Below are 60,948 nucleotides of genomic sequence, written 5' to 3' on the forward strand. Positions count from 1 at the left end.
ACCTCATCTCAGTCAGAACTGCAATGTCAATGGTGTAATCTCATTAGTTCCCTGGAGAGATCTTCCATCAAAACAAACATTCTATGTTGCAAAAAAAATATTGTCTTCCTATGGTGTTTAAGTGCCGAGAGAGTTACCCTACTGGACACAGATATCTAGCTAGGAGCAGATAAAACAGCCTAGGTTTTGGGCACCATTTCTACCCCCATCCCCATATGGGGTGAGGCTCCCCTATAGGAGTATCTGGCTGGAGTTATTGGAAACTAAGGAGATAGAAAAATAACTCCACATTTCTCCTGTTTAGTAGAGCTGCTCCAACCCAGTTGACATTAATCAGAGCAGTTATGTGCCAGCTTCAAGTCCTGGCTATTCTTTCAGTTTACCATCCTTGGTGTAATGTAGATGAATGTCCATAGGACAGTTCCATACAGTAACTGGTTACCTTCCCTTCTAAGAAACAAGGAAGAGAGTGTGCTGAGTTGAGTGGGTGGGAGGGAGTGCTTCCTATTTGGTGTAAAGGTGTCTATACTTGACATTTCAGCATCTTGACCAGGGGTCCTTTTGCTGTCTGCAATGACATCCTTCATGTAATTAAGAATACTTTGAGGAAGGTCAGTTTCTTTGTCCCTCAGTGTATGTGGAAGTAGAGGTAGGGTCTCCTGGGAATGCTTCAGTCCCAGAAATGCACTAGGAAATGTTGCACACGTCTCTAGAGTGTAGGTAGCCTGCATCAGTTGAAGGTGTTTGTACTCTGCAACACCTGCTGGTCTCAGGGCTTCCTGAGTGCTAGAATGGGAGAGCTGTGTGGCTCCTCTCTTCTCAGTTGTGTTCCACACTGAGAAGATCACTCTCCTGCGTTCTGGTGCATTAGCTAGAGGCAAAAGTCTCCAGAATACTCATGCTTTAAAGACAAAATGGGATCTGGGTCAGTCTTGAAAAACACTTTTTGCTATCAGAGCCATCCCTGTAAAACCCAGCTAAAACAAATATGCTACAGTTCCTTATTCACAACGACATATTTCATAGACATCAGGGCTGGAAGGGACCTCAGGAGATCTAGTCCAGCCCCAAGTATTTCCTAACATAGATCTATTAGTATCTTGGGCTTAAAACTTTATTTGGTGAAGCATTCAGTCTGGCTTGTTTGTAGCCTAATTAGTCTGTGTGTAACATCTAATACACTTTGCTTTGGATTCAAATAGCATGACAAACCAAGGACAGATGCAGGTGTCCTTGTTCCAAAACAGCTAAAGCAGCTGGACAGTATGAATGCAATGCCCATCAATTAATACATGGGGTGAAAAAGAAGGCTGCAAAGAAAAAAAAACAATTCTCTCTCAAAACAAGCACTCATCACCACCCAGAGTTTACCTCAATTTGATATAAACCTAGGGCAGGGTGGCACCTTAGGGAACCTATGCCTGCTCCAACACGTTTTAATTAGAACTTGTTAGAGCACGCTTGATTAATCAAATCTGCTGGAACATTCTGATTAGAATGCATGCAGCCTTGGTGTTGCCACATTTCAAAATGGTGGCGGGGGGGGGGGTTTAACTAAAGTTTGTCGAACAAGCTTTAGTTAAAGCTCCCCTGCTGTCACTTTGAAGCATGAATACTGAATATAATTAAAACACCTGCAGAGTCTCATAGAGCGGCTCCTAAGAGCCACTGTAATTAAAATGCCTCCCCGCCCCCACCCCAAAGCATAGTCTCTAAGGGCATCTTTATCTAACTGGTTCAAAAAGGTATGAGCTTTCATGGGCAACCTACTTCATCAGACATTTCTTGCTACTTCAGACTATACCAAGCTGACTATTTCTGTCTCCATTTGATATGAAAGTGATACAATCTTATTTTGTAGCGCTAACATGAATTGAACTAACCATGGAATTTAAGATGCCAAACTAATTTGTTGGCTAAAAGACTGAAAGCAAATATCTTGAAAGCAAGTTTCCTTAAACAAGAACTCCAATCTCCCTACAGCTTCCTATCATACTTGACCTTGAACTTTTATTTTCTTTACAGTTCTATGTAATCTTTTTATCAAAACCTCCACAGCATAGCTCATGAACACACCTACCTTAACTATCTCTGTAGTTGAGAGTTTAAGCAGCTATTTCCTCTTCCTTTGAAGCCTGTTCTAGTCACAGTTTTGCTAAATTTCAACTGTCCAGATTCTGGGTCCCTTATTTTATGCACATATATGAATGAGTCTCATAGTCCTAACTCTAGCAGTTATTGCCCTTCTCCTGGATTTCAGTATTTGTCGTCAGAACTGGATTTCCCTCCAGAAACCACATAGTTTTCCAAGTCTCTTTCCTCTCTCTTCTCCTTGCTTCTGAGCTCTCAAATTGACTTCCATTTATTACTTCTGCAAACAACAAGTAACTTATTCTCATCATCTTCCTGTGTTTTCAGATTAGATCTTAATGCAACTTTTATCCTTTCCCTTTATTTTATCCCCATGCTTTCAGTTTCATGACTGAATGCTTCCATTTATTCATTGTACAATGTTTTTATGCCACTTATCTGTAATTCATACTGTCATCAACTTAAATTGGCTCTCTCCCTTTCTCGCCACCACACACGCACACACACACCCCCTTGCTATTGAAAATGCACTGCCATGAGAACCAATTAAGTCTTCTTGTGGCCACAAAGTTCTTCATGCTTCCACAAAATAAAAGTAACATGCATGCACTTTTATGAAGTGACATTAAAATGACCAATATACAAATTAAAACAAACTGCTTTACAAAAAATAAATGCGTTTACTTAATAACAATAACTCTAACCCTAACCTCTCCGATATTTTGCACACAAGCCTATCAATCTACTCACCCCAAAAATGCTCCTGCAGGGGGAAACTAGCTTTGCACTGTTTGATAGTTGATAAATCAAAACCCCAGTGATGCCAGCAGCCATTTTAAAGCAGAATTACTTCTAAAAAAGCAGACTATGTGACAGTCAGATTCATCAGTCTGCTAATACAAGAAGTTTGGAGGTCACCATCAAGGTTTTGCATGATAGAGCAAGTTGGATGAAGGTAGGATATATATATTTAATGATTTTTAGCAACTGTTTGAGATGGAAATTAATGTCCTTCACAGTATGTATCAACAGCTTTGCTTACAATGTTAGTGGCTGGGTATGCTGGAGCTTTTCATTGTTATTTCCATATTTTCAAGGATTTGCCTGGGTCTTGATGCACATTTAATTGTCACTAAACAGTTTCGCTTGCAAGGAAAACCTCTTGCAAATGTAAGGATTTGAATACGTCAGTAAAACACTGGAAAAATAACTAGTTTACAACGTATTTCAGTGTTTAAACTACTAAAAAGAGTTGAGGTGACGACAGGCCCAGTATTGTCTTGGATCAAAACAAAAATGGCTAGGAATCAGGATGCAAAAAATAAGATTAAACAGTCAATTTTCAGCATGGTTAAAAGCTAATACCAGGATGTCTCAAGAGCTCATATTAGGTCCTGTGCCATTTAATTGTTTGCTATATTTACTAATGAATGGAAAGTTAACTTGGAAATGTAATTTATATAAATTTCACAAGTAACAAAATTATTTGGATTAGTCAAGAGTGGAAGAAACCTGAGAGAAACACAAACAAGTTAGATGAATGAGCAAACAATGGTAAATTTAATGTTACCGAAAAATGCAAATAAAGCACGTTGGAGTTATGAAAACTGAACTCTTCTTTCACTTACAATGTTCTAAATTAACTTAGAACCTAAGCATAACTATGGACAGTATAACAAAGACCTTTGCTCAATATGTAGCTGCATCCAAAAAGCAGCAGCTAATAAAGTGTTAGGATTTATATTTTATTCACCATCCCATTCAATAATATCTTCACATACATCAATAATGCAACTTTATCTGTGCACCATTCTGGTCATCTCATCTAAAAACAATAGAGCAGAACTACAGTGAATGAGAAGAGAGGTGGAAATGAACAAGAACATTAAGTCCCACAAAGGAGATAACACCAAAAATACTGGGACTGTCTAATTTAGAAAAGCAAATGAATAAAGGAATATGATAAATTATATAAAATAATGGTGAAGGGGGCTTAAATCAGAAACTTCAGTTCTCCGTGTCCCATACACCAAAACAAGAGGGTACTCAATGAAATATAAAAAAAAAAAAATGGAAAATTCAAAATGAATTAAGAACAAGAGTTTTAAAAATACAACCTGTAATTAAATGAAGAACAGTTTTGCTACTGCAAGTGGTTAATGACAACTTATCCAATAACTTTTTAATTCTTGTCATTCATATAGATAATCAAGAAGGGCCACACTTATAATCAGGGATCCAGATTTTTCATTTGCCACAGAAAAATGTGGATTTTCCCTTTAAAGGAGGAAAAATGAGGGAAACCACAGGTCTCGCCTTGCAGTCTGGCACAGTTCCAGCCTGTAAAGGTCTGCAGGGACTGGGATGCAGGGGGCAGCACGTGCATGTGCATGCACATGGCAGCCAGGCAGTGTGGCAGCCATGGTGGCTTGGCACTTCCAGGTCCCACCTTCTGGGCTGAAGAGGCTGCTCCTGCCCAGAGCTAGTTCAGCCCAGCTGCAGCCCTGTACCCCACCGTGGACACAAAAGTCTGGGGAGACATGTATTCCCTCTGTACTCCCATGCATCTCTTGTGCCCCCCCATCCTCTCCCCAATACATCACCTGTGCCCACATTCCCCCTTCCTCACATACCTGGCCTCTTCTTCATACACTGGAGGCCTGGGGTAGTGGGTTGGGAGTGCGGGGCACTATTAGGGCTTTGGGCTGGGAGAGGCAGTGACAGTGCATGGGAGCTACAGGTCAGGAGTGAGGGGCATGGCATGGGCAGGGTACTGGGATTTCAGGGATGCACAGTGCCACAAAACAGCAGGAGGGACAGCAACGGGTGGACCCACATCCTGGTAAGTGAAGGGGGCAGGGGGAGCTCTGATTTTCCATGATTAAAAAATAAACAAACAAACACACACCAAAGTATTTAGCATGTATTTTATTATAACAATTGAGACACTCTTAGGCTTCCAAACTGTCAATAAAACCTTGCCCAACTGACACCTATGTAGTGCCAGCATTTTAACCATGGAAAAACATGGATTTGGGGAGCTTTAAATCAGAGAATCTGCAGTTCTTAAAAACAGAGAAAACCAGGATCCCTGGTTATAATTAACAGCAACATTTTGGGAGGGATATTAAATCTCATTCTTTAAGTCTGGAGCCTTAATAAAAATCTCCAACTAACAGCTTGCATCCACCAAAATTAAAAGGTGGAACTGGACATTTTTGTAGCATGGTCTCCAGATACCACACACTGACTACCGCACAAAGCTGAAGAGTTGAAAGTAAAAAGGACCCTAATCAGCAAAGGCAGAAAGTCAACCTTAAGTGTCATGGAGCAGACAGAAGCAGCAGTAAAATGAAAGAGGAGAGTAGAGGTGCCTAGGTGTACCCTATATAATGTTGGTCAAGGAAGGATGAATTACTCTCTAACATCTACATATCTGAATGAAACCCCATGGTGGACATATCATAATTCTTTCAGTGTTTTTTTCTGGAGGGCTGCCCCTATGCTTCCTAGAGCATTTGGGGTTGGGTACTATCAAAGAAAAAAAAATACTGGTGCAGATACTTTAAAATCAGTATTTTTCTATCTTCCAATTGCAAATGGTGTCAAGGTATGTGTTACTGAAAGCAGCAAATAAGTGATAATGCGTCTTACGTTTAAAGTACCTACATGCTTTTTGCATTTGCTCAGTATAAAGGAAGGGGGGAAAAGTTTTGTAGCTCCAACCATGGGATTTTTCTGAAACAATACAAGGACAAATTCTACCTTCATTTACTATGGCCCTGTGGTTTTCAAATTGTTTTCAGTGACACTCATGCTACTCCATTATCTTCAATGATGGTGACAGCATGAAGAGATGAAAATTTAAAAACTCAGAACTTAAGTATATCATGTACCAGGATGGGTTTGTTTTTGTTTTTTTAAAGAAATAGCTTCTTTCCCTCTACCTTTTCTCTAATAAAGCAAAAGTTAGGCAATTATAGTACAAATATTTTATTCACAATATAATACAAACTTTAAATAGAAAAAATGTTAATTTTATACACTTCTTTATATATACACACACACACACACACACACACACACACACACCCCTCATTTGCTGTTAGACACTGCATGGAATTAATAGGGCCCAGGTTCTCTCTCAACATACAAGAAATGCATGTTCCAAGTTCCCAGAAAATTAAGATACATGAAGTTCTCTTATAAAATAATCCATGCAAAAAGGCACCAAGCAAAAATTACTGCATTTCACCTGGACTCTGACATGAGTACTGTATCTGCAAGTTCCAGAATCGAAAGGATGGCACACTAAGTAATAATCAGTCAACAGAAAATAATTCTAGACATTGTTGCATTCCACAATTCCATCCAAGGAAAATAATTTCAGGAAAAAGGTTAATGTTTATAATACTGACAGGAAAATGAACTGCAGACCTCCAGGTATTAAGTTTCAACAGTGCTTTTGAAAATTAAAGTAGCCCATCAATCTAGTATGTACTAATTTACTGCAGATTTGTCTCACTTCAATAATGCAATAACCAATTTTGTGTCCCCAAAGAATTAGGCTGCAGAATGAGAAAGGAAATTACCATACATCCAATCTAGTTGAAATCTTAGTTTGTATTTGATATTATAGTAAGACTGCAAAGAGCCAAGACCATGTCTGAAAATGGGAGGAGGTACAGTATATCATTAAAAACCATTCTTGATTTTTTTCCATTTTACACAGGAAAAGAGACAATTGTAGGAAGAATAATCAGTAAAAAAAAGTAGGAATGACTGCTGTGCAAGTGAAATGCAGATGGTCTACTTACATCTCACAAAATGGAACACTTCTAACTGAGGTTTTCATCAAGTGAACATTTTGAAAGAGGTAAATCCAATACTTTTGATTTTTCCCTGATAACAAAAAGCCAAATGAACTAATTCAAATAAATAGAACTGCATTCACTTTGAGTCTGGCTCTGTCCTAAACTAAAGAAACTGTTACTATTTTTTAATAGTGAAGATACAGAACTTTTCACATTCAGAATATTGTGTCTGTTGTCATTATTGTAATTCTCCAAGTTTTGCCAGCAAATTATACTCATATTACAAATAATATCAAGATTAAATATAACCCATCTGACCCTACCTAAAAATACAGTTTACAAGATATACCCTGACTATATCGTTTGCACAAAGCTGGTAGGAGTCCTCCAAAAGTTCTAAAGAGTGATTTGATTAAGGAAAGAAAAAAATAGTAGTCAGTCATCAAGGAACTAACATGAAGAAAACGTAAAAAAGAGGTCCAAATATTTGTAGAAACTACTTCTGTCCACCATTGTTATCAACAGAAGTGATTAATGTCATAAAGTAAATGCTGTACACACAATGGATTACTGCTGCTATAAATCTGCCATCTTAAAAAAAACCTTGTTCTTCATAATTTGACTATTACAAAAGGTCTTTTAAACATGAAAAGCACAGTGCTACAGGATGTACCAGACAGGTTGCACATACATATATGTGCGCGCACACACAGTTTTGGAGCAGCAAAAATACCTGAAAGAAATACTTTCATTCAGCATGCACAGCCTGTAAGCTGCAGAGTGTCTGAGGAATCAAACAGCTGCTGCTATATTTTTTTAATCGTTTAAAAAGAAGTTATAGATCTAGAAATGCAATTAGGTTATTTTAACGGTTGGCTTTATACCAGAACATACTGTGGCAGTTTCAGTGAACAAAGACTTTATAGGGAAAAAGTAACTAAGTTCAGACAGACCATAAAGTCAAATTTAAAATCCTGTTGTCCAAGCATCTCTCTTATATCACACATTTTAAATGGTATATTCATTATTGTTTCCAAGAATGAGCAAGAGTCTCTCTACGTATCCATTACAATAGTGTTGAAGCTCATGATGCAGGTAGTCGAGGCTGTTGCTTTGGGAAGTAAGCAGAAGTTACAGGTGGACTTCCTTGCTTGGATAATGTAGGCCTTGGTAATACTGAAATAATAATAACAACAACAATAACAACTACTAGACTGTGAATTCCTTGCAAAGTAATTGACATAATATTTTATTCAAATTCTTTAGAAGAATCTTCTTGTTAAAGTCCAGCATAGTGAGCTTCCTGCATGCCTTCTCCAAATCACTGCACACCGATTCAAGTAGTTATTCAAGCAGGTACTCAGCTTTAAGTACTTCATTGTTCTGATTACAAGTCTAGCGCCTCTCCTCCTCTCCCCATCCCTTACAAAAAAGCCATAACATCCAATTTGACTTGTATGCAGGTCAACCTATAATCAGGCCTCTTACAAATTTGACATCTGGACTTGCTGTATTTTTGTGCATACAACAAAAATACAGAGTCAGTATTTATTTTCAGAGCAGTTTTTCCTTTTAGTAATTTTGGTATATTTAACCCTTTGGATCCTTTCCATGGTTACTTTCTTCTCCTAAGGAATTCTGTCACAGCAAAATCAGTTCAAGTTCTTTATCTGTACCCAGGGAAAGCTGTCTTTTGCTAACCCCTGAACATTTGGGATCAACTTGCATACAGGGTCAATTTTTAACTGGAACAATACACTGCATGGGTAATCCCATTGATTTAAATGATATTATTCATATGCTAGAAAAAGTCAGAAGCTTTCTTAAGAATCTTGCTGAATTTGGGCCCAAAACTAGACTATTCCTGTGTAGTTTGACGATTGACCAATTCTAAAGAACTCTCTTGTATTACTATAAGAAAAAAATTCAGAAGAACACAGTCAAAGAAAACAGTCATGAAATTAAAGCCAAAAATATAGTCCCTGGTTTACCTGGTTTTGAGGGAGTTTGGGTCAGAACTTTGTAGTCCAGGTCTATCTAGAGAAAACATGCCCACTATACACTCTAAAACACAGATCCTCAGCATTGAAGATGTATTATGGCAGGAGTCAACAGTCAATTGTAACTGAGTTGCTGGGTAAACAAGTAATCTAAAAATCTGTTAGATCATTTTACCTGTGTTTTCTATAGTCAAAGACTTCAGTCCTCTCAAAGGCAAGTTGCCATCTTTCTTCAAATATTTCATATCTAAACCAGGTGGGTCACTGAAATAAACATGTTTTTGGGAACATATTATTCCAAAGGGAGAAATAGGAGGTTTCTAAATAAAATCCTGTTGAAATGTTACATTGTGCCTTATACTGCCACTCCACCTCTGCCGTGTTCTAAAAAGGTCTAAAAGTTATTAGCCCTTTATTCTTGAAAGAGCTAATGATTTGTAATGAAGCATGATTTATAAATCAGTGACAATTCTAAATGGTTACATTTTCTTCTTTAGCCTAGGAGAAGGTAAATAAAGGAAATGAAATAAATACAATCACTCAAGCAACTTCAGTTTGGCCATCAGTTATAGAATGGCAGACTGGAAACTGTTGGGTTTTTTTTTACCTTCATTCCGCAACTACCGAAACAACATTCCTATTTAGAATCTGAACAGGAATCCCAAGAAGAATGGGGGCGGTTTTTAGCCCTGAGAAACGAACGGAAAAAAAAAAAAAAAAAAAAAAAAATCACCTTACATCAGCCATCATCTTTGCATTCAATGGCTAATAACAAAAGCTCAGTTAGGATTCCATTAAAAAAAAACAAAACAAAAGAGCGTAAGATAGGGTTATTTTGTATGAAGATGTTAGTAGCACTAATCAAAGTAACAATTTTAGATTAAACAGAAAATACAGAAAAATTACATCATGGGGGGGTGGAAGGCTCACAGATTAAAAATTCAGCAGACAATACAGACACTTAATATCTGCATTCTATTTACATTTTCACTCACACACGAGTTGATCATACAGAACACCTTCCCTCACCCTCCAAAACACCTTAACACTGACTACACAGTTTTCTTGCTTATAAAAATTTGCATGGTGCCATTAAATTGCTGGCAAAACATCCTGACATTGGGGGAAAAAGAAAGGAAATATCTGGAATTTTCTCCCTTCTGCAGCTTCCTGGTTTTGACTTCCCTGTTTTTGACTGTCCAACAATCCTTTCAGTTGAATATACTACATAACAAATAACTATTTTAGTGATCCAATTGATTTTTTGTGAATAAAAAGACAACTATGATTGAGAGGGGAGAAAAACTGGGCATTTTGGTGCCTCCACACTTCCTTACAAAATGCATCACTTGAAACTTGGAAACAGGATTTTTCTAGACCAAGTCAACCAGCACAGCTCAAACTCTGTTCCTATTGAGGTCAACAGCAAAGTTCCTGACTTCAAAGCGTTCATAGGCCAACACTAAGTACCCTCAAAAATTCTACCTTGAATCCGTTTTTGCAATGCCTTGAAAGAGTGCACATAGAATATCGAATTGCCATTTAATCTTTGTTAATATTAGGGCTGTGTGAATTTCAATGGATGTTTTGTTTCGAGGCTGTTTTTGAGCTTGAAACAGCAACATAGAAATGAAATAAAAGGCTCGTAACAGCTTCTAAATGAAAGAGGGCACTCAAAATGTTTTGAAACTTTCGAAACGTTCCAAGTTTTAAAGCTGGGTTTCCTGGGGAAATCGAGCTGGGGGCTGGGGCAATGTTCAGGAACCTGAACGTTCCCCCGGCACCCAGTTGGATTCCCCAGCTCCCCAACCTTTCCCCCAGCTCTCTGACTGCTTCCCCTAGCTCTTCCTGGGTGGCCACCAGACTTGGGGGTTGTGCTGGGGTCTTCCCTATAGAGCTCAGACGGGTGGTGGGAGAGCCAGTTGCAGAGATGCTTGGAGCGCAGCCCTGGCTCTGAACACAGCCCTGGCCCGTGGCTCCCCCCACCTCCCACTACCAGGCTCAGCTCTGTGGGGCTGGCAGAGCCTCCTACCACAGCAGGGCTGTGCTCCGATCAGCTCCACTACTGGCTCTCTCGCCACCGGGTTGAGCTCCATGGGCAAGTGCAGCCCTGGCGAGCACAACCGGACAGCTGGAGGCTCCACAGACCCACAGACCTGGTAGCAGGAGGTGGCAGAGCTGCTCAGAGCACAGCTCTGGCCAGTGTCTCTCCCCCACCTCCGGCCACCAGGCTCAGCTCCGTGGGGCTGGCAGAGCTACTCAGAGCGCTGCCCGGCAGGGGCAAAAAGAGCCAGATCTGTGCTCTGAGCAGTTTCACCAGCCCCACAGAGCTCAACTTGCCCTCCCAGTTCTGCCACTGAGTGCCGGAAAGAGCCCAGTGCCACCCCTGCTACAGCCTCAGGAGCAGTGGACACTGCCTGCCTGCAGCCACTGGGCTGCATCATGCCCCAAAATCCCTGGTGTGGCACAGCCCAGTGGCTGCAGGCAGGTGGCATCCACCCCTCTCAGAGCTGCAGCAGGGGCAGCACTGGGCTCTCCCTAGTGCTCAGGGCAGGCTGCATGATGGAAGTGGGGCTGCTGCCACCCCAAAATTCACTGTAGCCCCCACCCCACCTTTCAACCCAGCACCGCCACTGAGCATAGGCCTCCCAGGGGTGCAGGCCCACAGATCTGCATCCAGGATTACAGGAGGTTGCCATTGCTGCCTGGGGCCAGTGTCAGCAGCAAGTCTTCCCAGTGCTGGACGTGGGCTGCACCCAGTGCCAATCCCAGGCAGCAGCAGCAGCCTCCTGTCATCCTACATGCAGATCTGGGGGCCTGCACCCCCGGGAGGAGTCCAGCACAGCCCCACAGCCCTCCTTGGGATGTGGCCCCCACATCTGTGCATGGGATGACAGCAGACTGCCGCTGCCAGCAAATGATACAAGTTTTGCTTTCAACACTTTGGAGGTGCAGTTTCATAAATACCCTGCACCTCTGTCCTTGAAATGTGGCAGGCTTCATGGCCTCAGAAGGGGCTACCATCCCTGCAATTTTCATCGAAATCAGGCAACAAATGACAAAGTTATAGGTATTTTCATGAATCCCCATAATAGCCTATGGGCAAAACGGCAAAATGCGTCAAAACAGTTGCAACAAATTGAAAAAGGGACAGTGCTTCAAAACAAAACAAAACACTGTCCATTTGAAACAATGAAATGGAAGCAAAAATGAAAGCATTGTTTTGCACAACCTTAGTTAATATGTGGCATGTAATCTTTCTGCAAGAGACAACGCTATTCCTTTAAATAGTTGTGACTCTACCACCTAGTGTTACACTTGCGCTAAAGGTTTCTACTGCTTCTGATATACAAACTGATGATATGAACAACATGATTTATATTTTTTCTTCTTCATACTGAAATAGAGAGGAACAAAGAGACAGGGATCTTCTTTAGCTTTCCCAGTATTTGCCTTTTAAGCAGCTCTTCTCATATCTTCTGAGCTCTCTGAAACATGGGTTTGATTGGAAAACTGGTGATGATCTTACAACAGTAAAAAAAAGTATAAATTACAAGGTATAGGCCAGGGCCATCTTGCAAGAAGTACAGCACTGGGGTTTAATATATAAATGCACATAGTTAAAAAGTGCTTTTTCTTGTCATTAGGTTCTTACTTTAGCTCCGTTATGATATCGTGACTGACTTTATTTTTCTGGGTGTTTGTATTAATAAATAAATAAATCTCATGTCCAGCACTATGAAGGCAAATTAGGCTCCCTTGACCATCCCGAGCCCCCAAGGTCTGGAACAGCCTGCCATAGGAGGTGGTTCAAGCACCTACATTGAACACCCTCAAGAGCAAATTGGATGCTTATCTTGCTGGGATACTATGACCCCAGCTAACTTCCTGCCCTTTGGGTGGGGGGCTGGACTCGATCTTCCGAGGTCCCCACCAGCCCTGTCTATGAAATCTATGAAATCCCAAAGCAATGCATACCTACTGTAACACCATTGTGCAGATGGTGTGTATGGTTAAGAGAAAACACGGCTGAGAAGAGGCCAAGCTATAAGTTATGTTTGAATAGATGGTCAGGACAGAGGGATAAGAAAAGGACTTGATAACTTGCTGGTAAACTGTTTTACTTGGTTCCAACATTCTTGAAGTAAGCCGCTGGCAGAAGAGTAGATGGGATTTAGCGGTAGCATCCGACTGAAAGTGGCAAAAGGGATGTTTAAAACACTAAGTTCCACAGCCCGTTTGAGATTCATCACATAAGCATATGCACATGCACTTATGTCTCCCTTTTTTTTTTTTTTTTTTTTTTTTTTTTTTTCACTTAAGTCCAGGTTTTGCTTGAGCACCTTCAAGATATGCTGGATTCATCCCTGCAGAAAATGTATGGGGAACTGGTCTTATGCAATCAATGTCGTATGTTGTATGTAACATTCTTTATTGCAAAATGCGATACAAAGTTAGAAAGTGTTCTGCTCCCTCTCTCATCCTTACTCATTTGCTATGTTGCTAGCCATTACTCTGACACATGAGGGGGGAGCCTGACTCCAAGGATTAACCAGCCTCAGCTCAGCATATATCACATTGTACTGAAGAGAAACAGGAGATATTTGAAGAAGCACCTAAGAATTAAACTTAGCCTGTTACACTTGGAATTTAGAAGTGATGTCAGAGACTTGCACAAGCGGCTTCTCAGTGGGAGACATCCTAAATGATGTGATAAAAAGGAAAACCATTAATCAAGATTTCAGGAAATTAAAAAAAAAAAGAGTACAAAATAGAATGGGCTTTTCCACAGGCCTTCATGCTCCCCCAGATCTTTATCTCTAACTTTCTTTCCAGGAGTACATTCAAGGTGTGTCATCCCACAGATTCCTTGGAGAAAAAAATTTAAAAAAGAGAGAGTTGCATGACAACCAAAATAGACTTCTGTAAAAGCCTGCTAATTTGGCTTCTGTCACATTGTTCCTGTGTACAACGAATCTGAAGCTTTAGATAACGCTATTTCACATGCACACTTCTGCATACACACTAAAGTGAAAACGTGACTTAGACTGGTGCAGTCTCCCTCATGTTAAATGCTGCCACTTGTTATATCACTCTCAAAGTAACTTAACATTAAATTGGAGGCAGGAGGCAGGGATACATACACATGCATCAAATAAACTTACATGTGGCCAGAGTCTGGAGGCATTAATGGAGTAGATGTTGAACTAACTCCTGCTTCATTTAATGGAGTGTTGGAAGTATTTGCCGATAGCTTGAAACGTACCTATGTAATTTGGAGAGTAAAAACAAATATAGCATCACTTATACAAACTTCTGAATGCTTCTTTCTCCCACTTGATGCTGGCATGACTCCATAAGCTGCAGTCTTAAAAAATGATGTAATGCTGTGAACTCTCATGCCAGGACTCATGGAGTAGGACCAGATTTTGTTTTCACTGAAGTCAAAGGCAACACTTTTATTGACTTCAAGGGCAGCAGAATCAGTTTGTGTTCCTCACTAGGATAACGTAAACTGTGTATGGGAAGGAATGTTGGAAGAACACAATCTGTACACAGGATATATGCATTAATGTTGTTTCTATTGTTTTAGACAACCAGATAATTAGGTGCCAGGCTTATTATTTTTAATAGACTGAGAAGTAAATAAATTTATATGGACAGTTTAAATCAAACCCAATTTAAACAAGTATGGGGTAAGAGAAAATTATATTAGGGAAGGTTAGGATTGCTGCTTTATTTGATATGATCAAAAGGTAAGAGTAAATCCTATCAAGCCCTTCACATAAATGTCAATAAGTTTCAGACTAACACTTACATTCATATATTTTACACACATTTAATTATATTTATAATAGTTAAGTTCTGATTGTATTGTTTCTTGTACCTTCCACCTATGCAGCCTTTTTTTCTTTTTAATACTAGGTCTCAAGCTGCAAATGGAAAGCTTAAAGGAGCACTACTATAATTTAAAATAGTTAAAGAAGGCAACTATATACTAATGTATTGTGACTATACACGTCCAACATATCATAGCTAGTTAATGCTAGAAACAGATGCACTATGCTCTTAGGAAACCCAAGAAACCAGATATTCTGCAAGATATGGATGATTCATCAGAGCTAGAAATATGAGGCATCAAACTCAGCAGTGGCTTATGAATAAATTTTGCCAAGCTTGGGCCCCGTTAACGTTAATAGAGAGGCCAAACTGCTTAGAAAGTGGAGTGATTTCTATATACACACACACACACAAAAATAGTATAATGCAAATACGCACTATTAAAATGAACCCATGTGTCTGTCTGTGTGCATGCATGTGTACACGCACATAGTTTCATAGTTTCTAGGGTCGGAAGGGACCTCAGCAGATCATCTAGTCCGACCCCCTGCCATGGCAGGAAAGAATACTGGGGTCAAATGACCCCAGCAAGATGTTCATCTAACCTCCTCTTAAACACCCCCAGGGTAGGGGCCAGCACCACTTCTCTTGGAAGCTGGTTCCAGACCCTAGCCACCCTGACCGTGAAGTAGCGCCTCCTGATATCTAACCTAAATCTACCCTCTGCCAGCTTGTGACCGTTATTCCTGGTCACTCCTGGCGGTGCTCGGGGAAACAGTGACTCCCCCAATGCCTGCTGATCCCCCCTGACTAGTTTATAATAGGCCACAAGATCCCCCCTCAGCCTTCTCTTTTGGAGGCCGAACAGGTTCAGGTCCCGCAGCCCCCCAGTTTCTTAATGAGAATGGGGTGAGACAGTGTCGAAAGCCTTCCGGAAGTCCAGGAAGATTATATCCACTGCTACCCCTGCGTCTAATGATCTGGTGATCTGATCGTAAAAGGCCACCAGGTTGGTCTGACAGGACCTGCCACTGATGAACCCATGTTGGTTGCCCCTAAGCATGCAGTCCCCTGCTGGCCCCTCCTGGATGTGTGCCAGCATAATTTTCTCAAACAGCTTGCCTAGGATCAAGGTGAGACTAACCGGCTTATAGTTTCCCGGGTCCTCCTTCCTGCCTTTTTTGAAGATGGGGACCACGTTGGCCCTCTCCCAGTCCTCCGGTACCTCACCAGAGCACCACGAGTGCTCGTAAAGTTGTGCCAGGGGACTTGCAATGACCTCGGCCAGTTCCTTTAGAACTCTAGGGTGGAGATCATCTGGACTGGCTGACTTGAATACGTCCAACCCCTCCAGAAGCTCCCTAACTAAATCCTCACTAACCCGTGGCCCAGGTGTGCCTCCCCCAGGGCCCGAGGGGGGCCCAGCAGGGAGGTGGCTGTTCTGGTCCCTACTTAGGAAGACGGAGGCAAAGAAATCGTTAAACATGTTAACTTTGCCATCTGGTGTGACAACCAGGTTTCCCATGGCGTCCTGCAAGGGCCCCACATTACCCGGGACCTTCTTTTTACCCCCTATGTATTTAAAAAAGGACTTATATATTATACCTTGCATCACACATACAATAAAACATGCATTTCTTAACTTGTATATACTGGTATACAATTTTGTATGCATGCGAATGAAGTGTGTATAAACATTTTACATACATACAGCATATATATGCATCTCTATGCATACTCGCACACAAAAGCACTATCCTAGCAAGCATGAAATCAGCAACCAGAGTGCAGAAAGAAACTGAGAGATACAAAATAATACAAGAAAATTATTATTTTGATTAAAAATAAAGCTTTTCCAAAACCACAGATAATCTGACTGAAATAAATTCACAGGACCCCAAAAAATTACCAAATATATATATTCTCTGTTTCCAATTAAATTAGTAAGTTCCTACAATGCAGCTGCAATACCTTGTAAAAAGTGGTTATATACTGTTTTCATAATGCGCTTATATTTCCTTTATGTTTATGGTATGAGAAGACTAATCAGACCATAGAACACTGGGTATGAGTACTGGCCATTTCCTAACATTATATTCCTTTAACATGTACATTTACTGTAGAAACAGAAAAACCAAGAGCTCTATCTAATGTAGCTTTTGGTGGCAAAAACATTCTGCATGTTAACATTTGGTATGCTTATCAAGCAAAACATGGAAAATGAAGCTATGAGAGAGACAAGCGAAGAAGGAACACACTATTGTGGAAGGAAAGAGAATGACAACAAAAATAAAATCTAATAACATAACAATAAAAAACAATAGTTCCTGCCTGTGGGCCATATCTTGCAGCACTGGTGATCGCAGATGGGATATCCATTTGTAGAGGAGCAGGGCCTTTAGAGTAATTAGAAATAGAAGCCGAAATAATTGAAGGAGGCATTGCAGAGACAGGGAAAGGATCATTACGAAGAGGAAGCCGAAGCTGCAAGGAAAATGAAAATAAATGAAGAAAGCAGTTTTAAGTAAAACAGGACCACAGCAAATAAGCCTCCCAAATATGCTTTATTTGGCTTGATGCTTTTGGTAAAAACTATTGCATGAGTTAGGTATACTAAAGCAGAAAAAGCCACACACACATATAGTATCTACACTTCTTTTTAAAACCTGTAAGACTGTGCAACACAAGAAACAACAGGATGTTCTGTATCTATACAACTCCTACAATAAGGAATGTTAGTTAGCCTGTAGCTGCTGCCATAACAGAAACAACCAACAAGAACAGCAGCCTAGAGCCTACCACTTAAGTCTCGCAAAGTTTGACTTTTGCACTAACCAAGCATTTCAGAGCACTGCTATTTAGCTTCAAAGCACATTAGTAAAAGTCATAACAAGTATATTTACTAGGTAAGCCTCAGGTGATTTCAGAACATGATTGAACCACGTAATAACAATTTTCCATTTTTTGTGGATTCGGCCAACAGAACTTTAGGTTTAGTCAAGAAATTACACAGCTCTTCTACTGAAGAAATACATCTGAAAAAGCAAAACAAAAATAAAAAGCCCAAACCTCCTGAGTTAAAATTTAATGTGCTTAGTTATAAGTGACTTCACAAGTTGAATAGTGCAAGTGCTTCGCCATCATTTGTGCCAAGCAGTGTCAATTGTTTCGCATTATCTAGGGAGCTTGTTTTATTACATATTATTTTACTTAAATTATAAAGACAGATTAAAAATGTTAATTTTGTTTTTCTCAACTGCCCTGAGCCTCTTCAGGGAGGGTCACACACATCAAATAAGTAAATCTGGAGAGCTAGATATTGTCTATTTGTGCAATTCTACAATAATTCAGTAGATTTGTGCTGGCCTTTACTAAGGCTAGGGACCGAAGTTACACAAACTGGTATAACTGATCAGAAACCAGTTCAAATCCATAACACAACAGAAGTTCAGTGCACATAAGCCACTAACAAAATGGCTGAAACTGGTTTAAGATAAACCTGGATAAAAGTAGTATCAGACCTAACTGATTTTGGAGAAATCAGTTTATTGAATTTCTGTCCCAGATCCCCTCCAGATTCAAGATCACACAGAGTCCCCCAACATCCCAGGATGCTTTGCACCTCCCTGCATACCCACACTCACAGGGGGCCAAGCCTAGCCTTCCCACAGGACGTCTGCTCCAGTTGAACAGGGAGGTGTGCTCTGGTGCTCCCAGGTTCTGGCCTGGGCCACTGCAAGAATGCGACTGCATTTTCAGAATCAAAAGTGAATGTCTTTTCACTTGCTTATCAGTTCAATCTATGCAGCTTCGACTAACCTGAGAAGATTGAATCAATTCAGCCTCAGGCTTTCTGACTGTCTGTACTTAGCCTAAGTGACTGTTCCTACTTTTGGTTTCTATATCCTCAGCTGAACTACCATACTTTAGTTTCATTGTTCAAATGATTATTTTTTCTGGGTTTAAAGCAGCCCATAGATCTCTAAAGTGTACACAGATGGAACTACTGTGGAAGAGTGAGGCCAAAGACTCACAAGGAACATCACAGCACCAGATATTGCTTTTATCCACTCTGAGAACACTAATGGATTTCCACTAGAAAATTAGTAATCATCACTGTGTAGAGTAACTAGCTGATTCTAAAACTCTATTGTGGGCTATGAACAGGGATCCAGGTTTTTCATTTCCCATGGGAAAAACAAAGAACACTTCGGATTTTACCTTTTACCAGAGCTAAACACGTATTTTTCATTTTACCCATGGATTTGCAGTTTTGCAACGAGCTCTCTTCAGGCTGACAGAGTTCCAGCCTGCTGCAGGCTGGGAGGGAGAGAGAGGAGGGCAATAATGCAGGGGGCACCATGTGCACGTACATCAGGGGTGGGCAATTATTTCAGGCAGAGGGCCGCTTACTGAGTTTTGGCAAGCCATTGAGGGCCGCATGATAGGCAGCCGGGGCAGATAAATATAAATTTTCTAAAATTTTTTAGGGACTCCACAGGCCAGATAGAATGGCCCGGCGGGCCACATCTGGCCCACGGGCTGCATTTTGCCCACCCTGACGTACATGTACATGGCCCCCAGGGAGCCAAGAGAGCAGATCCTGCAGGTAAATGGGGGGGGAGGGGTAGAGGCCCCCATAGGGAGGGAGGGAGAGAGTTGGGCAGGGCTGAGGCTGGGGATGCTTCCCAGCTGGGCAGTGTCCCAACAGGAAGCAGCACAGGACTGCGGGGGCAGGGGCGGCAAGGCCAGCTCCCCGCTGCTGCACATGCTCCTGGAGGGGGACTGCCCCCACCATGTCACCCAGATCTGTACATATGGTGGGCTACCCGCTGCTGTGTGCACTCCCGGGGCCAGGGGGAACCTGTGCCCCCCAAATCTGTGCACAGGGTGTGGGCATGGACTCAGGCTGCCTACTTCAGGCTCAAGTTCCTGCCCTGCTGCCTTTCCCCAGAGCCTCCACAGCCCAACATGTGTGATCTGGCACTGCAGGGCAAAGCAGAGCCATGCAGGAAAGCTGCTTGTGCTGAGAACCCCCACAGCTGAGCTGGGGGAGCAGGAGCACCCACTTTACCTCTTGCTTACCTCCAATATGAAAACTTCTGGATGGAGGGTGCAAAAACTAAAAAAAAAAGTTTCACCTGTTTGACAACCTGCATCATATTTTCAAAATAGCCTAATAGTCTCATTTTCATAATGGAATTTTGGCTTCTAACTTCCTAACTAACACTTCTGAAAACGTTACTGCTTGTATCAGTTTTGTTCTGTTTCACATTATAGCCTACAAGAATAGACCTGCTATATAGCAAGTTATTACATTCAATTTATGAAGCACACCAAATCAGCTGTACTGGTAACTCATACAGTTTCTTTTAACGAAAAAAAGGGGAAGGAATGGGGAGGGGGAAATAATTCCCTATCACATACTGAGCCAACAGGACAGATTTTCCGAGACTGTAAAGCCCTACAACCAGAGTTTGCCAGGTTAAATTAAAGTAGTATCATCCACTGACTCCTAACAAAACTAAGGATTGTTTTGTTTTTTAGAATTTCTCATTCCTACATTACTTATTTTGCATAAACCAGAAGTAGTAAACATTCCTTATTAAAAATAAGGTTAGTTAAAGTTAATTCTTCATGACCATGTAGAAGAGATGAGCAGATCTAGCAAAGTGACTCAAGAGGACTTGAAGTCAGGAAGCATGCTTCAGCTCAGACTCCTCTGTGCAAACAAGTTATTACCCCTCAATTTTTCAATGAGGAGGTGCTAAAGTCCATGCACAGCGCGTCCATATTTGCACATAGTTACTAGGATTGTACATTCATTTTGGCTGCTGACAGACGTGGGGGGGGGGGGGGAAAAAAAGCGCTTTACCAGAAGCAGCAGCATGTTAATTCTACCTGGCTCCACAGCATCCATATAGACTGTGCACTGCACCAGGGTGGCACTTATCTAAAGCCAATTCAATTAGTTATTAAATAAAAAGCACCAACACCCCACCCCCCAAAAAAAACAACCCATCTATACAGATGTTGGGTGAACTGAGTCCAACTAACACAATCCTTCTTCTAGACATGCACTGGATTTGGCACAGGGATGCACCAAGTTTAAAGCAAAACACTGGGGGTTTTTTATGTCTGTGAGCAGCCTTAAAGACCTGAAACATCTACCTGCATATAAGCTGGCTGATTTAGCTGCAGTCATAATAGAACAAATACAGGTACTTATTTAAGGGACTACATGGCCTCATTGCAACACAGTCCTCTTTTCATCTGCAAAATGGGTACAGTATTTATCACTCAGCAAGATGTTACAAAAGTATTATTATACTCCTACCTGCAGTAAAACCGGGGGGGGGGGGAGGGGGGGGAAGGTGAGTTCACAACACTATTTCAAATGTCTGTAGAAAAAAAGTCAGCAATATATAGAGGGAAGAAGGGAGAGAAGGAAGGACGGAAACAAGCAACAATTTTTGAAGAGTTGCAGCTAACAACAGCTGCCAATAACCTTGTCCATATTTATGAAGAATAGTAATCATGCTCACTTAAATTTTTATACAGTCTACAAAGAAAAATACCACTAATTTCTAGGAGAATCTTAGCATACCCCCCTGCAGTGCATCTTAACCCATCTACCTCCACATAGCCTAATTTTTACTACTTTCTTGTCAACCGTAAAAAAGTTAAGTGGATAAAGATAATTGAGCAGTACAGCTGTGTCTGTCATCAAGCGAACAGCTTGAAGAGTTTTACCCAAATCATTTCCCTACAAATATTTTGACAGTAGTGATCGAGCTAAAGAGATATACAGAATCATAAACTGTACTTTAATTTCAACATTTCAGAAATAGGTTGATTATAATATGGAAATGCTTAGTAAAAAGAACCATTATGATAGTTACTCTTTAGGGATCTATGATGACAAAAAAAATTAGCTTGTGTGGCTCCTGCCTGTGGAAACCAAAACTAGTTTCCCATTTCACAGCTACACAGTTGTTTTACTGTTCTTCAAGGGGTCATACTACTCCTTCAGCATTGTATAACAGAGTATTAGGCATTACATATGACAGTACAGTTCTTGGACTGCCTCAGATTTTCAGTCCCTAAAATTGGGTTCTGCACCACTCATCTCAAATGACTAATCCACAAAACTAAAGCATTGGTTTCTCTCTCATCTGGACATGAATGGATGGGTCATGCAGAATTCCATGTCCTCCAACCAAGAAATCCCAGTGGCATAGACAGGAAGGGAAAGTCAGAAAAAACATGCTTTTTCAACTGATGCTCATTAGGCCTCTCCAAAGATGCTGCATCATAAATCAGAGTGATAGCATCTGGGGAAATCTCTTCTTTTACAATTCGAAAAAAAAAAAAAAAGGATTTATACACCCCATCCAAGGACCATTTTCACAGCCTGCAAGATGAAGTAACACCAAACACTGCAACAATATCTGATGGTTGAGCAAGGCTGTATAGGAGAAGTTTGAAGAGCGGCTTGATTGTCTTTGGTATATCTCTCTAACAACCATTTATTACCTATCGGGCTTCACTATTAGGTCCAAACAAATCTAAAAAGTCAACTGGATTTTTTTTTGTTTGTTTAGTCTTAAAGAGCTAAAGTGTAAACTTAAAAAGAAGTTACAGTCAAAATCATAAAACTCAGCAATCTAACCGAGTACAGTGCCTCTCCTAATTTCAGCTATACCATATCCATTATGGATTTGTCATTATGATGCAGAAATTGAGTAAGCATAGCCTGCCCTTAGAATTAGAAACATATTGATTTTCTCTTTTTACATTTGCTGGAAGATGCATATTCCAGATGGTTTTGAAACTAGTCAAATATAAGTTCTAGTTTCTTTTTAATATGCCCTCCTGGTCTACTTTTCCATAGTACATCCGCCTATTATTTCACTGCTACATTTTTCACTAAACCACTGGGATGCATTTTTACCTTTGTACCACCTGTTGATATGATCTTAAGATTTTTTTCCTTCCACTCTGAATATCATCTCCAGCTTTAGTTTAGTGCCATCTGTTATACATCTCAGGACTCCTGTGCAGCAGCAGCATCCGCCGCCCTTCTTTTCATAGAGTGATCATTTGGATATATGAAAATCCCCTACTGAGTTTGTATAATTTGGAAAGCATTACACAACCACAAACTACAGTTAATGTTTCTCCACTGACTATTTTACTTACATTTCTTAAACCTGTCTTATTTGCATTACGAGTTTAAGAGTGCTGGATAGAATCAAATCTCTCTTCCTGCTGATTTGGAAGTGAAAAATATCAGGAAGAGAAGGGGGAGAGGGCAAGCTAAATTTTCTACATTAATGGCACTTTATTCAGCAATTGGCACTTTTCTGGTAAGCCCTGTCCTTGCCTCCTCAATATTTATGGTTGGTAACAACCATAAGCTGTTGTCACAAACTATAAAGTGGCTATAGATTTGCTGAACATGGAGAAAGATGACCACATGCTTTTTCCCTTCTGTGCCCATGGGAAAAACAACCCACACACTGCATGAACTTGACTTGGACCAGTTTGAAAGGAAACCACCCATTCTAGCCATCTTTTAATAGTAAAAAAGGAAGCTTCTCTCAAGCCACCAGAACCTTAAAACAGAACCACTGCACATGCAACCACTAAGGCTAGGTACAGACATTCAAACAGCATGAGGTGGATTCGATCCAAGTTACAGGTTTTTCTGCAACTGGTATGGATAGTTTAAAATTGGTAGTGGACAGAATACACATTTGCCCGGGTGGGGGGACCAAAAATCTTAAACCAGGTTCCACCATTTGTAAAACCAGTCTGTGTGCACCAAACTTACGTTCTGTTACAGAAGCAATCAGAAATCTATTTATACCAATAATAGAACAGAAATTTGGTACACAAAACTGGTCTATACCCATAAAAGCATAATGTCTGTACCTGGCCTGAATGTTTTGCTTTTCTTTCTTCCCAGAGTCACACCCTTCATATTCACCTAAAACACCAAAGAAGAAAGACTAGACTCAGCAACACTGAGGAAGGGAAAAGCATGCATAATGGTACTGCACAATTCTAAGTAGGCTAAGAGCCAAAAAGACATCCCCAAACAGTTCAAACCAACTTAAAAGCTACTTTGGATTACTAGGACTGACAACTGGTAGGAAACGATGCACTCTATTCAATCGCCAACACATTCCCTTTGTAAAGTGGGTCCACTCTAAAAGGGAGTCTTCAAGTGCCCCATGGAGTAGCTTTATGCTGTTGAGCTAATGCAAAAGCCACCACAGACAAGGGTGAAGAATCTGGTCCCACAGGGGTGGCAAGGATACATCTAGGACAGTAGGTTCTCTTTAAATCTGAGACGTTGTTGTGCGTATACAAAATAGGAACATTTCCCAATCCACAGTTCAGTAACATACAGCGTGTATACTTACTAGACCATTTTGCACTGCCACTGAATTGGGAGAGTTTCCAGCACAAGGCACATCACTGTGGCCTGATGATCCATGCATGGATGCAATTTTATTCTCATTCAGCTGTTTATTTAGCCAGGAAATTACTACAAGGAACAGCAAAAGTATTCATAAAATGCATGTTCAGCTCTATCTAATAAGAACTCTATTTCTGACTTGTCTCAGAAATAAAAAAGTGAAGTCAAGTATGTCAGAGTAACCGAGCAATACCACATGACAAGAAATTCATTAATTAGTTTGAGGCCAATGCCAGCTGTGATAATTTCAAAATAAAATGGCATTACAGTAATTTCAGGGTAAGTGGGCTCCCAGGATAATAGTAATTAAATGTATTTGGTCAAAAAAAAATCTGTATTACACACACATGCATACAGAGTATTCATGAATGTGAAAATCTAAATCCAGGCTGATTCAAAAGATGTCAATTAAATTGGAACCTTTCATGCAGGGCTGAGCACCTAGCGCGAGGTAGCAAGTAGTCAACTCCCACTGAAATCAAGTGTTCTGTATTTCCCAAGAGCAGCGTCTTCAGTGAGGTTGGGAGTGATCAGTTAAGCTCGTTATGAAGGTGTCTTGTTTTACTAGGTTTTATTAACTGTAAGGGTCTTAGTATACTTTTCTTTCCACAAGTATTTACTCTTAAAACCTTCAAGTTAAAGGTTTTGTTCTAGATTCTGGTCTTTGGTTTCAATGCAAGTCTAGAATAGCTCCACTAGCATAACAAAACAACCAAAGTAATTCATGTACAGACATGCACATAAATTCAACATCTACCTTTTCCAGTTTTCAGCTCAAGTTTGAAAGTGGTCTCAACTCATAACGTAACAGTGAAACAAAACTGAAGTGAGTACAGAATACAAATGTTCTGAATTAAAACCCCAGGAGCAGATATAGCCTCAAATCTGAAATGTGCCTTTACACTCCTTACCATTCTCATTAGTTTTCAGCAGTTGTTTACTTTCCTCCAATTTCTGAACAGTGGTGTCCAGCTGCTCTTGTAAGTTTAAGGCCTAGAAAGTATAATGGTTTTAAAAGCCTAAGTGAACCCAAACCGCTTAAATCTTCACAAAGAGCATATCAAGAATAAAACTTATCATCAAGAAAAAGAAGTGTGCCAGGGCTAATACTAACTAATATTGTTCCTAATCATGCATTCTTCTCCATAACAATCAATATGATAGCCATAAAACAGGTTGCAAGTTTCAAAACTATGATAACCTGCCCTCTATGAAGTTATGGTAAAATCTTGCACACTACAGGTACATTTTAAATAACTTCTTTGTATTTTTCTACGTGAAATAGAAGTCCCAAACTCTATGCTTTTTACCTCTTCCTCTTTTTGCTGAAGAGCCTGTTTCACATTATTAAGCTCCAGCCTCTCCTTTTGCAGGATTTGCTCCCTCTCTCCTAGTATTTTTTCCTGTTGCATTGTCACTGCATTTTTTAACTTCATCTTCTCCATTAATTTCTTCATCTCTCCCTGGAGCTTTTTGATAATTTCATTAGCCTATAAAAATAAATACGATGAATGATAAAAACGGTAGATAATACTGAACAAAACATTTGCAAGAGTCTTACTTTTAGAAGTTCCTCAGAAATGGACTTCACAGTTGTTTCAAGCTTCCCAATTTGCAACTGCTTCTTCTCCAGAGACTCTTCCAACTTTTTCTGAAAGGGAATTTTGGATTAATGACTAGCCAGTGTCAGCATAAACCAAAGCTGAAGCTTAGTGACACTGATGAATGGAAGGCTCAGGGGATTAGTAACAGGACACAAAGCATTTTATTTCTAGGTCACTAACTAAAACGCAGTGACGCTTGACAGGCTATACAGGAGTACCGGTTTATAAAATTCACACGAGGCCTGTGCTGTTAACCGATGACAGCCCAGTCGAGAAGGGACCTACTCAGAATAGCATCCCTACTGGCCATCTCAAAATAAGCGGGTGACTTCCTGTATTTTTTCCAAATCCAAAATGACTTTGAAATTTGTTGTAATTTTCCACTTCCAGAATCTAATGATTGGAGAGTTGTCTTAAATTTCATCCTTCTCCCTGATGCTGCAGGAAAGCTGCAGCACAGGGACAAGTAGAAGCAAAAAGAGGGGAAGCAGGCAGCCTGCCCACACCCTTTGCCTATCTGCCTAATCTCCCCCTTTCATTACTTTCCCCATTGATCTAAGCCCAGGGGTGGCTCCAGAGCCACTCTTGCCCCAAGCTTCAGGGAGCCTACGGCAGATTTCAGATTTTTCCTTCCTTGCCTGGTCCCCCTCCCCAGCTGGCCAGAAGCAGTTTTGATGGAAGAGTCTGTACATTGCAGTGCTCCCTGCATAGCTGCTCTCTGCAGCAAGGGACAGGAGAGTCTCCGGAGCTCCCCCATGCCTGCTACAGCTGAATCAGATTCCAGCCAAGAGCTGAGAGGGGCTGTTCCGTAGGAAGCCCAGCTGGCTGGAGATCACAGCAGCAGCTTGAAGATTCCTCTTTCCCTGCCTGGCTCCCAAATTGCACAGCTTTTTTTTTTTTTTTGGGGGGGGGGGGGGGAAGAAGGGGAGGGAAAGAACAGATACTGATAACAGGAAATCTGCATGCTGTTAATGCTTTCCCTGCCCCAGCTGGGCTCCCAGCACAGCCGCTTCTTACAGCTACCTGCTGTGATACTCAATTCTAAGATGAAGCTTTGTTTTCCCCATGATAAATGGTGAGAAAAGACAACTCATCTTGGAATCGAGTAAAAATAGTATACAAAGACATGACAATGAAAAGTCATCTTAGAAGTTCTCTGTATCCAAGTTAAGGTACACTAGCAGGGTCACATATGGAAATATATAAAATACTGCTGCTGCCTGCTCCATGAAGGGAACTTCAATTTCCAGAGCAATCAATTCCTTCATGAGCACCAAATTCAAATATACTTTCATTTTAGAAAGTAAAATTAAACCTGAAGTATTTAAAATGTTTTCAGAATTTTAAACTGTGTGCTTGACAGTTCTACTTCTCCTTTAAGAAACTTTTGAAATATTAAGGAGGTGTATCAATGCACCTGCATGTGGACGGACATATGCTAACAAAAACAGGGTTATGTAAAAAAAGCAAAAATCGTATTTATTATGACATTTCAAAGCCTTACTCTTAACAGTTAAACATAAGAGAAACATCTCTAGTACGTGCAAGGTTACATATATATGGAAGAGTTTTTGAGAAAGGAGCTGCTATTCCCAACCTTGTGTTCTTGAGTACTTTCACAGACATCTGTGGTTCTTATCACTACTTGCTCTTTATCCTTCACTTCCTGTTCCAGGACAGCAATGTGTGTCCTTAGCTGGTTTAATAATTTTTCCTTCTCATGACACTCTGCATCAAGAGTTGAATTTTCCCTTTGAAGAGAAAGAACTTCTTGTTTTATCCTCTGATATTCCTATTAAATTAAAAAAATACAGCGAGAAAACAGAAGAGGGCAATAAGTTTTGGCTTTACAGCACTATGGAAGAAATTTAAGATGAGCAACCAAAGCAGTTCCTTTGGAGGACTGGAGAGCTGTAGCTGAAAACTAGTGAAGAAACTGCAGGGGTAAGTTCACTCTGGAGTGGTGTGATATACACTAGTGTAAGCCCATTCATCCCATCATCTCCAATTTTATTAGAGAATAAAGTCAATTATTCCACAGTAAACTTGTGCATTTACACCCTCCTCTCACTGGCTCAGGGGGTACTTTGCAAAAATTCCTTATGCTTGAAGAAAGTTTCACTTCATTCTGAGGCATTAATACATTTATACTTTGACTATAAGATCTTAGGAACTAGCACTGTTTTTTTGGATGTTTCTACTGCTACACGAATAAATAGTATTTTCTTAAGTTATACTTTTGCACTAGTAATGATGTTAGGTTGTGTTGTTTGGGGTTTTTTGTTTTTTAAACAATCCCCAATTATGTGATGTTTTTGCAGCTGAAGAACTAGCTGCCGCTATTTGCTGTAAATTGCTGTTAAAATTTGGTTTTCATTTGTCAAGTCTGTCTTTTTTTTATTAGGTGTGTATACATATTAAAAAGAGATTTGTTCAGAACTTTTGCATTCTGTGTTTAATTAAACCATCTTTTTGCCTTTCTGTCAAAAGCACCATCACTTGTGACCCTTCTGTGTAAAGAGGTGACACATAAAAGTAGACATATTCAAAGTTAATATAGCAAACTGGCAAAGTGCCAATATTGCTACTGTGCTAAGGGAAGCTGTGGGCGTAGACTAGAGCTTGGAGAAAATTGCATACAATTTGGAAAGCAGGTAAAAAAGCAAACAAACAAACAAACCATGACAAAAATTATACTGCAACTATGATTTATAATTCAAAACAGTAATTTTCTTATTAAATCTCCTTTTACCATGTAAACAAAGATCAAAATATTCTAAAATAAAAAGGACTGCCTATGGAGTAACCAGTTCATTCAGAGTGAATTTTGTTCTACAAAAATGGAAAAAACAAACAAATGATCCCTTCCCTGGCCCCCACCGCAAATAAAAACCCAGACAAGTTCTTGATTCCTCTGCAAATGACAGTTCTTCTATATCAGCTTCAGAATAACTGTAATCTATATTGTCACATTCTTTTGGTTAGTTTTGCTTCTTGGACAAGTAAATGCTTGTGAAAAGGGAAAAAAAAGATTTTCTTACTAATTGCAAACAAGTCTCTTTCTGCTCAATTAAAATTTAAACTAAGTGGAATAATTGTACATATGGCATGCATAATAACTACAGAGATAACATCCTGTTCAATTCACTGTAATGGAAATCTACTACTCTTGCTAATAGTATATAATAGCACCAAATTAAAAGAACTAAATTAAATAGCAGGTAAAAATGTGGTGCCTTGAACATCTCATGCAATGTGGGGGTTGGTAGCAAGGAGACTCAGAACAAACATTTTTCTGAATGGAAGAAGCGTTGCTATGACCTTCATAAGCACTGACCTTGCCGTCTTATTATATGTGGTGTTACCATTCTACCTTAAAAGACCGCACAATATAAGTATTGGGTTTCTCATTTGGGTGCACTGTTATCTATAGCACAGCATGGAGATTTCAAAATACTAAATTAAGGGTAAGCAGAGTCTCATGAGCACTAGAAATTGAAGCTCTCTAACCTGAATGTCACACAGGCCACAGACAAGCATTATGTGTGTGTCAGGAAATACACCCCTTTCCCCAACACAAAAACCAAAGGCATCCGAGAATTGTGCGACAAGACAAGATAGTGATTCTGCCACAAACTGTTAGCTACTTCAAAAGAGAAGCTTCTTGGGAAATCAAAGTGTTCCCCCCCCTTTCCCAAGGGGCAGGGAGAGAGGGAAAAAGTTGCTGGTTTTCTGATAGGTACCCTGAGCTCGTGGCAGGATGGGCTAACACTACTGCCGCCTCAGCCCAATCCCAGTTGGACAGGAGCAGGCAGTCAACGACGCTGCCCTGGACCCAGGGGCTATTGCCTGCCTGGTGTTCTGGCTTGAAAGCAGGTTCCCCCCTAGTCCCATCACTGTGCAGCCATGGCTGCTAAAGCACAAGTTCCCCAACACCAGCAGGAAGCAGTGTTGTGGCCATGGGCTCCAGGAACAGCCAGGTACCTGCAGGGCTGGGGTTCACCAACCAGAGTTGCCCCCCACGCTGCAGGATCCCTGGAGACTTCCCCCCCACCCCTTTCAAACAGAACTAGGGCAGGACTGGGGAGCACAGGTACTGTTCGAAGGATCCCCTTACCCTAAATGTCACCAATGATTCCCAGAAAGCTAGCCCTCCCCTTGCTCCCCCTTTTCTGCACACTCTGCAGATCAGTAGGGAGGAGGGGAGCTCACTTTGGAGGCATCTGGGGACTGCTCCAGCCATAGGGCTGGAACACCTGGACATTTCCCTAACTCCCCTCACCCCTCTCTCACCATGCTTTGCTAGTGCTAACAATTTCTAGAAGTGCTGTTTAGTGCAAGAGCAGCTGCTCACTAACATATTCTTAAGGCTGCTAAGTGAATGCTGTTGCAATTATGCGATAGTGAAGTTTACCCTTCACAGTCCAAAACCCTGGGGACTATGATCATCAGAACCTTAAGCAAATGTTCAATATAATTAAACAGATGAGGACAAAAGAATCACCATAACCTATATAACATGCAGCTGTGGGTAAGCGCAACCTCACATGCAAAGGTAATGGTGTGCATAATATGCTATGACATTCGGACAGGCATAGACGAAAGCTAGTCCCTAAAAGTCTTTTAACTGAACAAAATCTTTAGATAATATTTTAATTAAAAAATACTGACCATTTTCACATAGAATTCAAAAGCTATTTACTAAGAACGTGCTTTCACAGTCAGAGCAGTTTTCCTCAATCTCCTCCTACCCACCTGAAATGGAAGTTTCTAGAAACAAATAATCAGAAATTGGGGGGCAATAAATGCAACACATAAAACTTCGTTTTCTTCCTCCTCATCACCCAGCCTTCTCTAAGGACCATGGTGTATTACATAAAGCAAGGGTAAAACAGAAGTGGAAGGGAAGGGAAAGATTATTTTAATAGATTTATCTTCCATAGCTTTCTGAAGGGCAAAGTAACAAATCACATCTGAAAGCTTTCATAGTTGTTAGGGGCTAGAAGAGACCTTGCAGATCATCAGGTTCAACTCCGCTGCACTTGGGCACGAAAGACTGCAGGGATCAGACGACCCCAGAAAGATGGGCGTCAAGATGCTTTTTGAAGATCGCCAGGGTGGGTGACCACTTCTGAGGGAAGCCTGTTCCAAACCCTTGGTACTCAACTTGCAAACAAGTTTTTCCTTATGTCTAGTCTGAAGTGATCTTCTATCAGCTTGTGCCCACTATTTCTTGTCCTCCGCTGGGAGGCCTTGGTGAACAGATGCTCCTCCAGGCTCTGATGTACACCCTTGATATACTTATAGGCTGCCACCAAGTCCCCTCTGAGCCTTCTCGTCTCCAGACTGAAGGGTCCCAAGTCAGCTTGGGTCCTTCAGCCTCTCTTTGTATGAGCTGGTCCCTAGGGCTAGGGACAAACATTACACAAACTGATTAAAGTGATCAGAAACTGGTTTAAACCTGTACACTGAACATCTGTTCTATTACATAAACCACTTTGAAAATGGCCGAAACTGGTTTGAGATAAACCTGGCTGAATGTTGCATCAGACTTAACTGATTTAGCTCAAAGCATTTATGCAATGTCTGTCCCAGACCCCTTGTTGGCTTAAGTTAAACCAGACTCCCCCAGCATCCCGGCATGCTCTCTGGGCTGGGTTGGGCTCTCTGCTCCCCATTCCCCCTCCCCCCCGGCCAGAGCTCCGGCAGACTTGTAGGCACAGAAGGGTTTGCTGGCTTCCCTGTGCCCCCCTCTCCCCACCATCTCACCACTCACTGCTTAAGCCTCTCTGCCATAGTATGGACCATAGCCAGCACGTGGTATGCTAGCTAATGCAGTATAAAGCTCCAGCAGAGACTGCAGACACAGCAGTCTGTCTGGCTTCCCCCTGCTCTATCCTCCACGCCCCCCCCGCTGCTTAAGCAGGAAATCCCCCCTCCCATCTCCCACAGCACAGACCCCAGCCCCCAAGTACCCTAGGCATATGGTATGCTAGTTAATGCCAAGAGGTGTCTGTGTGTATGCGTCTCTCTCACCAATTTCACTGGGGCAGGCAGACAGAACAGTGACTGCTTAGGGCTATTTGAAGCTAATCAACAGGTCAGCCAGTAAGCTATTTAATAAGTCTGAAGTAAAAGAGAGAGGCCATTGTTTTGCTAATCGGGTGATAAAGACTGTTATCACTATCAGCCTTCAGCTGGCTTGCTTACCCATTAGCTTGCTGCAGGCAGTATGACAAAGCAGGGAAGGAGATTGAAAAGCTCCATATCATCAACAGATGCATGCATTGCACTGTCCCCTCCACCCCTTGCCTCAGAGTGCTAGCCCAAACTGGGGATGGCAACACTCCCACCCCTTGAGCAACCAGCAGGGAAAATCCTGGGACCATGGAAGTAGACCTCCCTAATAACAGCTGGCCCTGACAACCTGCACCCCAGGGTACTCAAGGAGCTGGTGAGCGTCATAGCCCAGCCCCTGGCACAGATCTTTGAAAACTCCTGGTGCTCTGGTGTAGTGCCCGAAGACTGGAAGAAGGCCAATGTGGTGCCGATCTTCAAGAAAGGGAGGAGAGTGGATCCGGCTAACTACAGGCCCATTAGCCTGACTTCTATCCTGGGGAAGATCTTAGAAAAGTTTATTAAGGAGGCCATCCTTGAGGGACTGGCCCAGGCTAACATTCTAAGGGACAGCCAGCACGGGTTTGTTGCGGGTAGGTCTTGTTTGGCCAATCTCATTTCCTTCTATGACCAGGTGACCTATCACCTGGACAAGGGAGAAGAGATTGATGTCATATATCTTGACTTCAAAAAAGCTTTTGATCTGGTATCCCATGATCACCTCTTGGCCAAACTGCCCAGTTGTGGCTTTGGCTCCACCACGATCCGCTGGCTGGGAAATTGGCTTCGTGGTCGGACCCAGAGGGTTGTGATTGATGGCAGTCACTCATCGTGGTGTCTTGTGACCAGTGGGGTCCCTCAAGGCTCTGTCCTGGGACCCATACTGTTCAACATATTCATTAAGGATGTGGACATTGGAGTCAGGAGTGGACTGGCCAAGTTCGCCGATGACACCAAACTTTGGGGCAAAGCATCCACGCCAGAAGATAGGCGGGTGATCCAGGCTGACCTGGACAAGCTCAGCAAATGGGCAGACGAGAACCTGATGGTGTTTAACACCGAAAAATGCAAGGTTCTCCACCTTGGGAGGAAAAACCTGCAGCACCCTTATAGGCTCGGCAGTGCTACGTTGGTTAGCACTACAGAAGAAAAAGACTTGGGGGTCATCATTGACCACAAGATGAACATGAGCCTCCAATGCGATGCTGCGGCTAGTAAAGCGACCAAAATGCTGGCGTGCATCCATAGATGCTTCTCGAGCAAATCCCAGGACGTCATTCTCCCCTTGTACTCGGCCTTAGTGAGGCCGCAGCTGGAGTACTGCGTCCAGTTTTGGGCTGCACAATTCAAAAAGGATGTGGAGAAGCTCAAGAGAGTTCAAAGGAGGGCCATGCACATGATTAGAGGCCTGGGCTAGGGACAGACACTCAAAAAGCTGAGCCTGAATTGATTCAATCTTTGCAGGTTAGTCTAACCTGGCTAGGCTGAACTGGTTTGAAACTGGACAGACATTCTCTCTTGACTGAGGAAAAATTCGGGCATGTGCCTGCAGTGGCTCAGGCTAGAAGCTGGGGGGGGGCTACAGCAGCCCTCCTTTCCCTTTTTGCAGGGAGCTGAGCTGAGGGGAGCATGGCCAGCCCCTGGCAGGACTCTGTTTCATAGATTTCATAGACATTAGGGCTGGAAGGGACCTCGGGAGATCATCAAGTCCAGCCCCCTGCCCAAAAGGGCAGGAAGTCAGCTGGGGTCATAGGATCCCAGCAAGATAAGCATCCAATTTACTCCTGAAGGTGTTCAATGTAGGCGCTTGAACCACCTCTGCTGACCTCAGAACCACCAGTGGTGAAACCAGAAGTGCACTTCTGCCAGCACTTCTGGTTTCATGGCTGGCGCTTCTAGGGGGTGTATGGTCAATCTTGGGATGCACATGCACCTGTGTGCACCCCTACACATTGCCAGTGGCCACAACCCAGTCCTCCAGTATCAGGCTTAAATCACAACATGAACACAAACAAGCTGTTTCACAAACTAGGTCTCCTCTACTCTGGGCTATCACCCGCAAGCTATACTTCCTTTCGAGCTCTCATCCCTGATCTCTTGGATGGCTTGGGTGCTACCTCTTGTAACCCTTCTCTCAAGGGCTCCTCTCCCTGGAGCACACAAGGCCAGACCATCTGCTTGGCATCAGGCGTTGGGCTTATGTACCCCAATGTCCCACCCCTTCCTATCACATGGCTCCCCAGCTTCCCCTTATGACCAGCCTGCCCTTCTCTACTGTAGCCTAACCCAGCTGCTTGCAGCACTTATTCTCAGGCTGCTTCGCCATCTCTCCTACACAGCAAGCTTATTGTAGTGCAGTCAGCTTTTGCTATGCAGCCTACCCACATGGCAAGGCCGGCATGCTGCACTTTCCTCTTTAAGTAGCAAAAAGTAAAAATGCAATTTTATGTACAATGTGTGCAGATGCCCACGCAGAAGCTACCAAGCACCCAAAATGGTCACAACAGGGAAGATGCTAATAAGTTTCCAGATTTTAAAGTAGCCTTAATTGTTGTTTTGTTACAGTACTCATTAGAGCATGGTATATGTTTTTAAGTCCTGGGAATTTTTTAGACTATCACCGGCCATAGCTAGTGACTACACATTGACAAAATTTCTGCTCATCAAGGCTGTACTGTTAAGGTCTGCATTATAGTCCGTCTTTGGGGTGGGGGGCAGGAGGGGAGAAAGTGTGGGGCAGTCACCACACACAGTTTTACACCTGAGGAGGAAGATATACAATAGGCTCTCAGATTTAAAAATTTCAGAACTCAAAAAAGGTAAAATTTGGGTACAACATTTAGACTAAAACAGCTTGAGGTTGTAGATTTGATTAACTGATAAAAAAGTTTAGTTAGGTGCCCATTTGGTTATAAATCCAGCTACCTTCCTTGAAACCTTAGCCTTTATAAGACTTGATTATTTTGCTATCACTTTGATAAATTTAGCCAATTTGGTAGTATAAGCTCAATTCAGAAATACAAATTAGCTTGTTGACTTGATCATATATCGATTTATTTCTAGTCTTGTTTAATAGTAGTTTGTCTGGAAATACGTTTTCTTAAGTGTTTTAAAACATGCAAATGACAATCCCACTTCTTATAAGCAACGTAGGTCCAGAATCTTTGAAAAACTTGGGTAGCTATCAGTCTATCAACCTAAAAAACATGTCCAACTGTCATAAAGGCTATATCATCCTCCCTCCTCAAGCATTTTTTCTTAAATGGCATTTAGGAACTGGGTATAGATGAAGCAATGGTCACTGTTGAGGCAAAAGGGGTTTAATATGGACTTACAGTGGGGCACTCAGAACAATAGCCAGTTACAGGAGGGGGATTCAGATAATTGCTGGATGTTAAATCAGCAAAAGCGATAGCTATACAGTAATTATGCAAATCAGATCTCCCTCAGCCAGAGTGCAGAAATTTGCATAATTGAGAAACAAATATACAATTATGGATCAGTAATTGCACAGCATCCACGTGCTCCAGAGGAAAGATTTCCATATCAACTGTATTTAAACTGGGAATTATTTTTCCTGGAAATTAACATGATACATTGATTTCTTTTTTTCCTTGTACATGCAGGACTTGTATAGATCCAAAGTAATTCTGACATTACCTTAGGTTGGGGGTTTTCAAAAAGGAGCCTATAGACCTCATCCTAAAAGTCACTAAAAGAACCAGGTTCTCAGCTTTTATGAGCTGGCACAGCTACACTGAGAAACCAAGGTACATCAATTTACACCAAAGATGTGATAATACTGGGTTAGACAAGGTCTCCAAGATGGTACCTCTGAAAAGATTCATGCTGAGTTCATCTTGCTTACATGCTGAAGGTCATACTGGCAGGGCTCCTCAGGGTTTTTCCATACTCCTCAATCTCAATGGGCAAGCAAATGCTTGCAGATCAAGGCAAGTAATTATTCCACTCTATTCTGCACTGGTGAGGCCACATTTGGAGTGTTGTGTCCAGTTTTGGGCCCCCAACTACAGAAAGGATGTGAACAAGTTGAAGAGAGTCAAGTGGAAGGCAACAAAAATGTTTTGGGGGCTGGGGCAGATGACTTCTAAAGGAGAGGCTAAGGGAACTGGGTTTATTCAGTCTGCAGAAGAGAAGACTGTGAAAGGAATTGATAGCAGCCTTTAAGTACCTAAAGGGTAATTCTAAAGATGGAACTAGATTGTTCTTAGTGGTGGCAGATTGCAGAACAAGGAGCAATGGTCTTAAAGTTGCAGTAAGGGAGGTTTAGGTTGGATATTAGGAAGAAAAAAAAAAAAACTCACAAGGAAGGTGATAAAGCATGGGAATGGGCTGCCTATAGAGGCGGTAGAATCTCCATCCTTGGATGTTTAAGGCGAGGTTGAACAAAGCACTGGCTGAGATGATCTCACTGGGGACAATCCTGCCTTGAGCAGGCATTAGGACTAAATGACCTCCTGAGTCCCCTCCAATCCTAATTTTCTAGGATTCTATGCCCATTGTTTATCTGGTTATCTCAATTTACTGCCAGCACAGGGTCCTTAGGCACTGGAGGCATGTTAGTGTCCCCCACTATCTATCCATGGTGCACAGTTTAGTGTCCAGAAGTCTGAAAACACTATTTAAAGGTTCTGACCTCACTGTAAGAAATTTTTGGTCAAGACATTGTGACCTGTGGCAATCTGACCTCCTCATACATCAGTAATATCATTTAGCTGATGCTTCAATAGTCTGGTAGTGTTTAGGACTAAATGTCAGAAGTATTTGCTCTTCAAATGTAGGCATATTCACAATTTGTATCATTATGTAAAAAACCCCCCAAAATATATGTTCTTTGTAACAAGAACAAAAAAAATTAAAATGACCAACTATCTACCATACCTCTTCAAGTCCTGAAAGTTTAGATTTCAACTCCCGTATACAAGATTCAGACTTGTATTTTCTCTCTGTAAGGTCCTTATTAACCGTTTCTAATTCAGATACCCTGACTTCTAAGTGATGTACTCTTTTGTTGTAAGTTGCTTCTATCTCTCTCTTTTGTTGTTCTTGCTGAAGCTGATACTGTGTTTGAATCTTAAATAGAAAAACAAGGATATTAGTAAAGTCATGTAAATACACTATACAGGCAGCAGTTTATAAGCGACTTAAAAGCTAGTGAAAAGAAAAACGTGTCACACTCATGAAAGCCACAGGCAGTATTACAATTCAACATTTAAATATTTTACCATCACTCAGAGAAATGCTTTTTTCAGAAAGAGGAAACAATTCCTTCAGAAGTCAAGCACTACTCATTCTACAGGTATGCAATATTCTGTATGTAAGCCACGTAGATGCTGCTTCTCATGAGCTATCAAGAAGTACTTCTACTTACTTGCAGCACTTTTTCCTTTTCTGCTGTGATTTCCTGGGTGTACTTGTTAGTCAGTGAAGTAGTCTGTGCTGTCCATTCATTTTGCAGTTTATCCAGGTCCTTACTTTTTTCTGCCAAAGCCTAAAAATACCACATGCTGATTTCTGTTTGTGTAGGAGTTATATTTTTAACATGAATCTGGCGTAGGTTTAGCCCCACAGCTTCAAGGTTAATTTTTTATTTATTAAGGGATGTTTCATACCTGCTGTGTTACAATTAATCTTTTTGAAAATCCTGCTTCAGATTTGTGCAATTGGTCCTCCAATCTACTATTTTCTTCCTGTTAAGAAACACCCCCCCAACCGTTAGACTATTTGAAATATAATATGCCACAATTAGGCATTTATTAGGGCTGTGCGAAGTTTTGGTCGCTGATTTGGCGGCCAAATCTCTGAATCAAAATCAAGAGACCCATTAATCTCTCCGAATCAACCTGAATTCAATTTGACAATTTGGCCATAGACACAGCTTTATATCCATTTCTACATACCTCGAGGTACCAGGTGCAGCTCATGAATACTGAAGTGGAGTGTCCCATGTGAGTGCCGGGGGGGGGGGGTGTTCCCAGCACACTTAGTGGTGGACCCAGAAGTAGACTGGAAGTACTTCTGTAGAGCCGAGTGCTGTGGGGCCAAGTGCGAGGGGAACCCCCTGGCCCCCCGGCTCAACAACTGGTGCCTCCTGGGTCTGGGGGACACCCAGTGTCCCCCTGCAGCCAGTCGCTGAGTCGGGGGAAATGGGCAGGGTCCCCTGCTGAGCACCCACACTCCCATGGGATGCTCCACCTGCCCCACCATCTCAGCATTCACAACCCATGCTTAGTACCTCAAGGTCTGTAGGAAAAAAAGCCTCAAAACAAAAACATGTAAAGCTGTGTCTGTGGCCGAATCACTGATTCTCTGAATCAGAATTCAATCTTCAGATCTGGATTCAGCTGAATTGAATCAGGACAGTGATCCAAATCAGAAAATCGAATCCCTGTCCCCCGAATTGGGCTGAATCCAAACCGAATACTGCCCGCTTCGCACATCCCTAGCATTTACATCTACAATTATTTGCTGATACATGAACCTCTCCCCATATACAACTACTGCGATCAATGATGATATTATACATTAACTAGGTGGCTTCCTTCTAGCTTGCTAGCAAAAAAACCTTTTGTTTTACTTCACTATGCTTGCTGTAAAGCAATTATTGTATGAATCAAAACAGTGGAAAAAAAAATAAGCGCTGTATGTCTAGAAAAACAAAGGGAGAAAATTTAAAATTTGCATAAAATCTTTTAATGGATTTGATATAGAAGGATAAATCTGTCAGTCAGGCACTCGAGTATTCTTTGTCTTTCATATACATGCCTTTTACATCTTTCCTGCAATTTCTTTTAAGGCAGAAGAACTCATTATATGCAATTTCCAGTTAACCTGATTAGCAATTATTTGCAAGATACTTAAAAGGTAAGGTCATGAGGTTCACATTCCATTTAAAGATTCTTTTTCTTTAAAGCAGCAGAGAGAAAAGAAAAAACAGCCCCCCCAAAGGGTTGGCATACTGTGTACATCATCCATGTGTACTGACCCTGATTTGGAAAGGAGGACCCTGATTTGGAAAGGAGGCTATTTGCTGTCACAGCACAAACCTCTATTTATCTAGGATTTGTTTTTAATTGGATCATCATACAGGTAAGAGACAGGATTCAAGAAAAAGAAGACTTGTGAGGTTTAGCTCTTATGAATCAACTCTACCAAATTCACCATCTCAGTTGTTTTCAGTAGTTTTGAAACTACTAAATTATGCGCTAAAATTTTGGTTAGACCAGGCAGGCCTATGGAAAAATTCCACTGTTATTTCTTATTTTTTTCAAGCATAAACCAGTACATACATAGCCAGTTAAAATACTGGAATTTCATCCTCAATATACCTAACAGACACTGGACCGAACTCCCATCTTTAAACTAGTAAAAAAGCCAAGAGCAACTCTCCTGAATCACCAGACTTCTGCAATGAAAATAAACTCAGGCCCAAACACTTAAAATAAATTGATAATGTGTATATTTAATGTAAGTGTAAGAATTAGTTATTGTATCAACTAGCACAAGTCTATGTGGCTCTTCATGGAAGTAAGGATGAACTTCCCCAGCACTTGTGGGGATCAGGAACTTAGATTTTATTATTGGTCTTGCCGATAGCAGTCATTGCCTAATAAGTGAGGATTTAAATCATACCTTTAAATTCTGAATGCAGAGGGCAAGATATTTTTTGATGTCACTGTCACTTCCTGGCAAAAGCTTTAGAGACAAATGAGTAAGATGCTTGAATGGATTGGTTTCCACTATATTTAAACATGTTGTCATGCAGTCCAGAACAGGAGATGTTACCAGTTGAATTAAAAACCTAGTCATAACAAAAAAAGGTAAATATTAAAAATTGCTGCCTATTGAATTCAATAGGTTAGAACTATTTACATATAATAGAGAATGGCAGAGAGGAAGAAGGGTTGAAAGTAGGTAATAATGGGCACCGAGAGACATGGAAAAAAAAAACCCCAAACCCAAAAACAGCGTTCTACCAGAAGAGGCAGCAAGTTAGTTTGACCCAGCTCTTCAGCATCTGTATAGACTGGACACTTCAGCCGGGCCTTTTGATGCTTTTATCTAATAGCTGACAATCGGCTATTAGATAAAAACTCCAAAAAGCCTCGCTGAAGTGCCTGAGCTATACACATGTTGAGCTAACAATAGAAAAAACAAGGATGCATTGCATCCCCACACTGAGCTTAAAATAAAGCACTGTTTTCCTCCCCGCACCCACCTCCACATCTGTAAACAGCACATGTGATCAAACCAAAAACAAGGAAGATGGTTTTAGCTGCAGTATTTTGTAGTGACTGTGGAAGGCAATGTCAAGTTCAGGAAGGCCAGAAAGAAAGATGTGTCATAAAGGAAAGTGATATGGCAAGATACCAAAAGACATGACTAAGAAAAGGACCAATCTTTTCAAAGTCAAAAAAATAAATAGAGTCTCACAAAATTTGGACATGAGGCAGTGAAGACAGATGAGACAACTGACCCCTATATTGCAGGCTTGAGTAATACAGAGAATGGTGGTATTGTCAGGATAGAAAATGTATTTCTTTAGTTACTGGTAGAACAATAATAATTTCTCTCTGAGAGATATGTACATGGCTTTCTTACCAGAGTTAAACTCCTCAAACATGGGGCTACAGGCACAGGAACTGCTCTGACATTTCTGAAGATTTTATCACCATGACATCCTACCATCTACAGATGATCTATGAATTGTTGGGCTAGTCACTAAAATGCTGTTACCAGTAAGGATTTTTTTTTTTCTTTAAATCGAATGCTCTTTTCAGGAGGTGAATTCTAACAAAATAATGAACCTGGTCTTACCGAGGGACTTGTTTTTCTTGTTCCAAAATGCACCGTTCTAACAAATCAATGAATTTCTGTGGAAAAGCTGAAAACTCCACTAGCAGTCCTTGCTGGCTCTTTAAACTGTGAGAGGGAACAAAAGGACATTCATGGTAAAGAACAGTCAAAGAGAACAATATCATACCTGAAACAGTGTCAGTCTGTAAAACACTTAACCTATCCAAGTGGGAGCAGTGTTTTACTGCATTATTCAAAGAGAGCAAGTTTTGTCATTATCCATTTCCCTTAACTGGACCATTTTTGTCCATGATGATGCTTCTCTGGAGGTTAATGAAACAAGCATCTCATTGAAAATGAACCAAAAAAAACCCAAACAAACAAAAAAACCTTTTAGTTAAAGTATCCATTCAAAATTGGTATTTGATTCAGGAGGTGGGAGTGGGGAACAAATCAAACAAGACAGAATAATAATTTTAAAAAAAAAGCTACCAGCCATTCACTTTCAGCACTGAGACAGCAAGAACATGTGCATAAAGCCTTCAGGCACTCTGTGAGGACAATTCAGAGTTTGCAAGACTCTCTCAAGAGCATAAAGTGAAAAATGGAACAGACATCATTAATTCATGATGAACTATATTTAACAAGGACTACAGTTTACTACATTAACATAATGCTCTCATAGAAGTTTTACATTGGTTAACAAAGGCGAACAGGATCATTGCTTGATTTCCTAATGTGTGCGCCCAAGATGCAAAAAACAAACAAACAAAAATAAACCTTTCAGAACAGAAGCCAACGTCAAACCCACTTCATTTTTGTTTTTAAATCAACAGCCTTTAATATGTTGCACTGCCATTTACACATCGTACTCATTCAAGTAGAAAAGATAGGTATTAGTACAAGAATTGTAACATAACTGCTTAAAAAGGGAGGCAACTACCACCTGTATTGTAAGGGGGAAAAAAACCACTGGGCTAGAGAGAAATTAATTGTGGAATTCCTTAAGGGTTAGTTTTTGGGATCATCTAGTGGACAATCAGTCAGAGCATGCTAAGAATTTTTTTTTGATGAGATTACCAATTCCATCAGAAAAAAATTGAGATCATCAATAGAGAGGACTAAAACAAAACACTGGGGGGGGGGGATGAGGAAGACCTTTAAGGTAACATCCATAATTCCCCTCCCTTCATCCTTACTCCCATAACATATGTGCCAGGACTTGGCAAGTAAGCAGTGCAGATAGGCTACAGGAGTGCTCAGCCCATGTCACAATATCAAGTCACAGGAGTACAGGCATTACAACACTTCTTGAGAACTGAAACAACAGAAATGGATGGCATTTCAAAGGACAGAATGCAAAGTTATACACTTCATAACCAATATGAATTTCTGCCATAAATTAGGATCTCATCTAATGAAAGTGACAGAATAGAACAAATATAGGATGACTGTGAATGACCAACAGGAGGCAACTGCAATCCTTGGCCATAGCAGAAAGTGTGTTTTCAGTAGAGAAAGGTAGATATTAATGCGGTCACCCATGTTCATGAAAGATTAACTCAAAACATGGTTCAGTACAAAGAGAGGCTACTAGGATGAAAAGAGAAATAGAGAGGCCATCTCACAAGACCAAGAAATCTGGATTTACACTAGCAAAGGCCAAAATGGAATGCGATTGCTACCATATACAAGTGTATGGGGGAGGGGGGAGCCACGAAGCAGGAAAAAAAAACAAAAAACCAAAAAACACTATTTAGGCAAAAGGATAATGTTGGCACGTTCAGAGCCATATGGTGCACAGCCAGCCTGCTTAATTCATAGCAGACTGCAAACTGTAGACGGAGTCATACAGCCATTTGCTATAGCGATTACTTCAAAGCTTGATGCTTTTACATGCAGCCAAAGCACCATAGCAGTCCTGCAAAACTAACTGTGCTGCAGCTTTTACTTCAAAGGATGCTGCATCTATCAGCTGGAACACCTCGGTGGTGCCATGAAGCTACCTGCTGTGGCTGTCCAATACCCCTGGTTGGTTCAAAAATCCTCATCTTTGCATAAATAAAAGAACCTGATTCTAGAAATTATTCAGGTTCTACTGCCCCAGAATAAATGAGTACAAACGGACCATGAATAAGCCTAGGCTGGATATTAGGAAAAGATTCCTGAAGATCAAAGAAGGGAGGTCACAAAATTCCAAATTGCAGCAATGGGGCAAGAAACTCAACTGCCTTAAGATGGGAGTTTGATCAGTTTATGCAAGGTTGTGTGACAGTGTCCAATGATAGCAGGTGACTGGACATAATGACCTAAGGTCTCTCCCCATCCTGTGGCATTTAAATGCCACAACACTGCAGCTTTCATATGACCTGCAAAGGTTTATACAGCCTATATAAACCTCTCTATATAGGCTTATACTTGTATAAAAAAATTATACTTATATAAAAACCTCCTTGGGAGTCTCAGATCAGCAGAGACTCCCTGAAGAAGGGTGACTGTGCCTGAAAGCTTGTTAAGAGCTTTTTTCCAACTACTCAGTTGGTCTACTAAAAGATATCACATCTACTCAAAGAATCTTGCCTGCCTACAGCCTATCGGGGGAGGCAAAAACAGCAGAAAATATTTCACAACAATATTTACAACATAAACACCAAGTCCTGTTCAGCCTTAAGGGATGCGGGGGGGGGGGGGGCGGAATCAAAGAAATATTTACCTCTGAAAGTCTTCTTCCTCAATTACAAGAGAATACAAAAATAGCGGATCTGCATCATCTGTAACACGCACAGTAAGTTCCTGTCAAAAAGCAGAATTGTATTAACCATTACTTGCCGGGTTTGGGCGGCAAGCGGTATCCCACTAGACCAGCCCTGTATGCTGGCTCTAGGGCCATCTGGACCAGGCTACACTGGAGCCAGTATGCAGGGCCAGTCTGGCGGGCCACCTCATGCACCATACACCGCATACTGGCCTCCTGTATTGCATACAGCATGCATGGCCAGTCCAGCCCATGCACCACATGCAGCAAAATTTCTCACAGTAATACATAGTCTTAAGGAGATGAGTCCAAAAGCCTATGTCATCACATGAAGATGTTTTACTTTCTATTCAGCAGACAAAAGTGGAAACTTATGAGATGCATAGCTTGTTTAAATCAAAACATACCTGCTTATGGACAGGACTTGATGATGTACAAGTTTCAACAGTAAGCCTTATATGAACTCTCCTGGAATATAAGAGATTCACACACACGAGTCAGTTCATCAAGAGCTATGGATTAACCTTGTATTTAAACAAGTCAAAAAGCACTTGAAACTAGTGTAAGAGATACGCTGCAACTTCTACCAGGAATGTTCAAGCTATTATTCCTTTTTTATGAAATATACCCATATAAAATTATGAAAATTCTTAGAAGAAACTTCTAGGAGACCAAAGAATCCTACTTTGCTCAACATTTCTGCTTTATCCTGGAGTTCTTAGAATTTTTTAGTGCTAGTCACATCAGCTCCTATGCTGAAGACTCATCAACCATTACAACTTTTTCTGTAAGTTCAAAAATGAAATGGAACACAATGTTCCAGCATTGTCAGTGTATTTTATGACGACTCAGTAAGTTTATAAAAAAAGTCTTGAAATAAAATCTCAGAAGGTATTTTTACCTTGGGGGCAGGGGGAAATTTCTCTGAAAATTGATCATTAGCACTTACAGCGGACTGGAGGGTCCCTAAGGGGAATGGCTCTTCCATTATGCAGTCACAGAAGCAACTGCTGTAGATCTTTCAGAAAGATTAAAAATTCTTTGGTGTGCTCTCTAAATACTGTGGATGCTTCACCATTAGGCAGGGTAGATTTGCACCTTATAAGCCAAATAAAATTTAGAGGGCATTTTTACACATGCTGTGGGATGCAGCACCCGGTGCTTTAATTAGTGAGTTGCTTCAATTAAAAGCACCTGCATGTCACATGCATCAGCATCCCTGTGCTGAAAAAATGGTGGTGGGGTGCTTTGAACTAAAGCTCATCAAAAGTGTTTTATTTGCCTTGCCGCCATGTTTTCAGCATAGAGATGTGCCGATACATGTGACGCGGAAGGCTGCCAAAGCACATTAATTTCCATGCTCCAGCTAAATTTCCACCACTTCAGAGCAAACATGTATAGGAGCCCAGTGTTGCCTCTGTGCTCTTCCAGCACCTTGTCTCTGACCCAGGCTGCCCTGCAGCTGTTGCAATATGGGCAGACCAAAGGAACGAGCCCCATTCCACCAAAATGTAGACAGCCACCTTCTACAGCAAAAGGAGCTAGTGCCTGAGCCCAATTCCAGAGAGAGAACCCCAGGCTCAAGATGCCTGAGAGCTTATGCAATGCAGGGGTGCAAAACAGACCAGGGCTTGCTGCTTTAGGGTAGCCCCATCCTACTTTGGGGGACTTGAGTGCAGGACAGGGACACTTCAAACCCTACCCCCTGTAACTGGACATGCTTGCTCCCTGCCAGTCAGGTCTGCCTTTGCCTACCCGCTCCTCACATGAGGGTGCAATGAGGAGTCCCATCTCCCAAGTGACATAGCTAAGTGTTTCCATTAGCAAAGGTCCAAGTGGGTAACAGCAGCAGAAGCAGGGTTGCCAACAGTCCATACATTTTACTGACATCAACATATCATTATGGACTTTATGATTAAGGGGTTTTGGATTGTCCATAACTTTACGAACACAGCTGGCAACCCTGGTTTACAGGAACAGTTTAGGCACCTAAACAAACTACATGTACATGTTTTCAAAAGAGCTCAATTCCCAATATACTGGAAACTTTAAAATATAACCAAAATAGGATCTGATCTCTTCTAGAAGTTCTGGCCCTAGCATATGGTTGGCTCTAACTAGCTGAGACCCCTGCAACACATTAAACTTAAGGAGTGATTAATCAGTCAATTATATCTTAAGTCGTAACCCAGCCACATATTCAGCCAGTTAATAGCATGATTAAGTGAGGAAAAAGCCAAAAAGTTACTCCAATCAAAGTGTGCAATGTAACTTTCTGACTGATTCTTATGCCATTAACTCAATGTGTGGCCAGGTTCACCCCTGTGTCTTAGAGCCCCTTCCACTGAGGACACCCAGCTGTAGGGATGCACCATGCACCCCATGGCTGGGAACCTGGGTCAGCTGATGGGACTCCCAACTGCTGGAGTGCATGGTGTGCCCCCACCATCAGTTCAAGAGGCTCCCAACCACAGGAGCCTGCTACTGGCCAGTGCAGGGGGAGCCAGGACTGGAATCATGATCCCAGGCTCCCCTTGCACCAGTAGTAAGGTGTGATGGGATCTGATGTGTAAGCCCACAATCACACCTCCTGCCACATCCATGTGTCATGGCAGGAAACATGAGTGTGTGGGTCATGCATCAGATCCCACCATGCCATATCTGCATGTCTAGAGGGGCATTAAAGCTAATCAAAACCAGGAAAAAATACATGTACCCTTAACGAACACCTTACATCACTATCATAAGTTGTTCTCAAGAATTCAGGGACACACAGGAAAAAGGGATTAGACAATTAAGGGGTACAGGTAAAACTTAACAAAGCTAGCAAGACCAAGAATCCTGGTCAAGGTCAGACAGAGCAACTAAAGCAACTCCAGTGAGCACAAAGGGAGACCAACAAGACTGTTGTTGTTTAATAAAACTGTCAAGGAAAAATAACACTGCTCTTGCCACAAAAAATATTTTCCCATTGTACAAGTCAAATTACATCCCCCATTAACTTACAGCCATAGCAATTAGCAGGTTATGATGCCCTGCCCTCCTACAATAGCAACATAAATTCCTCAAAGCTGCATGTACAAATTCTTAAGTTTCCAAGCAAACAGTGATAGCTTTGCAGTAAGTCAGAACCATTTAGCAATCAAAGTCAGCTGCTTTAACCAAGGTGGTCTGCTGAGAGTTCAGGGACATTTAGAAGCTCCAGCAGGCTGACTGTATTTAACCAAAATGTGCAAAAAGAAGTGGAAATTATGTATTAGCAAAGTGGTAGCCAGCCCATGCAAAGGGGAAATTTCACCCTGGTCCCCAGAGATACAGCACTTTAAAACTTCTTAAAACCCCATGTAGAGTAAAGAGACAGAAGCCCATAGGATATTTAAAACACTAGCAAAATATCTGCATCTCTTATGGGCTTCAAAAGAAGCTGAATATATTCAAGGTGTTTTAACAAATGGGGGAGTAATGGAGTGACTTAACGTGCCGGAGGAAGAGTGAAGTGCTCATTCAACTTGAGAGTTCATCTACTCATTTGGCTACTAATTAAACACAATACCTTAGAAACAGCATCTAATCTAATTTGTCAAGCTCTCTTATTTTAGAAATTACTTCTGGGAGAGAAAAAACAACCCACACAATCCACATTTGAATTTGAAAAGTTATAAGGGGCATGGGGAGAGGAGGGCTGCTTCAGGTATAAGTAAAAAACTCTTTACAATCTGAAATGAATCATTCCTCACAGTTCATTCTTATCCTTAGGTGCTATGGCCTAGTCATTGATGCAGTTTTCACTCTATATGTGGTACGTCTTAAGTTTGTGTACGTTTTCACAAATATAGATGGGTATTAAAATGCAGGCAAGTTTTTAGCCTTAAGATTAGTTAATGCAAAAGAGATGAACTCCAAGCAATTAGATGTACCCGCACCCCAATACTCCCATAACTTCAAAAATAAGATTCTCAGAAACCTTATCTCCATTGGGAAATGGTCACTAATCCTCAGAGCATGAACTGCATGGAAATCAATCATTGCCCTACTGCCTGATCGCTTACATTCTAATAAGCTTTTTAAATCTAAATCACAGTAAGAATATATTAAAAAAGACTGAAGTTTATTTTACTAATCTCCAGGAGCAGTAATGCTTGTTGAAAAAAGAACTCATAATTCTGTACTGTAACAAATAAGTGGGACATCTAGCAGTCTTACCAAAACCTTAAAACACAAGTACAATTTACCTAGATCAGTGGGAGCCAACTTTTGTGGCAGGTGTACCACAACTTATCCCCACATCCTCCTGAAGTCTCATCCCCACCCTCCCCCCCAACCACCACCAGCCCAATCAGATGCTCTGCTCTCTTTCCTATGCTGCCTGCCTGCCTGATCTGGTACTTTGTTTTCTGCCCCCTGCCTTCTCTCCCCAACCTGCTATGTGCCACTTGCGGCACTTCTGCTGCAGGTTGGCCATCCCTGACTTAGGCAGGATGCTTGCTAAGAACTTTTTTCCAACTACTCAGTTAGCCTAATAAAATACCCATAGAACCATGCCTGCCTATGTCCTTAGACCAACATGGCTACAACCAAAATCCCTAACCTAGACACACAGCCTCCACAATCACCACCATCAGCGACCTTTACCAGCACATCTGTCAGACTGAGGTGGAAATCTTTCTGATTGGTTCTGTACTTACAGCCAGACTGTGCTCATTCATTGCTCAAGCAAATTCCTTTTAATAGGAGCATGTTGCAAACCTTAACACACACACACACACACACACACACACACACTATTGCTACAGTAAAAATACAATGGAACCTTGTTAGCTTCAAAAAGAAGCCCTCTAATTCAGGGCTGAGGCACATAAGGCAGTTTGAGGAAACATACACACTTACTGACAAGGGCGTATTTTACGTCTGTATGCACGCTAAGGAAAGGGGGGAGGAGGGAAGAGGTAGGATGTTGTTCAATTAAAAATAAGGAATTCAGTGCCCAAAAACATCAGTACACAACAACAACAACAAAATCAACTAAAGTGAGAGATACAATGGTATCCCATGTCAAAAAAGATATACAGAGGAATCAAAAAGTCATCTCCAGGGTCAAGTCCTATTGCTTATTGCAGGCTACCAATTTAGTTTTCAGATGGGAGTTTCTGCATGGAACTTGAACCTTAACACTAGTGCAATTTTCAGTTGCCTTAAAGTTTTTCATTTAGAAGATTTGCTCTGACAGTGAGAAACCTTCTAAATTCCCAGTCTAAATGTGTTAATGGACAGCTTATGCCTTCTTGTTCTGATATTTATTGGGTTTAAACAACTTTCTGAAATGCATATGAAGCATCAGTCATCTGGATACGCACAGGCATTCACACTTCATTTTTAGAAACAGAAAGCAAATAAAATGATCTGTATGTGTTCTGATGTTGGCTGCTTCCTCTCTCAGAAAGTATGAAAATCAGGCACCCAATCTTCTCCTTTCTCTGGAGAGAGTTGGATTCTTCGTACTTTTAAAGAGGTAGCTCCAGCACCCTGTCCAATATGCCCAGCCCACAGTAGTACAGGTTACATTGCACAAGGCTGTGCCCACACTAAAATCAAGTGCCCATTTAACTACTCAATTACTGCTCAAATTATTCATTGACAGGTGCTGGACTACTTTGAGTGAATAAGAAAACCTATATAAAAACAATTCTAATTAACTGCCTACAAGCTGCCATTTCACCACCATTTCTGCATCTAGACATTGAATTCCAATACATACACATTTATCAGAACGAACAAACAACTCTTGTCTAGGGAGTTGTCAGAGCCGTAAATCTGCTCTGGGTTTTGTTCTTAAGACGAAGCTCAAAGGTAATTTCAAACTACACAATACTCAAGAAATAAAATAGCATGTTATTTGGGGAAGGACAAGGAAAAAGCATGACTACTGTGGAATATGATGATCTTTGACAAAGATTAATTCTGAATGACATATTCCACGTTGCATCAGCATAAAGCAATTCATCTAAACTTGCATTAAGATTTTTCTTCTATTTTTCATTTATAAAAGGTATTTCTACTAGTAGATAAAACTGATAAGAATTGTGCTCAAACCTTTAGAAAGCATTTCATAAGGCTCCAGACTTCTACAGTGTAGAACAGATGTAAAATTATAAGTGCAAAGTAAATAAAGTAAGGATTTGACATTTCCCTGCATTGTATGGGAACAGGAAAGCAGCAGAGGACTTGCCCCCAAATTCTAGTCAAACCTTGGAACTAAGTGGGTTTTTTGTAGTGTTGTGTTTGAGAGTCTGAAAGGAGGAGGTGAGGAATCCTTAGGTGCACAGAATGATAGTGTAAACTCATTCTTGACACTGTTTTTATGATCTTAGTATGCACAGATAGTTGTAGATTTCAGTTCTTTCAATATATAACAGCAGAATACAAGGACCCACTAAAGAAGCTTCTGGTTCTACACCAGAATAGAAAGCAGTCCTCATTCTCCAACCTTTAAAGTATAAAACAACAAAGTGGATTACAAAAGGAAGAAGCAATAGCCACAGAGTCTCCAAAAGTTATAATGTGGGGTCTACAAGGATTCTGAAGGAAGTAAAAAGAGATCAATCTTTGGTGCAAATTTAGATAAGCATTTGACTACCATTTCTAAGACTTAGTCCATCCAGAATTCATAATGCTCAAACAGCATCGTCATTGGACCTATTCTACACATAACAATTCAAATGAAGAAAAACCCTTTATTATCTTGCACTTTGCATAACTAAAAGGTCCTTCAGATGCACATAAGTAATCCATTAAAAAACAAAACAAACAAACAAAAAACACTATGTTGTTTCCCAGCAATCCATCTGGAAGTTTTTTCTCCCCCAAAGTCACCTCAATATTTACCTATAATCCTAAAGACACCTCAAATTTGTTTCTTGGTCTTTGAATTCATTATTTCTTTTAATCTCATGGAAAGAAATAATGGAAAAGTTGGAGAGTTAAAAAACAAAACAAAACGGATAAGCTAACCTACTGCATGCATTTGATTACAGCATCATACTTATACCTAATACAAGACTATACTTCAGCGTTTACAGCTAACACAAGTATTGGCCTAGCTGTTTTTATGTCATCCAAGAGCTATTGCTAAACTTTGTTTTTGTTGCGTGAATGGGTGAAAAAGGAATCCACGGCTAGAAAGACTTGAAGCTAAAATTTGCATTTTTGGAAGAAATGCGCATGTAAAAAAGGCAGCAGATGGGTAGGTGGGAGGATTCTGCCAGATTGGCCTAGAGACCCACATCCTCCTTTTAAAGTAAAGACAAGTAAGAGATGCAACAAGTAAAAGCACACCCACATTGACCACTCATTGCAGAAATTCAGTGTTCCATCCAATGTTTGCTTTGCCAAGGTTTTCTTTTTGAAAGATACAAGTTAATGCCAACTATAAAGACAGTATTTTTTTTTTTTTTTTTTTTTTTTTTTAAATGTGGACACCTATTCACTGAAGTCAATTCAAATGGACCTAAATTTAACACAAACACTTTAATGGGGCACATTCAGCCAGAGAACCTAAAAGCCTACTCCTAATACTTTGAAATGCACTATTAGTGCCTTATGCCATTCCTTTCTAAAAACCCTTTCTTAAAATTCACAGTTTCAACTGCTTACCAACCACTCTTCATTAACCAAGGGTGATAGCAAAGCTGATGCTTCAACGAAATCCAGAGATCACACAGTGGTGAGAAGCCCACAACTACCAAAACCATATGCTTGACTTGCCACCAAATTACTACCACAGCAGAAATCTGGTTTTAAACAAGCATTGTAGTCAAGAGCCATACAAACCTTTTTACACAGGATGTCATGACACACCTCAGTCCAGGCCTGAAACATTACTATTAGGTTTACCATGACACCATTACAGCAAACTTATTTCTAGCAAGCTGTTTCTACTTTTCTCTACTGCACCCTTCTGTCTAGATCAGACACATATCAAAGAAACCTGAAATCCATTATTTTTATGACAACACTGGTGCTGAGAAACATAGAATTAAAGTTGACAGTCAGGAAAACAATGGAGAACACAAAAAGAAAAATCAACCCATACCTAAGTTTTTGTTGGGGGTTTAAGCTCTCAGCGTCTCCTTCCCTAATAATCTACTATTTTACAGAGTGTAAATTATGTGGTGGATTTGTAATATGCACAAGTGATGATGAGGAAGAATCTCAAGTAATTTTTGTATGGGATTTAAGATTATGATTCCAGTACAGCTCTCCAGCACTCATCCCACATTATTGTTCTCTCAGGCTATATCATGCTTAATTGGGAGACCTATGTGAAATACTTCAATTCTGCAAGAACTAGAGTTGGTGACCCAGTAGGTTTCACTCTTGTATTTATTTACTATCGAGTCTTCTGGTCAACAAAGTGAGGAATCAGGGAGATCCTGAAGATGCCATCTTTTAGAGCAGAGGTAGCCAACCTTCAACATGGGTGTCACAAATGGCACAAACAATCTCTGTGCATGGCACATGGGAGACTGGGAAAGGGACAGGTAGCAGAGCAGCAGATCGGGCAGAAAGCAGCACAGCAAATCAAGCAGGGGGAAGAGATCAAAGTAGCACCTGGAGAGGGTGCAGGGCTGATTCATGGCACATCTGCCAAAAAGGTTGGCCCTCCATTTTTTTAGATGAAATCTAACAGACAGGATGGGTGCTTGCAGATGTAAAAAAAATGGCACTTTAAATTCAGCACGTTCCTGCACCTAGCCCCACGTATGCCCAGAAGGGGCAGCGCATTAGTTGTACCCGACTCACCTGATATCTTTAAAAATCAGAAACTTTAGTGGGGCTTTTTTGGTAGTTCTACCTAATAGCTGATTGAATCAGCTTAATTAAAGAGTGCCCAAAAAGCCCCACTGAAGCACGTGATCTTTACAGACACTCCAGAGTTGGACTGAAGTATCATGCTAATGCTTCTGGTAAAGCACATTTTTTTGGTTTGGGGGCTTTTAAGTATCAGCAAGCAGCAGATGTGGCCACATGTGAGAAAAGATGTTCCTGTGATACCTTTTGGAAATGCCTGGTGACTAGCATAAAAAGAATTAAACCTGGATCATTGTGCCTGTCCAAAATGCCTTTTGTATGTTCAGCTGCATACATTATTCTTTACATCCTCTTAAGTATATATCCTATTAGTTTAAGAGTTGCTATGTTTCACTCCAGCTGTAACAATATTTCAGGGTCTGGTTAAACTATTCCAGCACACAGCATGCTCTGGGATCATTGGGGATAAAATGTGCTATATACATTTAATACAGTGCAATGATTAGATAGGAAACATTATTGCACTAGCGGCACGCTTAGTCAACCAAGTTACAGAGACATAAAAGAGAAAGGAGGCACAAAGTTAATTCCCAAGGTCTGCATATAATGTTTCTGTGTAAAGCATTGGTAACTAGAGCACCAACACCTGTTCTACAGCTAACATGTGCCAAATAACAATTCCACCAACTGCTTCAGGGGAAGTTTCAGCATAATATTGGGTTCCTACCACCAGTTAGTTAGACAGATGGCTAAAGATTTTATAATTTAATTTATAAGACAGACTATCAGTAGAACAGATTGATAAAAGGAATATTAACAGCCTTTAGGTTTTTTTGAAGCAACTAGGGGAAAGGAGGGTATACAAAAAGCAGAAAAGGCTGAAATACAGTATATCCAGACAAGAGGTATGAATCCCCAGCAAGTACTTTCTATTGTTGCCCATGGACAGGAAGGTCTGGATCTCCTTGCTCGCTGTGTCACAATCTAACAAAGGGCAGATCCAGCAACAACCATGTTAAGCCAAGCTCAAAGCAGTAAACTTTAGAAGCAGCGGCTGTGGCACCAAGCCTCCCAAACAGGGGAAACAAGAAAGATTATTGCCTCTCAAGCCAGAAGCTCTCAAGACTTGTCCTTTAGAAAGAAAAGTGCAAAGCCTACTTGGGACTTAGTAAACTGACTCACAGAAGCACCACCTGTCATTGCCTAACAATCTGCAGAACTGCTAATCCTCCCAATTTTATTATAAATGTCATATTTCATAGGGTTTGATTTTTTTAATCCCCATTTCTTGAAATCATGTGTTATACACAAGTTTCAGCTTTTCTAAAAAAAGTTTCTAGACCCCCTGATGGTTGCTGAGAGAAATGTCAACCCTAAAACACTTCCAAGAAAGGAGGGCAGCACAGATACAAAGCAAGCAAAAATTACCATTAAAAAACCTTGCTGATGTTTGAAACCAATTTCAGAATCTGCATGAGGCTTCACTTGGGAGGTCTGATCCTTTTCCTCTGGAGATACTTAACTGTCAAAAATGTGTCCGTCTGTTACAAAGCCTGGGAGGCTCTGATGTCTTGCTTGAACGCATCCAGGTGACTGTCAGGTTGTTTCAAGTGGAGGCAAAAATGCCTTTTGAAGGCTGCAGGCAGATGTTCAACTTGGGCCATACAGCTGCTGCAAGGAGGCTAAAGAGCCCCAAGCAGCTGAAGGTGGGGTGGATTCAGACCCACAGGGCTAGCTACCTACTTCCCCCAGCAGCATGTATGCCAGACAGGAACAGACACAACCTGAAAGCAATTTCAGGCCAGGTTTCCGAAAAACAAAGCAGCTGGGGGGGAGGGAGAGCAATCCATGGGCATGAACCCCAGGGAAAGCTCCAAATATTGTGCTACGGAAAACAATGAGATGGGCTGACAACAATATATATTTTCACAGCCAACATCCTCTCAACAGAAGTGTGCTTTTTCAGTATTTTTTGCTGGATACAAGTTTCACCCACATACATGGACATCATGCAGAATCATAGAAAATTAGGCTTGTAGGGGACCTCAGAAGGTCATCTAGTCCAACCCCCTGCTCAAATCATCCCTGCCAGGGCTTTGTCAAGTCAGGCCTTAAAAACCTTCAACGATAGAGACTCCAACACCTCTCTAGGTAACTCATTCCAGTGCTTCACCACCCTCCTAGTGAGAAAGTTTTTCCTAATATCCAATCTAAACCTCCCTTGCTGCAACTTGAATTTCATCTCACAGACTAGTCTGCCCACTCAGAAAAACCTGCCATTCTTCAACTCTTTGTGACATGCTGGGGGGGCCCTTCAAAACTGTGCCTGACCCAACTGCGAGAAATTCGCTTCTTTATTGACACATTCAGCAGCAAAGTGAACAAGCTGTTGAGCGGTCACAGCTCAGGGTTTCTGGGTCTCCATACACAGGAACATAACACATATCCATGCACACGGGCATAAATTTCACCCACATACATGGACATAACGCACATCCATGCACATGGGCATACATTATGACTGTGTACGTGGGTGAAATTTATGCCCATGCACATGGATATACATTTCATCCATGTACCAGCTGAAAATTATATTCATGCACCTGGATATCAAATTTCACCCATTAGTATGCCAAGATTTTTAAATGATTTTACTTTTGTTTTGTTACCTGTCATCTTTTCCCCCCTTCTGGGGCGATCCTCTACCCCCGCCCCCCTTTTGCTGCCAGCTGTGCTGGTCACCTGAGAGTTAACCTTTATTTAAAGGCTGAAAGAAAACCCCTCAAGGGCGAGCAGATGCAGGATGCCAAGAAGAGGGGAACAAGGCGGAGGGAGAGCTACTGCCGGCATCCCCCACCCCAGGGGCTGCCCAGCTGCGTTGCCTTCAGCATCTGGAGGAGGCGCCGGCAGCTGCCGGGGCTGGCCCGCGCCCGGGGCCGGGCACTCACCGCTCCTGACCATCCCCGCGCCGGACAGCGGCCGCCGCGCGCTTGCAGAAGAGCGCCTGCGCCATGCTGCGGCGGGTGCCAGCCGGGCCCGCGCTACGTAGCCCCGCGGAGCCCCACAGCGCCTGCGCGCTGCCCAGGTGCGAGCTGCTGCTCCAGGTTCCCGCCCCGCCGCGCGCTCCCAGGCTCGCGCGGGGCTGCAGGAAGCGGCCTCTGCTTTCGCCGTCGCGCAGAGGCGGTCCTGCTCGTGGCCGCGAGGGGTTGCCCCTTGCCTCTGCGCTGCTCTGCGTTGGGGCCGTCCCTTGCCAGGTGTAATCATGTTGCCGGGTTTCTGGTCGTAGCCTTGGTGGTCCAAGGACACAGGCAGGTGCGGTTCTTCAGTATCCTTTCTTAGAGCAGCTGCCTACAGGCAGTCTTACAACGTTTGGCACTTACAAGGTTTATAAATGGACACCCTGTTTCAACTTTACGATGTCAGTTTCGACTAGACCTTGCTTGATCCAATGCAGGGCTGCGCCAGTGAACAAGTGAACGTCTCCCTGGGGAACATCTGTCCAAACTTCCTTGGACACTTTATTTTCTCTGGGAAAAACCTGCAGCCAAGACTCCTGAGAAGACTCCAGCCAAGAGCCTTTCAAAAAGTCCAGCAAAGTCACCTCAAAGAAGTCCTTCCAAATCAATGATTGCTATTTATGATATAAATACATTAATGTAGGTATATTACTCATTTATAATTGATCGAGTACAAAATTCTGGGTGGGGGGTTTTGTGAAAATAGGGTATTGGGCCTTGGTTCAAGAACCAATCCCCCATTTATAACATTGTTTCTTATGAGAAAATTGGTTCCAAGTTGCAACGTTTTGACTTCAGGCGTGGTTGTCAGGAACCAATTGTGTCATAAGTCCGAGGGCAGCCTGTACTTGGAAGAAAGGTGTCAGCAAGCTTTCGGGCATAGCAGACCAACAGGGGAAGGGTTCATGGCCCCCAGGCACCAGCCTGGGGAGGGGTCACCAGCTGGCCCCTTCAGAGTTCTTACTGTGCAGCGTAACTTTAAGCATAGGCAACTGGTGCCTCGAGTTGGGGGGGGAGGTGGGCACATGCCCCCTGACACCAGTCAGCAACCGGGGGGTGGGGGGTAAGAGTCGGTGATCTCACTCACCAAAAAGCAACCGTACCGCTTCTGAAAATGGCACAGCTGCTTTTGCTGGCAGCCCTGCTCCCTGGCTGGTGCTCTCATGGGGGGCACTGGCACTCCTGCCTGCTCCCCTGCCCTTCACCTAAACACGGAAGCCTGATGGGGTGCACCAGCACTCTCAGGGGGTGCATGTGCACTCCCTATGCATCACCACTGACTTTAAGTATTTCTATGAGACGAAATGTGGGGGAGTTGCAAATGTAAGCATTGGCCTGGGCGCTGAACCCACAGTACAACACTGCTTTCAGGTGCTATCACCCTTTTTCAGGCATAGGAAGTCTGCTGTTCTGAGACTCCAAGAAATGAGAGAAGCTAAAAGTGTGATAGGATGCCAGTGAGAATGTCTCAACCTATTCTATTTCTACCTACTTACATTTGCTGTCAGCGCTTTCTTATGACTGCTTGCCTCGAAATAAATGCTTTAACTTTGATGCACCATTCTCACTCACTCACTGAGCAATATAGAGTAAAGGAAGAAGGCTTATTTGCATATTTTCCAGTGTAGGGTAGTTTTTTCAGCAAATATAATAATTTTGAGCTTCCAATACAATAATTTCACATGTAAGACCTCACAACGCTGCCCACTGCAGCCTTGAGGCCTGAACACAAAGTGCTGCTGGAATAGACAACCCAGGCTCTCCCCTGCTGCTCCCCTCCAGCCATGGGAGCTTCCAGGAGGACTCCCCCGTTAGTCCCCATCAGGCACTGCCCACTGTTCCACTGGGGGAAATGTAGAGTAAGCTCCCAAGTTAAAACAGGCTCCGAAGTCTTAGCTCCAGTCTACCGTCAGACCAAGCCAGTGGTGCTCAACCTTTTCGGTCCAGAAATTTGGCAGCTGGGAAGCAGTGCCACCACTCTCCCACTATCAAATTGCTGGAGTCACAGGGAGTGCTGTAGGCCAGATGATACAAGCTGGAGTTGGCCCACAGGCTGGGAGTTGAGCACTCCTGGACTAGGGGACAAGTCTGATTGGATTTATCTCCGTTAAGGTCCAGACAGTGCTTAATTGCCATCCCTCAGAAATGTCATAAGCAGGAGAGAAAAATGTATGATACTGCCCAGGCCAGATCGAGCCCCATACACCAGGATTTGGCTAGGATCAGGACCTGGACCACCCCCTTCTGTCGTCCATACCCAAATTGGGGCCTAGCACCACCCCCAGCTCTGGGGTGCCCAAACCAGTTTGTAGGGCTTGGGGCTCCATGCAGGTCTGGAAATTTGGCAGCTGGGAAGCAATGCCACCACCCTCCCACCATCAAATTGCTAGTCACAGGAAGCCCTGCAGGCCAGATGATACAAGCTGGATTTGGCCCACAGGCTGGGGCTTGAGCATCCCTAGACTAGGGAACAAGTCTGTTTGGATTTATCTCCCTGAGGGTGTAGACAGTGCTGTATTGCCATTCCTCAGAAATGTCTTAAGCAGGAGAGGAAAATTTGTGATACTGCACACTTTTTCTGCTGCTATTTAGCTGATCCTGTGAGCAATGCTGAGATGGCTAAAACAGGGTAAGTTTAAACCCACCGCAGCTTTTCAGTGGGAACAATAGCAGGGGCAGGCTTGTGTGTTCTTTACTATCTTGAAAGAGAGTCCAGAAGTATAGAAAATAGGAGAGAGAGAGAGAGAGATTGGTAACAGATACTTTTTAACTGAACTTGCCAATCCTGGTGCACTTGCCAATCCCGGCGCACTGAGACTGGCACCTGGTTGCTGTTGGAGCTAGGCTCCATAAGCCAAACACCCAGGGCATATCTAAGTGTGCAATTAATGCAACTGAATCTACTCTCACACAACTTATGTTGGAGTAAACTAATCCAGGCTCTGAATGTGCGCCATGTGATAGAAGCAAACTGAGCCCAGGTACAGCAATTTAGGCTGAGCAGCAGGCAGGAGCCTGGCTCCCTGTTGGCTGGGCTGGCCAAGTGCAGTTTGTGATCGTGTCACTGTCTACACGTCTGTTTAATCGTAGTTATTTATTCCAAGGTAGGATAGTACTTGTGTCCGATGGGACTATCCTATGCCAGGGTAAGTTACTCTATTGTACCCAAATTGTGGTGTACGTGTAGACAGTGACGCTTTACTGTGGAGCAAGTTAGTCTACTCCGCCATAAAGCTTACGTAGATGCACCCCTAGAGAACAAATCTAGTCTCTGTGCTGGCACAGGGGGTGAGGGGGAGTTTGGGGGGAGAAGTCCTAATGTAAACTAAAGCAGTAGTACCACAACAAATACATAGTTGGCATGAAGAAGTCAGCTCTATGTAGTTCATAAAATATGTAGTACTGATCTTGCCAAGGCAAGACCAAGCAGTCCAGCTGGGACAGCACCTTTTCATACAGTTTGGCCCAAAGCCTAGTATTTACTGAGTCTATTGGTAAGATTCTAGGTTAGCACAAAACCTAAGAAACCCACAGAGGAATAAGGACATTGCAGTTTGGCCCATTTAAAAAAAAATCTCTAAATTACAAAAGAATACAAGCTTAAGAAAAGAGTAAAACAAAACAGAAAAATATCGATTCAGTATGCCATGGGAGACTGCCATTCACAAAGATTTCTGATAGTAAGTAAAGCTTAATAATCTGTGCAGTAAAGAAGGTGATCTACATCATTAGTTTCTGCAGAATCTAAGATTAATTTAAAATAAAAAATCAGTTTCTGGTCATTATGGTTATAAAGATAACCATGGATGAATAGAGAGTAGCTGATACACTATTATCTCCCTTAGGATACAGACAATGTTCTATCGCTACTCCTCAGAATTTTTCTGAACAGGAGAGGAAAATTTGTGGTACTGCACAGTTTTGCTGCTGCTATTTAGCTGATCTGGTGAGCAATACAGGAAACCTGCGCTATTTGGGGGTTTGGCATTCGCAATTTTGACTATTTGGGGTGCCACACCAATCCCCACTCTCTCCCTGGTGGCAGGATGATGACACTGTTACAGTGCCAGTAGCACCTGTGGGAGCTCCGCATTTGGCACCGCCGTGCTCCCGCTGCCGCCACCACACTCCCACCGCTCCCAGTGCAGCCGTGCCTTCCAAGCTGCTGGGGGCACATGCTATTCATAGCATATTTACGGATTTCACCATTTGCAAGGATCTCTGGAACGTACCCCCCCCCCCCCCGCAAATGGCATGGGTCTCCTGTATTAACATAGCCTAGAGCTGGGTCGGTTTAAACTTACTGCAGCTTTTCAGTGGGAACAGTAGCAAGGGTAGGCTTATGAGTTATTCATTATCTTTAATGAGAATCCAGAAGTAAATGAAACAGGAGAAAGAGGGTGAGTAATAGATACTTCTTCATTTGTCATAGCAATAGGAAGGGTCTGGAGAAGTAGAACATACAGAAAGCCTCTAGCAGTTAGAGTAGGTAGGAAAAACTTAATGTTTGCAGTTGGCATGAAAAATTAAGGACCAATGCAGGGCCCAGGTTAGGAAACTGATGCAAATCTAGTACCTTCCCCATATTCGTGTCTGCCCAATGTGAACAGGGATTTACTCCTCTGTTGAGGCATTTAGTAAAATGTTATGCCTTTATATTAAGTTATTAAAATACAAAGAAGCCTTACCTTGCGAAGTCATCTCAGTTTTAGTAGTACATTCTGGGTACATGCTTCTTAAAAATGTCAATTTTAGGCTATTCACACCTAAATTTGCAAAAGCAGGTACCAACTTTAGGCACAAATAGCAAAAGTGCATCAATGCACATGTAGCCATGTTGAAATGCATTAACACTATATATAGAGTGACTTGGGACTAACTTTAGTCCCATGTCAGTCTGCACACATGGCATTAATGCACTTTAATGCATGCATATGTAGACACAAGCCTAAATTGCCTTAATGAGCATTAAGGTAATGCACATTAAATTTAGGCGTGCCTAAATGCAGATGTAGACACAACCTCTGTGTATTATTTTCTATTTCATAACAACAAAGAATAATTGCCTCTATCACCTGAGAGTCTTCAAATGTGAAAATACATTGATTTTAGAACAATCTATTTAACAAGGATAAAGCAATACAAATATGTGTTTGCTGAAAACAGGCATTGTACAATTGTACTTTACAAGAAATCAGTAAACACGAGAGAGATGACATAGTATTTCTGTGTTTTAGGATGTTGTATTCAAGACTATATAAACTGAACACAGCTCTATTCCCAATTTCCAATATCATGCAGTTTCCTCTGCAGGATGCTGTTTAGTGGTGGACCTATTTAATCCATATATAACCCAAATGCATAGTCATAGGACTGTACTGTGTTTAAAGCATAATACATTGTTTTATTAGTGCACCAGATTATTGATGAAAGGTATTTCACATAATATATGTAAACTACTGCTTCAACCTATAACAGCTCAATTTGAGCTGATCTATGTCAGTGTGACCACTATCATGAAGTAAAACAATTTAATTTTGGAAAACTTTAAAAAGTGTTCTTGGAAGTGTAATAAATACAATTTTAGTCCTCCGACT

At 41.7% G+C, this 60,948-nt stretch overlaps 1 protein-coding gene across 3 annotated transcripts; it reads right to left on the reverse strand.

Annotated features, from left to right (window-relative positions):
- Nucleotides 1-5,102: 5,102 nt before the first annotated feature.
- On the reverse strand, nucleotides 5,103-56,380 carry LOC149868435 (spindle assembly abnormal protein 6 homolog). 3 transcript variants are annotated; one of them, XM_090038571.1, is made up of 17 exons: nucleotides 55,283-56,380; nucleotides 43,934-43,994; nucleotides 43,485-43,564; nucleotides 40,793-40,897; nucleotides 39,608-39,776; nucleotides 37,588-37,665; nucleotides 37,347-37,466; nucleotides 36,857-37,048; nucleotides 27,435-27,629; nucleotides 25,795-25,884; nucleotides 25,544-25,702; nucleotides 25,145-25,226; nucleotides 24,178-24,302; nucleotides 17,078-17,230; nucleotides 14,071-14,171; nucleotides 9,081-9,169; nucleotides 5,103-8,081 (listed from the first exon to the last, which is right to left on the reverse strand). In XM_090038571.1, exons 1-17 carry the CDS (start codon nucleotides 55,345-55,347, stop codon nucleotides 7,990-7,992), a joined length of 1,956 nt encoding a protein of 651 aa, XP_089894697.1. In that variant the 5' UTR covers nucleotides 55,348-56,380; the 3' UTR covers nucleotides 5,103-7,989. The 3 variants fall into 3 exon arrangements, with proteins under 3 accessions (XP_089894697.1, XP_089894696.1, XP_089894698.1); XM_090038570.1 differs by having other exon boundaries at nucleotides 25,544-25,723; XM_090038572.1 differs by lacking the exon at nucleotides 17,078-17,230 and having other exon boundaries at nucleotides 25,544-25,723.
- Nucleotides 56,381-60,948: the final 4,568 nt, after the last annotated feature.

The sequence above is a fragment of the Crocodylus siamensis genome, chromosome 3 (assembly GCF_052110815.1).
Source record: "Crocodylus siamensis isolate JL-2025a chromosome 3, ASM5211081v1, whole genome shotgun sequence".
NCBI classification, from domain to species: domain Eukaryota; kingdom Metazoa; phylum Chordata; order Crocodylia; family Crocodylidae; genus Crocodylus; species Crocodylus siamensis.

Coding starts and splice junctions, on each gene's coding strand:
- LOC149868435 (XM_090038570.1), bottom strand. CDS start 55,347: ATGGCGCAGGCGCTCTTCTGCAAGCGCGCGGCGGCCGCTGTCCGGCGC. Junction 37,049..37,346: donor AAAAGGAAAAAGTGCTGCAA/GTAAGTAGAAGT, acceptor TTTCTATTTAAG/ATTCAAACACAGTATCAGCT. Junction 27,630..36,856: donor AACTTTCAGGACTTGAAGAG/GTATGGTAGATA, acceptor TTAATTTAATAG/GAATATCAGAGGATAAAACA.